We start from the raw sequence: 72,089 nt of genomic DNA, 5'->3' as shown, positions 1-72,089 counted from the left end.
TGATTGTTTGTCTCTTTGTGTAGCCCTGTGATAGACTCTTATCCTCAGTCAGCTGGGATAGACTCCACCCCCCTGTGACCCTAATGAGGATAAAGCGGTGTAGATAATGGATGGATTTACATTTGGTTTTCTATGATTTAGTTTAAATCTGGATACACACCTGAAAACCTGAACGCACAGAGTCACTTTCAATAGTTCAAATGCTACTTATGTGCAATCTCCTGGCCATATTTGCTCTATTTTTATTTTATATTTGCTATATTTTATCTGGTTTTTATTTCATGTTATTTACATCCCGCATTATATATATTGCGTTGTTCGCATATGTTGTCATTTTTAATGTAGTCTTGTTTTATATGTACATTTAATTTTATTATTTAATGTTGTTATTTGGGGCTGCACAGTGGAGTAGTGGTTAGCATTTTCACCTTGCAGCGAGAAGACCACAGGTTCGCGTCCTGGCTTTCCTGGGATCTTTCTGCATGGAGTTTGCATGTTCTCCCTGTGCATGCGTGGGTTTTCTCCGGGTACTCCGGCGTCCTCCCACAGTCCAAAAATATGCTGAGGTTAATTGGTTACTCTAAATTGCCCGTAGTTGTGAATGTGAGTGTGATTGTGTGTCTGTATATGTAGCCCTGTGACAGACTGGTGACCTGTCCAGGGTGTCCCCCGCATTTGCTCGAGTCAGCTGGGATAGGCTCCAGCTCCCCTGCGACCTTAATGAGGATAAAGTGGTGTATAGAGGCTGGATGGATAGATGGATGACATCAATGCACCGTCTAGTGGCAGCTATTTATATTTCCATCATGTCCCCATGTATGATGACAATGAAACTATTCTATTCCATTCTGCAGGATGGTGGAAATGTTCCTGCCTATCCATTCTTTCAGCCTTTATTTAAATCTATAGGAATCACTGAAGGGAAGTCCTCATTTACCATGATGTCGAGAGCACAGTCAACAGGACTTTAAAAAAGGAATGAAGGAATTCTTCAAATCAGAAGTCAATAATTTAATGAATATTTAGTGTTAACCTTTCTTTAATTTCTGTGCAGCTTAAGAGGAAAACCTTCAGATGCATTTTCATTTTGTTATTTTCCTGTACTTCTGGGCTCTCAGCTCACCACAGCAGTGTGTGCAGCAGATGTTGACTCCCTGCAGAGAAAACCAGAGCAGCTGCCAGAGCTTGAATGCAACAGAAGCAAAGCATCAGCTCCACCTGGTGACCAGCTCTGGCACTCAGTCTGCTCTTCCTCTGCACACTGAGCGCCCTCCAGTGGACCAGCTGAACAACACAGATGGTGTCAGCCCTCCAACAGGATCCACTGAGCTTCCTAACAGAAAGAGAGGGCAGCCATATCCATGTGCTGTTGACTATGAGGAGTACTGAAATTCACTGTAGATTAGACAGAATAATTTCATTTCTACTCTTTACAGTTGATGATACAATGACAGTGTCAGACCTTTTATGGCACACTCAACACAAAAACCCATTCAATGATCTGACTTTTTGATTTTGATACTTTCAGAAGGAAAGATTTTCCACTATTTGGGTCGAGACAACGTAATTTATTAGTGTTTATTCAACTTATCTCATAAGATCGGGGTTAATGTAATCTAATGTGGTTCCTCAAACTAATTTTAGATCAATATTACATTAGTAAATGAAGCTGATCCACCCAACTAAATTATCTTCACTCAACAGTAATTATTTCTGAAAGAAAGTACTAATTTTACTACTAATTTTGTTGTACAGGTACAATGACAACAAAGGAATTCTCTTCTCTTCTCTTCTCTTCTCTTCTCTTCTCTTCTCTTCTCTTCTCTTCTCTTCTCTTCTCTTCTCTTCTATTATATTCTATAAAGCTCTCCACCTCAATGCAAATTTAACAAAATTGGCTCCAAATAGAGTAAACTCAAAAATGTGTCCATGTATTAAAAAGAAAAACACTCAGGGAGCCAGTACTATTGCTTAAAGATTACTAATAATCCAATGATGTCTGTATCAGTAGAAGTTTCTTCCAGTTGCTCAGAAGTATTCATTCTGAGTTTAAGAAGCAGCTGAAGCATCAGTCAGAGACAGGATACATATGTGCATCTCCAACTCAACAACAGTAACTTCACTAACTATTTTTCCTTTTAAATTATCCCAACATGGAGTCAGGATCTAGCAGCAGGTCACATGATGCACTTTTTTCACCTCAGAGTTTATCAGCTGCATTTAGATATTTAGTTCCTTTGCGGCCATCCTCAGGATGAGTTCCCTGTTTCCCTGAAAGTTCGACGAGTTGCTGTTAGTTTAGATTTAGCCTGTTGTTGCATTATTATGTATTATACATCACTTGGTGTCTTGTCTTATCTTAAATAAATAACTAATTTTACATGCACAGTGTGGTGCTCTACAGCACTGTGGGTCGTATCTCTGCAGGAAGCCATGAGGAACATTACAGACAGTGTGAGATCTGAAGTTGAACCACTTGATGTACGACCTGAGTCAAGGCTGCCCCAACAAAATGAAACAATGTAAATCAATTTAAATCCATCTATTGTAAGTATCCTCTCATAGTCCACAACAATCTGATGTTTTTATAAACCCCTGCTTCCATAAATAGCAAAGAAACAAAGTGGCTTGTACTGATCCACAACACATTTCTTCTAGTACGCCCAGTAGCTGCTGCCATCCAATTTTTTTTTCTTTTTTTTGTCTGCAAGTCCGCTCAAAAATGACACCAACCAACCATGGTGTCATTGCTTAAGCTTCATGTGCAATTTTTTTTTTCTTCTTTGTGACTGTGACCATCACCTGTCCTCATGGCAAATTAACCTATCATGTTTATTTCAAGCTGTTTCCTGCATTATGCCATTGAGGGCTGTGCACACCCAAGTGAAACATAAAACAAACACAGGACAGACAGAAAGGTGAGGCATAGACAGTGTTCTAAGAGAAAAGGTGCATTTTATTTGTTTGTGCTCTTTAATTCACACCTTAAAACCATTTACAAATCTAAGACCCTTCACAAACACCAGATACGACAAAATCCCAACTGGATCAATTAGTGGAGCGGACAGTAGAAAAATCGTGCAAAATGTGATACAAGCACCAAATTTGGTATGGTGATTCACATTGGTATACTTAACAAATCTGCCCGATTGGCCACTTGAAAATCCAAGATGGCGGCCATTTTTCAAGATGACCGCCATATTGGCATGCCGAAAGTGTGTTTTTCTCATAGAAATGCATGTACTTGGCCGATTTGAGTGATCTTGGTGTCTAAATATATGTTTTTGAGGATGCTGAATTCAATTTTCCTAGTCTAAGCGGCTTTAGAGTACACATTGTGACATAAAATGGTACTTTACTTAAGAAAAAATAACAAAAATAACAATAACGCGACACTTCCAAGTAACAACAGAACACTTTTAATCAGAAGTTCCATCAAATGAAATGAACACATTTAGCACTTGGAACATTTTACTTCTTACATGACATAAATCTGGACGGAAGCATTAAAATAATACAGACTGTTAGAGAAAATAACACAAAGCTCTTAATCTCTTAATACTGTTGTAAGTAAAATGTAAATAAATAAAATTTGAGCATTTAGAATGGCTCTTAGCCGGGAAAATAAAATACCATTATTACAAAACACCCATACTGCACGGAAAAATAACTGTACTCTAGTGTTGTGAAATCAAATCAAGGCACTATGTATTGTCTTTGTTGAATAATTCTTCACAGTCCTGTTGTAACAATGAAACAATGACGGTACATAATGTTTGCAGCTTTTTGTATGTCAAAAATGTTCCAAGTGGACCGAGCTGAGTGTTCCTGTAACACAGTTCAGTATTAGTAGGCCTAGTTCTACTGCTCACACACACAGCTACAGAGTTGCAGTGCAGGAGAACCCTGAGCGGAAGCATTTGCATCTCTGGTTGCAGCCTTTCTTGCAGGAACACTCGGTCAGTTCCTGGCAGCATGTCGCAATTGGTGGAAGGGTCGTCCAACAAATCTCCCAAGTCTCTCCTTTCAGGGACCAGCCCCAGTCAGCACGACTGCTGGTCTCTGGGTTGGAGAGAGTTGCCTGTCCCCAGATGATCCCAGCCTGGTAGGCAGCACGCTTGGCATGCTTCTTGAGAGCAGCACTTGATGGTGGAATTGTATCATATGATCTCTGCTTGTGTGCAAAGAGAGCCAACCTTGCCACGTCCGCACCCGTCGATGCACTAGATCTGTCGTACATGAGGACAACAAAGTTCTCCAGCTTCTGCAGGTCATCATCAGAAACCTCTGTTGGGCAGTGGCTGAGTTTTGTGAAGGTTTCAGAAACGTCATCACAAACATCCCATGTCAGCCATGCAGATTTCTTTCCTTTCTCATGGAAAGCAGAAACAACGTCACAGCCAGTGAAAGCATGGAAGTATAGGATCCCACTGGTTTTCTCTGGCCCTATTGCAGAAACTACCTCATGGACTGGAATCCATCGAGCACTGGCTCCTTGGCCAAAAGCAATCCACATCTTTTGAAGACCAAGCTGCTGTAGGGATGGCAAGACGGACACTGCTATGACCACCAGGTCGGTGTCATTGGCTTTGATGATGAGAGACTTGCTACCAGCCACTGTTGCATCCCTGGCATGCGCAAACACTCGGGTATTTGCTTGAGGGTATTGAGACTAGAAAAATTGAATTCAGCATCCTCAAAAACATATATTTAGACACCAAGATCCCTCAAATCGGCCAAGTACATGCATTTCTATGAGAAAAACACACTTTCAGCATGCCGATTTGGCAGCTATCTTGAAAAATGGCCGCCATCTTGGATTTTCAAGTGGCCAATCAGGCAGATTTGTTTAGTGTACCAATGTGAATCACCATACCAAATTTGGTGCTTGTATCACATTTTGCACGATTTTGCTGCAAAATTGATTTTAGCCCCCCCACTAAGAAGAAGAAGGCGTAGAATGAGACGTGCAATCTGGGTGAAACCTTGGATTGGAAGGCGGCGTCAATTTGGCCTTTATGACCAGCTTATGGTTGAATTGAGAAATGAAGATCAGAGAGCCTTCAGGAACTTCCTACGCATGCCTCCAGAAATGTATGATGAACTGCTGGACAGGGTTGGTCCCAACATCACCAGCTGTGCACGCTCCTCATACGTTAGGCTGACGTTCCGCATACGTTTCTCATACGTCAGCGGTACACTGATATACGTTACTCATACGTCGGTATACGTCCAACTCAAATACACATCACATCACATACGCTGACATACGCTGACATACGCTATGCGTACGCTACTCATACGCTACTCATACGCTGACGGTATGCTAGGCTCACATCACTCTAACGGTCATTAACCAAAAAACGACCTCACACGCTGAAAAGTTATGCGTATAAACAATTTTTCGAAATATTCAATACGTTCCTCATATGCTGGCTCTATACGCTAGAGTGTGACAGCGCCATTAGACAGGCTGGTGGAGGAGTAAATCATTGTGGAGGTTAAAGTTAGCAGACGTTCACTCAGGAGATTTTAGTTCAAGATCAGTCTCAGACCATAATTCTAGTTATATGTATAGTACAGTTTTACCTAAGTTGTGTTTAAACTTAGACCTAGCCACCTAAACTACACGTTTAAGCTGAGAAACAGAATGAAATTTGAATTTTTTTCTTTGCCATGTTACAATGCTCTATTCTGTACATTTCCATGGTAACAGCTACATTTTACATTCACATGGTTACTTTATGTTACATAATGATCATAAGGGATGATAGTTCAGCCTCTCTAGAAGGTGGAGGCTGCTCCTACTGGCTCATGCGAAAGGGAATAATATGCACTGGGCTTTAATGGGCTGACAGCTTCTAATCCGATGAATCCACACCCCACTATTCCTATGTGTCCTATTGAAGTTCGTGCTCATAGACAGGGGTAAAAAGGACAACAAGATGAGCCCTCAGTAGAGGGCAGAACCACGCCCTCTGCTGGCGAAAACCCTGTCCTCCCTATACAACTGATGCAATATGTATCAATTTTGATCATCGTACGTATCTCCCTCCCTACTTGATCTGCTGACCTGTAACTCCACAACTGAGCAGGGGACCTTAGACTGATCTTCAGTGACAAGTTTGATTATCCTGATTTAAGCGGTTGCAGAGATATCGGACCGGACATAGCCACTTACATACATACATACATACATACACACATACTTACCCAGCCAGATACCGCACCGAATGCAATAACCCCGCCGACGTACCCGTCGGGCGTGGTTAATAAATCTGGTATTTGCTAGCTATCTAAATATGCAAACCAGCTAAATATCAGTCACAACAGCTTTCTCCAGAATTGCAGAGCTGGTCTTTAACTCTTTTATTATTATTAACAAAATAAATACAAAATCAAAGAAACTATAAACATCATATATAAATGCTATGTAGTTGCAGCCTGCTCCATCTGCTGCAAAAGTTACACAACTGTTCAAATGTTTGGGGTCACTAGAAATGCCCTTACGCAATTTTATTTTTTGGTCCTGTTGCCTTTCATTATATAGGACAGTGAAGGGAGAGGCAGGAAATGTGGGTAGAAGAGTGTCAAAAGTGACATGCAGAGAATGGCCATGAGCTGGATTCAAACCAATGACCGCTGTGTCAGGAACTACTGGTTCAGCCAGCTGGGCTATCTGGGTGCCAGACAAGTTTGATTATATTTTTACTGTATTCTGACTACATTTTTACTGTATTTTTAATATCTCTTACTATATATATTTTTTTTACTATATTTTTTACAGCATTTATACTATATTTTTACTATGTTTTATGAGACTTTTACTGCATTTTAAAATGCATTTTTACAGTATTTGTACTGTACTTTCACTATATTTTTGACTATATTTTTGGCATGTTTCACAAGCTTTTTACTCTATTTTTACTACATTTTTACTGTATTTCTTCTGCATTTGTACTGTGTTTTATTACTCTGCTGTTCAAAAGTTTGGGGTCACTTAGAAATCTCCTTATTTAAAAAAAAATTCAGTGAAGATAACATTAAATTAATGATAAATCCAGTGTAGACATAGTTAATGTGGTAAATGACAATTCTAGCTGTAAACAGCTGATTTTTAATGGAATATCTCCATAGGGGTACAGAGGAACATTTCCAGCAACCATCACTCCTTTGTTCTAATGCTACATTGTGTTAGCTAATGGTGCTGAAAGGTTCATTGATGATTAGAAAACCCTTGTGCAGTTATGTTAGCACATGGATAAACATATATATCCTCAGTATTTCATTCATTCACCTCTATCCATTAATGGAAGGTTCATGTTCACACCTGATAAACCACCTAATCTGTTTTGGCTTCACTAATTGCTCCGCCTGTCTCTAATACCTGATTAGCACAATAAGGTGATTTACAAGCCAACTGGGGCTTTTCTCTCTGTCTTTGTTCTTTTTAGGTTCTTATAAAAATGCCTCCATGTAGTATTGGAATGTGCAACATCGAGCAGGCTAATGCAGCTAAATCTCGAAGCTTCACATGAGAATGTCCGTAAAAACACTCGACCTCTCCTCTAATGATATTTTCTCTGTATGGTTTAATGAGATTGTCAGGCCTCAGCCTGTTGTCCTGTCCTCTGGCCTCCTGTTTGCTGTAATCTTGATGAGGGGTTAATAAGCCTGAAAGACAGCGTGGCCCCCCAGCAGGCCCCACGACCTTCCAAAAACATCCCCTGTTGAACCTTCATCACCCAAAGCTGGCCTGAAGTATGCCCGCTCAAATGCTCAAGTAATGAAAGGGATATGAGCAAAGCCAGTCGAGATCCCAGCAAACTTCCTCCAGTGATATTTGGAAGGTAAATACAATAGTGAAACATTGCATTCCATTCAGCTTTTAAAATTGTGTCTGTCTGTCAGCTTAGCTCTGACAATACTGCCAGGAATTCACAGCAGGGGACTGAAGACAGGCCAGACAGACATGTTTATCCTCTGCTGCTTTATTGTTACTGTCATATAGGGTTCCACAGGTTGTCTTTACATCACACTGTATGTCTAAGATGGGACAAAACATAATAAAGAAAATGAGATACAAAAAAGTAAGGTTTGTAGAAACGAGCTTGTAGGTCCACTCAGCATGTTGATCAGTTTATTTGTCACACAGCAGTAATGTTCTGTGAAAACAGTTGAAAGAATAGTTCAGTGTCTTCAGTGGAGAAGCTTTGTGAAGTCAGAGACAATAACCCTGATCAGCTGCAATGTGGTAAATGTAGGATCCAGTGTTTTTATTATTACACAGTAAATAAGCAGGATATAGCAGCCTCTGCTTCTCTGACATGGACATTTTTATCTGTCCGTCACAAGCCTCTGAGCTTAATGGGAAGATAATTGGCTTGTAAAGATGCATTGTGTGTCAGTGATCACAGGTGTATTCTTTTTTGTTGTGTACAATTTCTACTTTGGGGCCTGTATTTCCAGTAATGTCTAAAATATTTAGTTTTGATCAAGAGAGGAAATACACTACCATTCAAAAGCCTGGGGCCACTTAGAAATTATTTTTGAATAAAGCAAAATAGTTTTTATTTTGTGTTTTTTTTTACACAAAACTATGATGTCGTATTTTTGGACCCTTTTCTACCTAAACATCAGCACATTAACATCATCACAATGAGCATGCTAGCATTTAATTCAGAGCACTTGACTGGCTGAATAGAGTCTCAGCCTAGCTTGACTTTACACCCTCATGAATGGAACATGGAGTCTCAGTGCTGAAGTTCTGAAGAAATGCTGTTGCAGACTGTGCAGTTCCTTTTAAATCTGCAGACAATTAGAGATTGTTTTGGTGTACCACCCACAACTTCACTCTTTGGCTTTACATCACTCTTTTCAGTGCTTTCAGTGCTCTACAAACTACACACACTACCTGCCCAGGTCCAAGCAACACACAAAGTTAGCAAATAGTTGGTGGAGACCAACATCTGAGCTGAAAGAAAATGAATGTGGGACTAACATTTAGCTATGTGGTGACAAGAAACATGATTCTAAATATACACTACTGTTCAAAAGTTTGGGGTCACTTAGAAATGTCCTTATTTCTGCAATAAATTTTTGACCGGTAGTGTCTGTTGTATTACTGAGAGGCGATGGAATTTTGATCATTCTGCATTTAATGATTTTACACAGAGGTACATTCACTTTAGCTGAATACTGTATATGTGCTGTGTGTTTGTTAGCATATATTTGTGTTATTGGCGCTCCTCTATGAGCTGGTACATCATGAAGTTAGAGAGTGAACATTAGTAATGGGGAGGATTCATGAATGAACTTTGTTTTATCTGCAGCATGTATTGTAATGGACCAAACAGAGACCCACTGACCCATGGACTCGTTCTAATTCTAGTGTTCATATAAACTTGATTCAGCTTCACAGTGAGTGACTACAGTGACTGCAGATATTTGAAAAGAACTTAGTGATCCACATCAGCAAAATGAGCTCTGCTTGGTATTTTCTAAATACTATTACAGGTCTAGTGTTAAAGCAACACGTTTTTTCCTAAAACAAGCTGAGCTGCTGTGGGCATGTGAGCATGGAGCTGAGTTATGGTGGACTGCTTGTTAAATGGAGTTTGAATGCCTCCCAGTCTGAACTCCAGCAGCATTCTTTGTCGGCAGAGTTTAAAAAGGGGGATGTGAGGGGGTGAAGTTAAGGGTCACAAGGCAATTGGAGCTCTTTTGGATGCTATTGTTGTTGAGGGCCGGACAGGAATGGATGTTAAGATGTGGAGGGGAGGGGGACGTGGGTGAGTGCGGGGGAGAGTGAGTCACACAACATGATAGGGAGAGAGGATGGGATGAAACCCACTGCAGATCCCTGTCTCTAACTTTATAAGTAGACTCATAAATTACAAACAGCCTGTCCCTCCTCTGACTAGAGAGGGTGGGAAATGTTGCTGATGTTTTTCCAAAGATGAAGAGAACTTTTGAAACTTCTAGAAACACAACTGCTACGTCGAGGATTTTACTTTAACAGAAGCTTCATGAGTGATGTTTCCCAGTGTTTTTCTGACTTTAGTATGACCACTGTTGTGACCAGAGTGTTAATAGATGCACCTCAGTGAGCGATGATTGGCTGTCGTAAACCTCCATTACCATTCAATGGCAGAATTAGCATTCACAGCTAATTAGTAGACAGCTGCTGCTCTTCCCACTGGTTGTAAACCCCACATACAGGGGTTCCTCTTGAACTCGCTTCTATCTGATGAAGAACAGGCAGAGGTACAGACCACAAACAGGTGCAGGAAGTAAACATTTTTTATCATAATTCCAAAATGACCTTCATTATAATGAATTATTATGGGAGTCTGCATAAGAGGCTATTTTAGGGAAATATTGTGAAAATAGGGAAGGGAGGTTTTGTAATATTTAAAGATAAGTCCAGTGTTATTTGAATACATCTCATTGTCTCTCAGTAAATTCAGATTTTCTGAAGATGTGATTCTTTAAAATAAAAAATTCAAGCTCAGTATTTTCTTGAATCAGCTCTTCACTGTTGTTTTTTCATAGATTGAGGCAATTGTTCATTTGTTGGGGACTAGTTTTGGCCACAAATTATTCCGTATTTGATGCAAAAGTGAGTGTTTGTGACAACAGGATGATGGGAACTACAATGTGTGTGTTCATGATAATGAAGAACCAGTGTGGGTCGGATGTATGTCTGGATGGCAGTTTAGCTCTTCAGCACAAAGGAGGGAGTTAAATCAGACTTTAGATACACACACAGTACTTGTAGCACAAATTCATTGTTGGTTTTAGTGTTCTTGTGATGTATGTTGACCAAGAAAAACACAACAACACAACAAAAAAGCTAGACTAAAGTAGTCTTGAATGTAAAAAATTGCCACATCTTATGGAGCTCTACCACTGACATGAATAATTAACATTTAGAATCTATGCAGCATCTCCATAACCTCATGCATGCTTTAGTTTGCAACAACTGCGCCAGAAAAAAAAAGAAAAGAAGTTTTAGAATTCAATTGAGAAGAATGTCCTTTGCTATCTGCAGAACGTTTCCCTCAACAGGCAGAGCATTATAACTGGATGGACCCTTATAGACCAGAAGGAGTGGAAAGCATACTGGGAGTGAGAGAAACAGTGAAAGCTATCATGAGGAAGCACAAAAGAATATCAAGGAACTGCAAAAGATATGTGAGGGAATGCAAAACCAATACCAACACAGAACTTAATACAAGGTCACTGAAAGAGAAAAAGCAAAACTCATCGAGAGGTAATGCAGAAGTATAGTGACGAGGAAATTCAGAAATAGTAAAAAGTTCTAAAAAAAAAAACTCAGGAGACCTTGAGTGAGCTCCTTTCTAGGATGAAATGGAGTCAGTGAATCCATGTGTGCCACAAGAAAATTTGTATGATAAATTGATTTATTTTCTCAACAATGTGAAGTGTTTATAACAGTTTGTCTCATCTTATAACTAGAAAAGTACTCAGAGAGCGCAGTACTCCTCCAAAGCTGCTCATTCCCCCATATGGCTTGGTCAGAAATGCAGCTTTTTTTTTTGAAATGCAGCATTTGTTTATTAGTTATTGATGATCAGAAATCACAGCACCACAGAATGTGTCAATTTAATAAAGATGTACCCACAAACAACATGACCGTGTGCTGAGCACAGGCGTGTGTTCTGCATGTGTACGTTATGTACAGATACTGAATCACATGACTTAAATATGTAGCAGGCGGCAGGAATTGATGGGACTTGGAAACACCCCCACACTTGAATCAAATGTTCCTTGGATCATTTCCGACAGGTAAGTCCTGATAAGTCCTCAGCGGTGGATTTGTTGTAGCATCACAATCATGTGATCATCAGCAGGCAGCTGATGCAGTGTTCATTTGTTGTCAAAATTACTCAGAAACCTGTCTAAAAAGACTAATGAATATCCTATAACATGTCCAAAATGACTAAAATGTGTCGCAAATGATTTGAAACTTGTCCAGCATGACTGAAGATTGTCCAGAATAACTCAAAATGTGTCCAGAGTCCTCCAAAATGGTCAACATGGCTCAAATAATGTTCAAAATAACTTAAATAATGCCCTAAAATACATAGAAATTGTAAAAATTATTCAGAAAATTATTCTAAATTATTTGAAATTTGTCCAAAATGACAAGAGATGTGTCCTAAATGATTTCAAAAAATGACTCAAAATAGTCTAAAATGACTTTAGTCGCTGTGCCGCTATCTCGCAATGATACAGAAATCTTTAAGAAATCCTTTTGGAGTAAAGTTGTGAACAGACAGACAGACAGACAGACAGACGGACAAACAAAGCAATGGTTGTTCTGAGACAAACCCTCTGTATGCTCATTGTGATTGGTGGACACTGTTTTAGCCACACCTGTCGGTCATGTGACCTCCACTCTGCAGGTTGCAGTGGTCCCTCCATACTCTGTCTAACGAGCTGGAGCTGTGGGAGGTCTGATCTAGTCGACTTTTTCTCTGTTTGCAGTGGAAACCTGCTCTATATGCAGAGTGATAGATGTCTAGTGAGCGTCTCATATTCAAAGTAGACTGTTAGATTTTCGAGAACAAAATTGTACCTCAGACTGTGAGCATCCTGGGGTCTTCTTTGTGTGGCTAACCTGGCTGAGACCCCGTGTCAGCCTGCTGCCTGTTTCTCTATTGTGTAGCAGCTTTAATGAAAGCAGCAGCCAGTCACTGAGGAATGTGAAGCTGTGGCGCTGCTCTGACTCACTGCCTCACACATTTGCATGTTGCTTGGTGAAGGGGGGACTGGAGTGAGGAGGTCTCCTTCCTCCTCCCTCCATTGACTCCCCCCTCCTAACCTCCTGGTGCCGAGTGTTTAATTAAAACTTTTTTGTCTTAAACGCAGCAGGTTGTAGTTAAGCCTGACGCTGGGCTCGGGGTCTGGCCAGGCTCCTGGGGTTTGGGTGATGTGCGTGCGTGGGAGTAAGGGGGGGTGAGGCATTTATCTAGCTGCCACAGAGGCCTCCGCCAACCAGATAGGTGCCGGATAAGCTCTCTCCAAATCTGCTCTCTAAGGTGGGGGTGGGTGTGGAGGGGCGTTGGTGGGGGTGACAATATGCTGATCCTAGACCCACACTCATAATAATCCTGGACTGGACTCCAGACTTGGCTCATATCAGCTTTTAGATTATAAGTCAAAATCTTTATTCTTCTATTATTTTTAATGTTTTTGTATAAACATAACACAGCTGCTGTGATGACAGGAAAAAAATCTTTCATCTGACGCTCACAGGACTAGATATCCAGTGGCTATTTCTAAGCGAGATTTTAATTTTCTTTTCTTATATGGACTTCATGTGTATATATCCAGAAAAAAGATTTCTGTCGGTTCAGGGTGAGATTTAGCTGAGAGGACTGGTTGTAGTCCTGTTTATACACTTTACTTTGAGTCCTTATTGGGTTTGCTCGGTCTGCATGGAGCCTGTTCACTGTAACCTTAGAGACAAGTCACATCTGACAAGAGAGCTGAACCATAAAGACTCATGCAGACTCACACGCTCTAATTCTATTTTGGCTTGATTCATTAGCAATGTTTTAACACATTTCTGTAGATTTTGTTACTACTGAATATCGAAGTCTTGACACTGTGACATGAGCACCTGAATGTCCAAAGTAAACACAGACAAAAGGTGAAAGAATTCAGTAAGTAATTGAATAAACAAGGAAATCACTCAGAGAGAGTTGTATGATTTCTGATGGATAAGTCCTGATAAATCCCCAGTGGTGGATTTGTAGTAGGATCACAATCATGTGATCGTCAGCAGGCAGCTGGTGCAGTGTTCACTTGTTGTCACGGTTACGGTGATGCCATGCCACTATCTCACAATGATACAAAAATCTTTAACAAATCCGTGGATCCAGACTATAAGCCGCATCACTACCAAAATTTAATGAGGTAGTCTTTGTGTCATCTTTGACCTCCCCTGAAATTTTCATCCAAATCCGTTCATCCGTTTTTGGGTAGTATTGCTAACAGACAGACAGACAGACAGACAGACAGACAGACAGACAGACAGACAGACAGACAGACAGACAGACAGACGTCGATCATCACACAGCTCTGCCGTGTGCCTTAGTGGACGAAAAAAGCGTCATACTTGTGACACTGGATTATTCCATTTTTTCCATTTCACTGATGCTTCCTTCCCTTCGTGATTTGCTGACCAATCCCCAAGTGGACTGAAGTGCATGATTGATTGTGCAGCAAGAATTCCTAAACAAACCCCCAAAATGTGTCAGTAGAGAAACAACTGCTGTGAACGGTGATCTCAGTCTGGTGATCCAGTGGTTGAATGAGTCCAATCCATGACTCCACCCCATGTCTTCCCCCCCTCACGCTCTGCTGGGATGATTACTCTGCCTTACTCCATCCCTGCTTGGTCCTCTGAGTAACTCACACACACACACTTAAACTCCAAAAGGCACGCTCACACAGTCGTACTGAGTCCCAGTGGTCGGCTGAGGGGTGCTGGCGTCCTCTTAGCTGCCTGGATGGAGCGCTGCAGCGTGCTGCATGGAGAACCTGTGCTCTGACAGCATCCCTTCACACTGACTGGAAACCTCAGCAGTCTGCTTGATCATGGACTTAGGGAGAGTTTGGTCCAGATATCAGAGGACGGTGCTCATCACCATGATGATGTTCAAACTGGGTAAGTCACCTCCTTCAGCAAATGCATGGACATATACAAGCAGCAAGCAAATGGAGAACAATACGTGCACTAACAGAGACTAATAGGCACAGATAAATGAATAAGGAAATCCATATTTCCTCTGAATTAGAAAACTTTCCTGGAAAGTATAAGAAGAAATTTCAACTAGAAGTTTTCACAGCTCACAAATTTAAACATGTTAGTTACTACAGAAGTTACAGCTTTCTGATTCATGCTGTAGCAGATGAGAAACTAATTTAGGAGAACTTAAGTGGGTGCTTTTCCTCCTCCTCACGTGCGCTGAACCTGCAGCTGGTGCAGCTCCGTCCCAGGACGTGTCTGGGTGTGCACGGGAAGGGATCGCGGGTCAACCTTATGAAACCCCGTTGACCCATTTTTCCCGTGACCTTCATTTGTGTGAAGCGTCTGAAGCTCGTTTAAATAGTGGCAAGGGTTGGCTGGGGGTGGCATTGTTAAAGATCGCCATGGTAACGAGCTCAGTGTCCGACTGCACTGCTGCACAGCTTTTTTTTTGTCTCTGCTTTGAATGGAGGGGGTGCTGGGTATTAAGGAGGATGGCAAGAGACCTGGCACTCTGTTCTTATGTTTGAAAGAAAAAGACAGCATTAAAGTGATGAGATGAAGAGGAGGAAGACAGGCTGTAAGATGCAGTTTATCCAATAAAACTATAGTATTTTAGAAAAGTGAATCAAAGAACACAGTTGGAAACAACTTGAAAAGTTGAGCAAGGTCGAGGTTTTAGTGGAAAAGATTGACAACTGGCAGACTGTTGCCTTTAACAAACACAACAGTGTTGGGAGAAGACTGGAGGACATGCTTTCAGTCACCTCCACAGGGCTCTTGAGTGCTGTCATCTCCAGATGAGACACACATATTAGTCAAGTGCTTTTGTCAGTGCAGTTTCATGCTGTCAGTATAAAGCTGTGACTAATTCAAGGAGAAGCTGTCTTCATGGAAGTTGGAAGCTGGCGACGTTAAAGATTAAAACTATGTGCGTAAAAATGTCCACACAGAATGTACGCTACCATTCAAAAGTTTGGAGTCACTTAGAAACATCCTTATTTTTGAAAGAAAAGCAGTTTTTTTAACATTAAATGAATGATAAATCCAGTGTAGACATAGTTAATGTGGTAAATGACTATTCTAGCTGTAAACGGCTGATTTTTAATGGAATATCTCCATAGGGGTACAGAGGAACATTTCCAGCAACCATCACTCCTGTGTTCTAATGCTACATTGTGTTAGCTAATGGTGCTGAAAGGCTCATTGATGATTAGAAAACCCTTGTGCAGTTATGTTAGCACATGGATAGAAGTGGGAGTTTTCATGGAAAACATGGAATTGTCTGGATGAGCCCAAACTTTTGAACGGTCGTGCATGTAAACCTAAAGTATTCTGCTTTATAATGGAAACACACATTCAGAAGACGTGGTAGGAGCCAGCTGATTGAATAATTGCTCTAAATACTTGCACTAATGGTATCTGAATTCAGGGTAACTGTAATCAAGCCTTCAGATTAACATTGAATTAGAAGTGATGCAGCACTAGTTTGTTTCTCCACTCATTTGCTCAGGGTTTTATTCTGGTTTATTTCCTGTCAGTGTTGATATACAGGACCTTTCTTTGTGTGTGTGTGTGTTTTGTATAAGTGTTTGTTAGGATGCATATTCAGACTCAGTGTGCAATTGTGACTGAGTCAGAGAGGATTTGTGCATTTTTCTATATAAAACAAAGCAGCCACCTGCTCTGAGCACAAAGCTGAGCCCAGGCAGAGCTCTCAGCCTCTTGTGGTGATTCAATAAAATTCCTCTAAGCTCAACTTGTGCATTAACCAGGGGCTTCCCTTTCTCTGTGATTCACTGTTTCGTCTGCAGCAGGATCCTCTGTTGACGATGTGTTTCTGTTCCCGTGAGAGTGAACACTTTTATACCTGCAAAGTGTGAAACAGTCTGATCTACTTAAAATCAGTAAAAGACTGAAGTCATTTGAACATGGATGAACATGTTGTTACAGCCAATAACTTCCTGTGTGTACACATCACACAAGAACTACAGGCCTGTCAACTGTGATAAATCAATAGACTTAAACTTAGACTTTATTCATTTCCAGAGAGAAATTACACGTAGTGCAGTCGAGTATTCAACAAGTGGATAAACACTAACACAACACAGAATATTATGGTCAGGTATAAAGTGAAGGTAAAGTGAAATAAAATAAAATAAAAAACAATAAAATAAAATACATCAAGGTAAGAATATGTAAAAAATAATATAGAAAGAAAAAATTGACCACATATACAAGAATATACAAGAGTGATACAGAAATGTTCAAATGAACAGAGTGCAAATGACATGAATAAGTGCAGCTAAGTTTAAAGATGTAATGAATAACATTTAGAATGTAATCAGCAGACAGATGATAGAATAATTGTAGTCTTATTTAGGCTGTAGGTTTGCACAAGCTGTTTTGTTTTTACTGAAGCTCCAGTTCTGTAATCTGGCTTGTCCAAAAAGCATCAGTTTGGCTCCATATTTTCATAGTTGGCAACTAATCCAAAAAACAAACCGGCAGAATGTGCGCGTTTTTGGGGACTATTTTCAGCTGAGGATGAAAACAGAATCAGAGAGTGTTTTTGGGTGGTGTGTGTTCCCATAGTAATGAACAAACAAGCTACCTAACAGTGTGACTCACTGGGGAGTTTTGGGACTCATGGAGCTCAAGAAAATGTGGAATTCTTCCCTTGTTGTAAAAATGAAGTTTAATTCATATGCTCAGTTTTGTCTTCTGTAAAAGACTTAATAATAACAAAGAAAATAATTTGGAAGCACGAACATTTGTCATGTCTCACACTGTAAAAAAACTGTTAAACCGTGAAGGTAAAAATCTGTAAACTCTATAACAGTTTGATGCTGCTTATATGATACTGATTTAGCGTTTACTTTGAGAAAATTAGAGTGTTCAAAGCAGGCCCAGTCGCCTGAATACTGCAGCTGGGAATAATGGAATAGGACTCCAGTTCTATTTTGTGAGGAGAATTTTTTTTGTTACAATTTTTCTCTTAAAAAATACATTTTCCCACTGCTGCATATTTATTTAATAGAAAAATACCACAATACTGTAATTTTTGCATTTATTCCTCTAAAATATCACATTTTTTTTTCCAGTGAAATGTACGTACTGATAATGGAAACATGCCGTAATATTTAAAACAAGTGACATGGCAATTTTTGTGTTTATTTCCGGTAAAAAAAAAAAAAGAAGAAGCTTGGACCGGAAGACAGACAGGCAGACAGACAAACCAGTGGCGATCGTCACATAACTCTGCTGCATTCCTTGGTTGAGTAAAAACAATTAAATGACCTATGAATGTGGACACATAGTGTTGTGCCACACAAAACCAGGCTCAATACTACATATAAGTAGGTTTTATTAAATAGGTTTATAAAAAAAAAAAAAAAGAATAAAGTTTCAAAATTTTGATTAGCCTTGTTAAGTCATGTCAAGTGTAGTATGAGTTTATACATATAGCGTTAATATGGCAGAGTGATTAAATGATGCACCAGTTAAAAAAATCTATCTATCTATCTATCTATCTATCTATCTATCTATCTATCTATCTATCTATCTATCTATCTATCTATCATCTATCTATCTATCTATCATCTATCATCTATCTATCTATCTGTCTGTCTATCCATTTATCCATTTATCCATCTATCTATCTCTCTGTCTCTGTCTGTCTGTCTGTCTATCCGTCTATCCATCCATCTATCTATCTATCTATGTAGAGAGAGAGAGATAGGGCTGGGACTTTATCACTTTAATTACTATTAATTAATTACAGAAAAAATAACGCTTTAAAATAAATAATTAAATAATGCATTGCACCTTTCTCAGTTCTCTCATTTCTGGGAACTCACTGATGAACACTCCAGCCCAGTAGGTGGCGGTAATGACCCTAATGTGTGTTTGCCTGCTGCGATAAAGACTAAATCAGCGCAATATGATGGCTCGGTAGCAAACCTTCTCTTTTTTTTATGAAGCTCTTCAGCAAAAACTATTCCTGAAAGCATTTGAGGCTAGAAATAAACTGCTGAACCTGTTGTTGTTCAATGACTGCTAGTTTAGACGTTTAACGAAAGTTTTGCGATGCATCGGCCCTCTGCTCCCCGCACTGCAACTGTATAAATGAAACTACTTTATGCAAATGAGCTCAAGCGCGACACACCACACGTTAGCTATGACAGACCTGCTACCAGCAAACAGTGTAGCCATCCCATAATAGACCAATTTTCAAGACACTGAAAGTGTTTGAGTTTAAAAAAGTCTTAAAATGTTGAAAATATTCGCTATAATTGCAATTTGAGTTTGCAGTAATCTGTGAATGTAGTAGACAGAAAAAAATGCAAATAAATATAAATGAAAGACAAACATTTTTGTTAAGTTCATGTATATGTTTATTCATCAATTAAGTCATCAACCAAAATTTATTTGAATTGAAAAATGGTATTTATTGTGTCAAATATTATTTGACAAAAATGCCATTAATCGTGATTAATTAATTGCAAAGCCTCTAATTAATTAAACTCATTATTGAAACCCATCCCACCACTAATACATATATATGTATATAGATGACAATTAGACTTCAAACAAACAGAGGTGAAGCCAGAGTATTACATGTGAATCAACTCCCTGCTCCCCATCGGAGGGAGTACCGATGTGTCTCTGTTAAAGCAAACCCTCCTTTAAAGAGACAGGCTGAAGTCTCTGGAGAGCGTAAACAGTTTGATCCTGACATCCCTCTACCTGCTAACAGCTCTGCACTGTGTTATTGTTGGCCTGAGACGTTGGTACCAGTCAGTGCCGGGGATCAGCGCTGTCTGGACATAATCTATGAAGTGCTCTGTGATTGAGTGGGAGGAGGAGCTCTTATCAGGTCCCTGGAATGTGTTAGGGGTTGACTGTGTTTGGATGAAGGAGATTCCTGCTGTCTTTGTCAGCCCACTTCTACAGGACCCATAAGGTTACAGCTAGAGCAGATTGACCCCCCAGAGTCCAATACTATCTTATCTTCAAAAAATCACCAAAATGACATTAATTATTGTTATATAGAAGCTGTTAAAACAGAAATAAATGCTAGATTTTTAACTTTTTCAAAGTCCTCGAGCTACTAATCCGTGGAAAGTTGATCTGTGTTTAAATTTTACCAAATCAAAGTTTAAAATTGTGATGTTTCATATAAAGAACTATTCTGTTTTTGGACAATTCCAAAAAAAATGTCCAATAATAAATCAGTTGCACTAAATTATGAAAAATACTACAGAATCCTGTGCTTGTTGGTTTTAATCAAGAAGACCAAGAGTCATGTATAAAAACTGGCTGAACTGCAGGCTGTGTTTACACGGAGAAAGAAGACAACTATGAAATCACATTAAAAATATAATTAAAGACAAAAAATACATTATCTTTAGAGTGTAGACCCACACGGTTTTTCCAGGATTGGTAACACGTGTTCATTTGGAAAGGTGCTGTATATACTGATCCCAGGTTCCAGGCACTTGGTCAAATGTTGTACACGTTTATTCTATTTTTAAATTTTTTTGTTACTCCACCATGGAACATGTGGAATTATGTAATCACCATTGGTTTGTCCGTCTGTCTGTCTGTGTACAACATTACTTATTATAATATAAGTTACAGTTAGCAGTAAACATCTTTGTAATTTGTAAAATTTTAGCCAGTTTTGGCCTGCAGACCACATGTTTGACACACCTGGTTTAGAGTTTGATCAATTTCCATTTTAGTTTGGGAGGCAGGTCTCATAGAAATATGATTTTATTACTCCACCAAGGAACGCAGAGTAATGTGACATGGAGTTATGTCACAATCAGCGTTGGTTTGTCCACCTGTCTGTCTGTCTGTCTGCAACATTATTCAAAAACGGACTCATGGATGAAATTTTTAGTGAAGATCAGAAATGACACAAGGACCAAGTGATTAGATTTTGGCAGTGATGCAGATTATAGTCCGGATTCATGGATTTGTTAAAGATTTCTGTATCATTGTGAGATAGCGTCATGTGTCACTGTAACCATGACAACAAATGAACTCTACATCAGCTGCCTGCTGACGATCACATGATTGTGATCCTACTACAAATCAACCAATGAGGACTTATCAGGACTTATCGATCAGAAATGATCCAAGGAACAACTGATTAAATTGTGGGGGTGTTTCTGAGTCCCATCAATTCCCGCCCCCCGTTACATATTTAGGTCACATGATTCGGTATCCGTACATAATGTACACATGCATAACACATGCCTGTGCTCAACACAGGGTCATTTTGTTTGTGGGTACATCTATATTAAATTGACACATTCTGTGGTGCTGTGATTTCTGATCATCAGTAACTAAGAAACAAATGCTGCATTTCTGACAATTTCATATGGGAGAATGAACAGCCTTGGAGGAGCACTGCGCTCTCTGAGGGTTTTTCTTGTTTTTTTTGTAACAGTAATAGTCAAAGAAGTTCAGCTTTAGTTTATAACTATGTCATACTGCACATGTTCCTCTACTTGTGGGCATGGTTGTGTTGTTTCCATAGAGGTACACGATGTTTTTATTGAGAAATCTACAGCGAGAATAACAAAATGTGACTGAAGCAGACTGCTTGGGATTCTTTAGAGGCAACCCCTGGAAAGGACAAGGCCAAAGCAAACATGGAAACAAAAATAGAGAAAAATGACCTAAGTACAAGTGAGCATCAGCAGAGGGAGATTAAATGAGAGCAATATATAAATATGATGCAGACAGAGGAAATGACGCCATCACAGCTTGGGTTAGGAGAAGGAAACATGGCATCTTTCCTGTAAAACCTGACTCCCACACTCTAACACATTATCTTTGCATTTGGCTCACATGTGGCACACGGAAAAACATTCATTTTGTCTCTGTACATAAGATTTTTATACGTCAAATTACATGTAAAAGGTGTTAATATAAGTGACATCATCTATATTTAACAGTATATTGTTGAAAATCTAATTGTAGCTGTGTGTTTACTAATGGTGATACAGGGTATCCTTTTTAAAGTGAATGTGAGTTACACACGTGGACAAAATTGTTGGTACCCCTCAGTTAAAGAAGGAAAAACCCACAATTCTCACTGAAATCACTTGAAACTCACAAAAGTAACAATAAATAAAAATTTATTGAAAATTAAATAATCAAAATCAGCCATCACTTTTGAATTGTTGATTAACATAATTATTTTAAAAAACAAACTAATGAAATAGGGCTGGACAAAAATGATGGTACCCATAACTTAATATTTTGTTGCACAACCTTTTGAGGCGATCACTGCAATTAAACGATTTCTGTATTTGTCAATGAGCGTTCTGCAGCTGTCAACAGGTATTTTGGCCCACTCCTCATGAGCAAACAGCTCCAGTTGTCTCAGGTTTGATGGGTGTCTTCTCCAAATGGCATGTTTCAGCTCCTTCCACATATGTTCAATGGGATTCAGATCTGGGCTCATAGAAGGCCACTTTAGAATAGTCCAACGCTTTTCTCTCAGCCATTCTTGGGTGTTTTTGGCTGTGTGTTTTGGATCGTTGTCCTGTTGGAAGACCCATGACCTGCGACTGAGACCAAGCTTTCTGACACTAGGCAGCACATTTCTCTCCAGAATGCCTTGATAGTCTTCAGATTTCATCGTACCTTGCACACTTTCAAGACACCCTGTGCCAGATGCAGCAAAGCAGCCCCAAAACATTACTGAGCCTCCTCCATGTTTCACCGTAGGGACAGTGTTCTTTTCTTCGTATGCTTGGTTTTTGAGTCTATGAACATAGAGTTGATGTGCCTTACCAAAAAGCTCCAGTTTGGTCTCATCTGTCCAAAGGACATTCTCCCAGAAGCTTTGTGGCTTGTCAACATGCATTTTTGCAAATTCCAGTCTGGCTTTTTTATGAGTTTTTTTCAGCAGTGGTGTCCTCCTTGGTCGTCTCCCATGAAGTCCACTTTGGCTCAAACAACGACGAATGGTGCGATCTGACACTGATGTACCTTGGCCTTGGAGTTCACCTTTAATTTCTTTGGAGGTTGCTCTGGGCTCTTTGGATACAATTCCAACGATCCGTCTCTTCAATTTGTCATCAATTTTCCTCTTGCGGCCACGTCCAGGGAGGCTGGCTACTGTCCCGTGGGTCTTGAACTTCTGAATAATATGAGCCACTGTTGTCACAGGAACTTCAAGCTGTTTAGAGATGGTCTTATAGCCTTTACCTTTAAGATGTTTGTCTATCATTTTTTTCGGATGTCCTGGGACAATTCTCTCCTTCGCTTTCTGTTGTCCATGTTCAGTGTGGTACACACCTTTTCACCAAACAGCAGGGTGACTACTTGTCTCCCTTTAAATAGGCAGACTGACTGATTATGAGTTTGGAAACACCTGTGATGTCAATTAAATGACACACCTGAGTTAATCATGTCACTCTGGTCAAATAGTTTTCAATCTTTTATAGAGGTACCATCATTTTTGTCCAGGCCTGTTTCATTAGTTTGTTTTTTTAAATAATTATGTTAATCAACAATTCAAAAGTAATGGCTGTTTTTGATTATTTAATTTTCAATAAATTTTTATTTATTGTTACTTTTGTGAGTTTCAAGTGATTTCAGTGAGAATTGTGGGTTTTTCCTTCTTTAACTGAGGGGTACCAACAATTTTGTCCACGTGTGTACATGGCCTGTCAAACATCAATAAATATTTTTAGGTTGCATGTATAAACTCATACATTTTATGACGTAACAAGGCTAATTAGGATTTAGATTTTTATTTGTTTTTTTTTTTACATAAAAATATTTAGGAAAACCTACTTATGTGTAGTATTAAGCCCAATGATTTGTAGTATAACATTCTTCTTCTTCTTTCTTTCAACTTTATTTGGAAAAGGACAGCGTGCAGTTACATTAAAAAGATGGCTGCACCAGATTTAGCATCATGCTAATTTCCATCTGGAGTCCTTGGTCCATAAAAACAAACATTCCTTATTTAAAAAACATTATGTGTTCAGGTTCATAGGTCATTTAATTTAATTTCATTTTCATTTACTCCACCAAGGAACGTGGTGGAGTAAACATTGTTTGTCTGTCCGTCTGTCTGTTAGCAACATTACTAATAAATGGACTGATGGATTTGGATGAAATTTTCAGGGAAGGTCAGAAATGACACAAGGACCAATTGATAAGATCTGAGCTCTGGTCTTGTTCACACATGCAAATATTTTCATTAAACATTACAAGGCCAAAACACACAGACATAACCTCATGTAAACTTAAGTTTTCAAACTGCATTTTGATCATAAAAACAATACTGTATTTTCATGAGGTGGTTATTTTCTGTTATTTCACAATATTTCTAGTTCTCCATCTGCCACAGTATTAGTTGTTTTTTGTTGCTATTTTGTAAGATTTAGCTCTAGTGTGTTATAGGTTGCTATAGCTAAACAACATGACCGCTGGTATGTGTGCTAACTGCTAAGTCCTACAAGACAACAAGTAAAAACAAAGTCTGACCAGCAGGAATGGATGTTACATGGTAAGAAGTCTGTAAGAAGTTAAGCAATTAATTTTCATAATTATCATGAATTTGATTAACTAATTTGAATCTGATTATTATTACTTTGACTTAATAAAAGTTGATAAAGTAATTGTGAACAAGGCAATAAAAAACAGCAACATAAATGGGTTTATTTAGTTTTTTTGTCTTTTAAATGCAAATTAAATGTAACTCAAATTTGTTGAATGAGTTTCCTCTTTTCAATATATTTAAATTCAGAGTTCTATAATCATTTCAGTGGCACACTCTATAGATTAGACATTTAAATGGGTGCTTTTTTGTGAAACAAATCAAAGAAGAAATCAGACACTCATCAAAGCCTGAAAGGCATCAGAAAAACACTGAACTACTGTTCAAAAGTTTGGGGTCTCCCAAACAATTTCATGTTTTCCATGAAAACTCCCCCTTTTATCCATGTGCTAAGATAACTGCACAAGGGTTTTCTAATCATCAATGAGCCTTTCAGCACCATTAGCTAACACAATGTAGCATTAGAACACAGGAGTGATGGTTGCTGGAAATGTTCCTCTGTACCCCTATGGAGATATTCCATTAAAATCAGCCGTTTACAGCTGGAATAGTCATTTACCACATTAACTATGTCTACACTGGATTTATCATTCATTTATTGTTTTCTTTATTGAAAAAGACTATTTTTCTTTCAAAATCAGGACATTTCTACGTGAGCCCAAACATTTGAGTGGTCATGTAGTCCAGGACTTCACACTGTTTAAAATAGAGCAGTGCTTTTATTAAGCACTTGCATTAAACACTTCTCTTAGAATAATTCTAAAGAAAATATCAACCACATAAATGTTTCTTTCTCCTCTGGCAGCGCTGAAGCAGGGACTCAGCAAATACTGGCCAAAATGCTATGAAATTCACAGAGGATCATAATTTTGCTAATCCCTCCAACTTCTCTCATGTAACATTTGTACACAAAACTATAAGACTTACTGAGGCCAGAACCCTCTTCTAAACATTCTCCTTGAGTAAGGTCATCCCGTGCCCTTATTTTTAACTTGATGCACAACATATCTGAAAGTTGGACCTGTGTGGAATCTGCTGTGGTTATTGATGTTTGACTAAGATGGCCTTTTCAGAAGCGCTGCATTCATTTGAGGCTGTCACTGCACACAAGGCATGCGTTCATGCTCCACAGTGCTAATGCTCATCAGAATGTTGCTGCAGGGTGAAATGAAGTGCAACGACGACTCGTAGCCTTGCTTCCCTTTAGCAAAGTAAAACAGATTCAATGCAGCTGTGGTATCTAATGAGTCCAGATAACACGGTGATAACATATTACTCCTCTGAACCCGTTTTTTTATCCTGTCAAATACTCTGTTTGCTTCCCTGGCTTTAAATCACTGTTAGAATAAATGATGAAGTCACTCTCATCAGTCATCAATGCATTGATGGAAACATAACACAATACCTCAAACAACTCCTCACTCAGCTGCTTTTAAAACACACTTAAAGATGTTCTTTTTAAAGAGGCTTACCTTCCGACTCCTTTTTAGAATTGTGATTTTAAGTGTTTGTACTGATTCTTTTTACTGTGCGCTTGTAGTACTTTGAGATTTCTTTAAATGAAAAGTGCTTTATAAATAAAATGTTTTATTATTATTATAATATTTCCCCTGACCTACACCTCCATGGCCAGCAGGAGAAAAAGTCAGAAATGCCTTCTGTGCAGTATGAGAGTAAAAAGAAATCATGAAGGAAGAAACAAAAGTTGAACTTCTTTGATTGTTGATAAAATAAAGTCAAACAAACACGTACAACATTGTTCCCAATATTAAAAACTGCTGGCTGAGCATACTATAGATTTCAGTGCTTACAGTTTTAGAACCTTTACAAACCAAACATTTTCACATTGCTTTACACATCCACTCCAGAAAGATATTTCACTTTGCTAAATGTTCAACAACTTGCTGAAAACTTGTGTCTCTATAAACCACGCTGCTTTCGCTTTATTACATCTCGGTGTGTCTCATTTGTTTCCAGAAACGTCCGCTCCCTGCTCTGTATTCACACAGCCTGCAGTACAGCGGAAAAGTGACAGAATTGTTGTCATGTGGACGCCCATCAAAGCTGAGTCACTCACGACTCCCCTTTTGTGCCAAGGGGTGTAGGATTATTTTTATTTATTTATTTTTTAACAAAATCTAGTTTATTTTTAGGGTGGCTCGGTGGCTAGCACCGTCGCCTTGCAGCTAGAAGTTTCCAGGGATCTTTCTGCATGGAGTCTCCATGTTCTCCTGCACATGCGTGGCTTTTCTCCAGGTTCTCCAGCTTCCTCCCACAGTCCACAAACATGCTGAGGTTAACTGGTGATTCTAAACTGTCTGTAGGTGTGAATGTGAGTGTGATTGTTTGTCTCTATGTGTAGCCCTGTGATAGACTGTTACCTGTCCAGGTGTCCTCTGTCTTCACCCTCAGTCAGCTGAGATAGACTCCACCCCCTATGACCCTAATGAAGATTAAGCGGTGTATAGAGAATGGATGGATGGACATGCAGAATATAGTAATGTTGATGAAATTACAATTTTAAGCTTTGATTTCTCGAAGTTCTCCGATATAAGTGCACATCACAGGAGCTGTTCAAGGACTGTAGCAAAGCTGAAAATCTGTGGATTAATTTAATAAGGTCATTTTGGCAGCTTTTTTGTTTTCTTTTTTAAGCAAAGGATGTCTTTTCAATCTGCCAGGTGGTTTTGGGGTTCAGAGAGTTAAGTGGCAAGGTTTGTCTTGAGACAAAGTCAAGTAACTTTATTGACAACAAGCAGAACATCCTTCATGGAGAGATGTGATGGTAATAGCAGCTAAAGCCCAGAGTACACTGAGGTCAGCACGGTTACATTTTCTAGCTTATAAATGCAGCTTTTGATTCTTAGAGGACGACTTTGCGTTTTTTTTCTCATTTAAAACTTGGCTATAAAATGCCTCTAAGGTAGAAAGAACAGCTGTATGTCAAGCAGGCCAGTTCTGACACCTTTTGTGTCACATCTTTCTCCTAACAAGGTGTTAGAGAGGTGTCAGGAACATATGGAATCACAGCACTGTAGTGTGCTTTGGATAAAACCATCCCAATAAAATGGCAGCCATTGTGCTTCTCTGCTAACAATATCCCAGTAACAATGTGTTTATACCTTCCCTTCAACACCTTCAGTGCATTCCTTATTTCCTCCTGTATCGACTTTAACGCCCCCGGTTCCTCTCACATACATCTGCTATCACGTCTTCTGTCTGCTCCAACACTGAGCTTCCTCCTCACATCACCGTCTCACTTCCCTTCCCACCACCTCACTACTTGTGTTGTTTGTGCTTCATTTCTTTTCATTTGAAAAACTGACTAACAAGTCCCCACATGGTGAGGACTTGTTTTCTGACACATATACACTACCGTTCAAAAGTTTGGGGTCACTTAGAAATATTATTATCCTGTTTCTGCAAGAAAAGCAGCTTTTTTTCATTGAAAATAATATTAAATGAATCAGAAATCCAGTCTAGACATTGCTAATGTCCAGCAACCATCCCTCCTGTGTTCTAAAGCTAGATTGTGTTCAAACATTAGTGAGTGAAACTTTCATTGACAACCTTGACAGTTCACCCATAACACATTTACTCCTAACACCATCTGCTGTGACCTCAAGTTGAGAGGAGAGAGGGGCTTGTAGCACTGCATGAACACGCTGGTTTCTAAGTCACTTCTAGAGGTCAGGCCACCGTGTAAGCCCTGGAGGAACACAGCTGAAGCTTCTGGAGAAGAACAGTCCCCTTGGTACAACAAGAAAGCACGTATCAGTGAACTGTTTTTAGGGCATTCTGTGATGGATATTCAGATTTTAACAGGGTATTGTGCATATCTTTATTGACAGCACTGATAGTAGTTTAGTGTTTATTTTGTCTTTGAAATTCCAATGGATGGAGTTTGTGTTTTTAGCGGTAGCACTCAGTTGTGATTCAGATCTGATTTTTCATGGTTCTTCTCAACTATTTTTCCTTTTTCACTCTCTAAACTCCAAGCACTTTCCGGGTGTTTGTTTTTTTTTGCTCCTGTCATATTTTTTACTGACTGAGAGTCACTTTTTCTCTGCAATATAAAGTTCTGCACCACTATGGAAACAACACAGCTATGACTAATTATAAACAGTGATAAAAGCCGAATTTCATTGATTAGTTACAAAAATAAACAAGAAATCTGGAATCAACATGTACACCATTTGTTCACATAGGCTAACAATACTGGATTTAACATATTAACATATTTAACAGTTTACATTTTTGCTGTGTCTACAAACTACAAAAATGTTTTTGAGCTGCATTCATTATCTTGATCCAGTCTGTTTTATTTCTTCTGTCTCTTATGTCATCTTCTATCTGCTCTAGGGAAACACAGATGACATCGTTAGCCATCAGCTATCGACCATGCTCAACACTTGAACATCCTGTAAACATCTGTTGTTAGCCATGAGCAAATTTTTGAACACCTTTTTGAAATTATTATATTTATCCACATTTTCCCAGAAATCCTAGGACTTGAATCGGCCCTGCTCAGCATGTCACTGATAGACGTTAGTGAGGTTTTATATCAGGAGCTAAAGGTACACCAGAGATGTGATATCAGTCTGCCTTTGTCCACTGAAACTTCATATGTTAAAGTGACTAATTTATATTTTAAATTTAGTTTCATCCTCTTCCACATTTGTTTTTTTCCTCATTTTCATTCCGTGGCCACATACAGGCCAGTTTGATCTCCAGTGAGCCGGACCAGTAAAATAACAGCACAATAATCAATAACCACAACTCCATAATTTCCCTTTGTTATAGTGCAAAAAAGAACATTCTGAAAATGTTCTCATTTAATGTTATAAAACATTATGAACAAGCTGTAAATTCTAAAGAAAAATCAGTGAAATTTCAACAGTATCATGCCTCAATTCATCATTTACATATTACAACTTACAGGTCCCAGGAGCAAAACTTTTAGTCACAGGTATCTGGAACTGAACAATCTAGTATTTGACTTTATGATCAACACAACTTGTCAAGATCTAGAAATTATTTTAAACTTTCAATTTACCAAATTTACAGTTTGCAGTTAATGTCTTCTCTGTGATTTGTAAAGTCGTCCCTCAGGCCGGATTGAACATTCTGATGGGCCGGTTTTGGCCTGCAGACCACATGTTTGACACCCCTGGTTTAGAGTATGATCAATTTCCATTTCAGTTTGGGATGCAGGCCTCATAGAAATGTGACTCTATTACAGGAAGGAACATAGAGTAATGTGACGATTGACGTTGGTTTGTCAGTCTGTCTGTTCGCAACGTTCCTCAAAAACAGAACAACGGATTTAGTTGAAATTTTCAGGGAAGGTCAGAAATGACACAAGGACCAAGTGATTAGATTTTGGCAGTGATGCGGCTTATAGTTTGGATCCATGGATCATCTTAAAGATTTCTGTATCATTATGAGATAGTGAAACAGCGTCACTGTAACCATGACAAGAAGTGAACACTACATCAGCTGCCTGCTGATGATCACATGATTGTGATCCTACTACAAATCCACCGCTGAAGACTTATCAGGACTTTTCCATCAGAAATGATACAAGGAACAAATGATTATTCGTGGGGGTGTTTCTGAGTCCCATCAAGGTCTTTTTTGTTAAAGATTTCATCTGTTGGAAATGGTACAGCGACTGAGCAGCCTTGGCAGAGTTCTGCGCTCTCTGAGTGCTTTTCTTGTTGAAAACTGTAAAACGACTGTAATATAAAGTTTGTTCTTTGATTCCAGGCCTACTGTGTACAGCAGCAGCAGACAAGTGTTTATCATCTCCCTGCAACAATGGTGCCACATGTCTCGACCACCTGGGGGACTATGTGTGCCTCTGCCCGAAAGGACCTGTATGGTACATGGGAAAAAACTGCGACGAGCTGTATGACGCCTGCATCCTGGCACCTTGCACCAACTGCACCAGCTACCCTGGGACTGATAAGTTCACCTGCCACTGCCCAGACGGCTTCACAGGGCACAACTGCACCGAGGATATAGATGAATGTCAGAGCAACCCCTGCAAGGGTGTCAAGTCCTATTGTGTCAACGGAGTCGACGGTTATTTGTGTCATTGTCCCATTGGGTTTGGAGGGGAGGACTGCCAGGACAACGTGACCGCCTGCTCAGAGGAAACATGCCACAATGGTGGTGAATGTATGGACATCCCTGACGTTGGGCCTCGGTGCCAGTGTGCTGCTGGGTACCAGGGAACACACTGTGAGGAAAACATTGATGAGTGCCAGTCTGAGCCCTGTCAGAACGGAGCCATCTGTAAAGACGGGGTCAACGCCTACCAGTGTTTCTGTGTGCCTGGATTTCAAGGTTACCACTGTGACCTGAACATCAATGAGTGTGCTTCCCGACCCTGTCAGAACAACGGAACATGTTTGGATGAGGTGGATCACTACAGGTGTGACTGCGCTCCAGGCTTTAAAGGTAAGACACTGTGTGAAGTAGGTCAGCTTTCCAACAGGCTGGGCCTTTGAAGGAAGTGACTGATGCTGTTTGACCGCTTGCTAGCTAACACAGTCTGATTAGCCATAAATACATTTGACTGTTTTCATTTTTAAACAGTCATTACCTGCTGTGTGCTCATTTCAGGGTGAAAATGCAAATAATACTGCAATCCTTCTAGAAGATACTTGCACATGTACTTTAAAGCAAGGCTTAAGTACCAAGAATTTTAAAGGGTTAAATGCCTTCCAGCAGGCTTACTTCACTTGCTTTTTCCAGTGGACGCCAGGAAACAGTAAACAAGTACATTTGTTGTTGTTGTTAATAATAATAACAACAACAGCAACAGCAACAGTAATGATAATAACAATAATGATAATAATAATAAAAACAATAATAATAACAACAACAAAGAAGAAGATGTTTTACATTTATTTACATAATATACATTTAAAAATAAATAAATAATCATATTAAAAAGAGTAAATGAATACATTTACATTAACTAAGGAATAAACATTTAGTTGGTATCACTCATACATGTTCTATTTTTCCAAACAAAACACCAAAAACTAGCTGGCATACAGCTTTCTAAAGTTCTCTGTAATTAATCATTTTACATGGAAATATTGATGAATTCTCAGCACAGCTGAGTCATCAGCACAGTTGTTCCAATGTCTGACACCAGAAACAGAAAAAAACATGCAAATGAGAACAGCTTTAGTTGGATTTAGTTACATTAAAATGCAGTATGTGAACATATAGAGCGGGAGGGAAGCAAACTGATGTAAACACTGTCTGAGTTTAGACTGACACTACTGCTGAAGAGTTTGGGTCACTTAGAAATGTCCTTATTTTTGAAAGAAAAAAGTTGTTTTCATTGAAGATAACATTAAATGAATGATTAATCCAATGAACACATAGTTAATGTGGTAAATGACAATTCTAGCTGTAAACAGCTGATTTTTAATGGAATATCTCCATAGGGGTACAGAGGAACATTTCCAGCAACCATCACTCCTGTGTTCTAATGCTACATTGTGTTAGCTAATGGTGCTGAAAGGCTCGTTGATGATTAGAAAACCCTTGTGCAGTTATGCTAGCACATGGATAAAAGTGTGAGTTTTCCTGGAAAACATGGAATTGTCTGGATGACCCCAAACATTTGAACAGTAGTGTACCTGAAGCACAAAAAGCAACAAGAAAACACAACCCAACTTTTCATAAGGTTTTTCATTTTTTGACTTATGATTTGTTAATTTTCAGAAGTATGGTTAAAAATATAACTACATAACTATACAAATACATAACTTATACATAACTATATAACTATATAACTACATAAATTAGCACAGGAGTGAACTTATACAACAGCCTTTGTATTCAAATCTGTTTGAGTGCCATTCGTCCGTGTTGTCAGTCTGCAGCTGAGCGCCCGGCACTTCCAGGGTCATTTTATTGGTGTGTTAAGATAATTAGTGTGTAGCCAGTCTCATGTCTTGGCCCACTGCCATCCCTGCTCTGTCTCCTGTAGGGATTAATTGTGAAGTGGAGATCGATGAGTGTGAGGTCCTTCCCTGCCAGAACGGCGCCACCTGCCGAGACCACGTTGCCATGTACTTGTGTGACTGCATGGCCGGCTTCCAGGGCCAAAACTGTGAAGTCAACATTGATGAATGTGCCAGCATGCCTTGTCTGAACGAGGGCAAGTGCATAGATGGGGTCAACAGGTAGGATTAAACACGCAGCATGCCTCCATCAGTTCAGAGGACATTACACTGACTTACATTCTGTTACAAAAGCTGACCATTTTGTGGATACAAATGCAGGAAGGAAGAATGGTGTGGACACTGTTTGACTACAGTTTATGGCAGAGAGTTGCACGGAGGGAGAGCTGGGAACCAGGAGCAAGGGTTTGGCAGAAAGAGAGGTGATCTGGTTAGTTAGGAAATGCTGATATCATTGGGGAAATGGAGTTATGGGTAATGGATTAGCAGAGAGGAAGCTGAACTGAGTGAGCACAGCAGTGACAGCAGGATTTGAGCAGAAAGAGTAGACAGGTAAGGCGTGGTGACAGGAATCCTGAAGCACAGAGAGAGCTGAGCAAACAGGCAAGCAAGCACAATGAGCCACAGTAACTGGACTGAACTGCTGTAGCTTTAGGACTGTTTGGCAGACAAAATGCTCCAGTGAGGAGCAAAGTGAAGAATCAGGGTTCAAATGAGAAACAAAAAACACTACCATTTCACCATACTGCATAGGAATACAACAACATGTACACGCTTGTTTTTACACTCTGTGCACATATCCACACATTAACTTAAGGTTAACTGCAATCATTTGGGCTTTAGAGAGACAACACATCAAGACGAGGAAACAATGTGAATCCCTGTAAAAACACCAGGACATATGCTTACTGTAAGGTTAAACTCAGTTACAGCATTAAACAAGAAAAGCCCTCAGAGAGCGCAGTACTCCGTCAAAGCTTTCATTCCCCCATATGGCATTCTACTTTTGTAGAAATACAGCATTTTTTTTATTAGTTATTGATGATCAGAAATCACAGCAACATAGAATGTTTCCATTTAATATAGACGTAGACACAAACAAAATGACTTTGCACTGAGCACAGACATGTGTTATACATGTGCACATTTTGTACGGATACTGAATCACGTGACCTAAATATGTAGCGGATGGCGGGAAATGATGGGACTCAGAAACACCCCCACAATTTAATCAGTTGTTCCTTGTATCATTTCTGACAGATAAGTCCTGACAAGTCCACATATGTGGATTTGTAGTTGGATCACAATCATGTGATCGTCAGCAGGCAGCTGACATAGCGTTCACTTGTTGTCATGGTTACAGTGACGCTGTGCCGTTATCTCAACAATATGGAAATCTTTAACAAATCCATGGATCCAGACTCTAAGCTGCATCACTGCCAAACTCTAATCACTTGGTTCTTGTGTCATTTCTGACCTTCTCTGAAAATTTCATCCAAATCCATTAGTCCATTTTTGAGGTTGTTGCACACAGACAAACAAACGTACAGTGATCATCACATAACTCCACTGTGTTCCTTAGCAGAGTATTAAATAAATGTCCAACCAACAGATAGCTAATATGTGAATTTTAAGAGCAATATGGTATAATAACTCAAAAGAAAAAAACTGCCTGAGCATAAATGCTCCATCAACTGTAGTCACGCCTCCAGGTAAATTATTTCCAACTACCAAGACCAGGTCCCTATCTAAATGAATGGAGAGAACGCTACAACTGCAGTTTCAGCTGTCACCAGGACATTAAAACTGCATGCTCAGAGTCACTGGTCAAATCTGATAAAAACTGCTTAAAATATAGTTTAAAGGTTTTTCCCCCCAACTATGCTTCCATTATGCACACATGTTGCTAACTAATGCTATTACTAATATTACTAAATACTAGAAAAGCACTCAGAGAGTGCAGACCTCCGCCAAGTACACTGACATTCCCACAGAGAGGAAAACAGGAAACCCATGCAGTAAAGGATCATGAGCTGGAATTGAACCTGCGTCTCTGACACAGATCTGTTTACGAATCACCTTCTTAACCAGTTGAGCTATCTGGACACCTTGCTCCAATTTGCTGGATGACATACTAACCTATGAAGTTTTTGTCATATTTTGGACCACATACTAAACCATACTAAAAAATTCAAAGTGATCCAGAATCCAGGATGCTTTCCGGATTGCCACCAAAATTAATTCAGCTCTTCCTCTTACCATAGTCTACATCCCCTCAAAATTTCATCTGATTCTGCCAAGGCGTTTTTGAGTTATCTTGCTAACAGACAGACAGACAGACAGACAGACACACAAACGCCGGGTGTCACATAACCTCCTTGGCGGAGGTAAATATAACTGTGGCTGTGTTTATGTTTCCCTGCTACGGCCCATGTGTCATCCAGCCATGTGTTGTTTCTGGCTTAGACCGGGTGGCAGACATTAAAGTTGACCGAGGATAAGAATTAATCTACTTACTGTCAGTCACTGTGATGAGTCATCAGATGGCTGGAGATGCTGTGAATACCCGGTACAGTAGTAACACCGATTGGAACAGCAGGGAGTGAGGAATGATGCTATGTTCTAGGGATTGACAGCTGATAATGAATGGTTGTGAAAACAGTCGATGGTCGTGGATGTTTGAGCAGAACGATGTTCAAGGTCCCACTGTGTTTTATTGCAAGAGGAAACCTGCAGCACTGAAAAATGGCACCAAAGGGCCAAAAACTGCATTGGCCACTTGAGGTTGACTCCAAATTAAGTCAGTCCCCATCAACAGAGTATTTACAGCCTGGTACAAAACACAGTTTTAGTCTCTGTAGCTAACTTACCTGTTCTTGACAACTACACAGAGGTGACTTTTTGTATAAGTGATCTGTGTAAACTATATTAAAACTGCAACATAATTTTTCATATTTACAATCATTACCATAAGAACTGACCAATGTGTGGGGTGCCCATATAGCTCAACAGGTTAGGCGGGTGAACCATGTACAGAGGCTGGTCACCAACACAACAGCCCGGGTTTGATTCCCGCTCGCGACCCTTAGCTGCGTGTCTTCCCCCACTCTACTCCCTCCTTTCCTCTCTATCTCTACACTGCACCTGTCCAATAAAAGGACAAAAAAACTACTTTAAAAAAAGGAAATGACCAATGTGTATGGGAACTGATGAAGCTAAAATGTATTATTCACTGCCAAAGTGATCAAGAGAACAATAAAATGAAAATAATCATTTCTTGCATCTTAATATAAAGAAGAAAAGCACTCAGAGAGCGCAGTACTCCACCAAGGCTGCTCAGTCGTTGTATGGTTTCTGATGGATGAAATCTTTAAAAAAATTCATGATCTGCAACGGTGGATTTGTAGTCAGATCGCAATCTTGTCATCGTCAGCATGCAGCAAACGTAGTGTTCATTTGTTGTCATGGTTACAGTGACACTGTGCTGCAATCTCACAATGATACAGGAATCCTTAACAAATCCATGGATCCAGACTGTAAGCTGCATCACTGCTAAAATCTAATCTCTCGGTCCTTGTGTCATTATTGACCTTCCCTTTCAGCCAAATGTGTCAGTCGTTTTTTGATTAATGTTGCGAACAGAAAAAACAGACAGACAAACAAACAAACAAACAAACAGGCAAACCAACAGCAATTGTCACATAAATCTGCTGTGTTCCATGGCAGCGTAATTATGGCTGATCCATGAGTCATTAGAATGTATAGACCAGTCAGACAGTCACTTTTCTGTGGGGAGTGTTTATACTTCTAACACTCTGACACATTTCCTCTGTAGATTAATATACTTTCACTGAATACTACCTTCATCATTCATCACGTGGAGCTTAAGGTTGCTCATGTTAACAGTGAAAGTTAGCTATCTGTAACTGACCTCATCATGTCATCACCACTTACACACAGTTACATCAATTACAGGTACACTATACTTTTTTAGTGCTCTACATCAACACTCTCTTTCACTCTCTCTCTCTCTCTCACACACACACACACACACACACACACACACACACACACACACACACACACACACACACACACACACACACACACACACACACACACACACACAACACACAACTACAAAACATGTTCCAACTGCAACGACTGCACACAGATAGCCTGCTGCAACTGTCTTATTACAACTGTTTGGCGACATGTAGTGCAAAACACGCCTTCAGTACAACAGATGACCTCAGCAAAAACAAGGTGTCACAGTCCTTTAACAGGTCAACATGGGCCTACCTTATTTGAAAAGAAGCTCACATCGACGGCCGATGTGATCCCAGTCTCTTAACTTCCAGCTTTTCCTCCAAAGACATTGAGGAAAATGGACATGAAAGCAAATAATCCACCTCGTTCATGCTAACGCCCGCCATAGCTTAACCTTTTCTCGCTGCGTCAAAGGCCTGTGGGCTGACTGAAGTTAGCCCGAATGATCAGTAAATCACGGGGGCGGGACATGACACCTGTCAATCACTTACAAGAACGAAATGAATGAAAGCAGACTGTATCTGGGGCTGTAAAAAATAAGCCCATTTAGAGATATTCTGTTTTTCTTTTGACTGATTGGTGCTGTTGCTACCTTTGTTTTCACCTAAACTTAAAACAATCTGTTGTAAGTTATTTGAAAAATAATTTTCTCGTCTTTTTTGTGTTGGCCTGGGAGGGCTTAGCCCTGTTAGCCCATTTATACCAGCTGTCCCTGATAACACTGGTTTGTTTTTGCCTCTGTCCTAGCTATGAGTGTGACTGTGAGGGGACGGGGTTTGTAGGTGACCACTGTGAAGAGGATGTTCCTGAATGTGCTTCTGACCCCTGTCAGCATGGAGCCACATGCTTGGAGGGAATCAACCGCTACACATGCCTCTGCTGGCCAGGTACGCTGTGGTTCAGCTCTGCATTTGTTATAAGCTCGCTATCATCGCAGATCAAGAGCTCTACTTTACCACTAAGCTTAAATCAGAAAATTAAATGCATGTTCAATTGAGAAAAACAAAACACATAAACTGAACAAAGAGCTGAGCAGCTGACGTAGTGTTCACTTGTTGTCATGGTTACAGTGACGCTATCTCACAATGACACAGAAATCTTTCACAAATGGACCCAGATTATAAATTGAATAAATCTAATCATTTTGTCTCATTTCTGACCTGCAGTGAAAATTTCATCCAAATCTGTTCTTTTGTTTTACAGTAGTGCTGCACACAGACAGACAAATGGTGATCGTTACATAAGTCCGCCGCATTCCTTGGTGGAGTAAAAAGTCTTTTAACATGCCTACAGGCCTAAAATGTTGGGATATGTGTGTGTTCCAGGATACAAGGGAGAGAACTGCCAAATAGATACAGATGAGTGTGAGCAGCATCCCTGTCATAATGGGGGTGAGTGTTTTCAGCGCTCAAATGTCCAGAACTATGGGATGCTTCCTGAACTCACCACAGCCGATTTCAGCTATGAAACGGCTGCTGGCTTCATCTGCCACTGTCTGCAAGGATTCACCGGTAAGCCAGACTTACAATTAAAAGCTCGGAGATTCGTGATACATTGACTCATTAAGTCATTAAATCAGGTGAGGAGGACCGAGACCAAATCTCATTAATATGCTCTTCTTACAGGAGACAACTGCTCAGTCAATGTGGACGAGTGTGAGTCTGCTCCGTGTCAGCATGGAGGAAGCTGTCAGGATCTGGTCAACTCTTATCAATGTGTTTGTCCAGATGGCTTCACAGGTAGGAGGGAGCTCTTATCGGCTCGTCTAATCTTATCTCTTAACAAAACATCTTTTCTCAGCTGCTCTTCCTCAGGATGCACCAAGGACTGTCACACATTACACTTGCTGCCTGGACCTGTGGCCTGTGAGCTTGTACAGCTGTCACACCGATTACTGAAGCTGAACATGACTCAGGACAAACAGTGGGAAGTGCAGCGTGGTGTTGACAATGAGCTTTAATGTGAATGCTGAGGCAATGTAAGAAAGAGCAGCAACGACTGAACGGACTACAGAGCAGGCTGAAAGATGTGCGATGTTCGAAGCGACAGAAAGTAGATGGTGCTATTTTACTTCAGTTTTAGTAGGGTGACCATATTCTGTTTCTCTGAAAAGAGGACACACTTCCAGCTCGCGCGCGAAAAATTTTCAGTCCCCCCCATTTTTAGGGGTTTTCCGTGGGTCAGGGGGCTTTGTGCTTCAAACTCAGTTAAACAGATATTCTGAATTCCCCAGAAAAGAACACTTTACCTGGATATACAGAAAACAGCCCAAAACACTCACAAACAGTTGCTTTATAAATAATATATTTATTAATTTAAAGCAATTCTCCTAAACAATATAATCAGTCACATACAAATATGGCATGCTCTAGTCTTTAATAGTTATTGACTCAAGTTGTGTAGGAACACATGTATTCAGATGTTTAACAAAATAAGAAATAATCATCTCTCTTAAGTCTGACACTTACACCTTAGTTAGGAACAGTGAGGTAGAGTACCATTCTTCAAAATAACCTCCCAATTATCAATTATGTAAAAATAGAAATAATGCCTCAAAATATTAAACAAAAGGAAAAAAGAGAGGTAGTCTGTTCTTCAATGTTCAGTTAGCCCATTCTTCAAAATAATGTGTCTAATGGCAAATGAAAAAATATAGAAATAATGCCTCAAGTCAACAGTCCTTTTTTCCTTCTTTTTCCTTTTCTTATTAGCTACAGAGACATAAGTCCCAGCTTTGCAGACTGTACATTCTGCCTCCCATTTGACACGACCCGGACGAAAACAGGGGTACTTTTTTCTCATTTCATCAGTGAAATGACATTTGCGTTTGGGTATTTTCTTTCGGTTCGAGTGTTCTCTCGTAGTGTGCCTACCTGCCTGTCAGCCTGCGAGGAGTGAGTGAGTGTGGAGCGTTCCGGGGTTCGGCTCAAACTCCGCCTCTCAGAGCGTGTTTCCAAAGGAACCATTCAACGTGAATGATAAATACACTGGTCTGTGACGCGCTCAAGCTAGGCAAGATCAAAAACCCGGACATTTGAAGGACTTTATAAACGCCGGCCGGACAGGCTGGACAGCCTCTCAAAAGAGGACATGTCCGGGCAAAAGAGGACGTATGGTCACCCTAGTTTTAATCTTACATTTAGTCTAGTTCTGTGAGCTAAATGAGCAGCACAGGAACTAACAGGGCAGCATGGCAGAGAGGAGGTTAATAAAGCTACTGGTGAACAGTAGGCCGGCACCGGCAGCAACACTGCAGCAATACAGTGGAATCAACTCCTCTGTTCTAATTATCCTAATGTAAATGTGAAGCTGTCATATATTTCAAGACGGTTTAAAGCCCTATTCACACCGGACAAGTATTACCTGAGGATCTCTGGTAGTTTGTGAATTACACATGTCTGTGTTTCTTGCAGTGCATTCGTACGGGATGAGCGAAGTCTGTATTTTACTCAAATTTACTGACATTACAGCCCAGATATGACGTCATATCTGTGCATGTCGCAACATCATCTGTCGTTAGGTTTATGGAAAGCTTGTGGTTTGGGTTAAAATGATCACTTTTAACGTGGTAGATAGTCGTCATAGCAACAGTAAATATCTCAAAGCAGCAATGTGACTGGGGAACAGCGAGCAGCGTTGTTGGGATAACGGGCCGTCAAGGCGTTTGCATTAAGCCTGTTGAAAAATGTTTCTCATGGCATGCTGCTACACGTCATCCATCTCTATATCCTCCCAAACTTCCCTCTTCTTGTTGATCTGAATATGCCGTTTCTGTGAATGCTCCATGGGCCTGTTGTCTATCAGCCTACTGCTGCATTTGCACCTAAAATGCTGTCAATAATTTCCACTGCAGCCTCCAGAATTCAACCAGGAAAGAGCTAGAAAAAGGCCCACAAGAACAAACAACTAAAACACCCCCCCCAATCACTGAGATGCAGATTCACTCAGGACTAGTGTTATCACAGGATGTTGGTGTTTGGCAAAATATGGAAGGTAGTTTGCGGTGTAATGCTGCTTTTGCATGGGATTAAGATCAGAAATCTTCCTAGCTTGGAAAATCCAAGCTGAATCTCCATGTAATCTCCTATCTCCATGTTAGGAGATACAGGAGAGTCAGTTTGGCATTGGGCGAATTGAATCGCGTTTCCCTCCCGGGACAGTTTGGTACGACCAATCATAGCACGGGAGGCGGGAGTTAATGCTGCGTCATCTTCAGCACCTCGAAGATGATGCCGGAGGAGGAGGAGGGGGCCAAAGCGAATCTTTTTGTGGTCTCTTGGCGTTTTGGATGGCGTTAGTCGTTGCCTCTTTTCACTTGACGTTTCCGACGATGAGGAGGCAGTGGATGGCTCGTTACTTTCGGCTTCTTGCCATTGTTTGTACAGAGGAAAATCCCGTTCTAAACGTGTGAGTAAATTTAAGCAACTTTTACACATACGCACCAACTTGGTTTGGCTCCGATTTAAAGTTATTCCTAACACCGCTAATCATTCGGAAGGAGTCTTTTGTTGCGTAGCCTTTTCAAAAATAAGTGTTGTACTTGAGAGTACCCCATGTATTCGTAGATTTTTGTGACAAAAACGGCAGTAATCATTCACTGTGACGCTTTCTCGGCTGCATGCCATTGTTGTTTGGACTACATAGACTTCAAGGTCGATTTGTTTGTGCGTCACATCCGTGTTACGCTGATTGGTTCTTTCTCGTTCAAGTTGCATTCGTTAGCCCCTCCTTTTTGAAATCCTCTCCTGTCATCACAATGCCAGACTGCCTTTATTTGTATTTATATTAATACACAAATAAAGTCAGTCTGGATTTTCCAGGCAAAAATCTTCCACAGTTATTACAAATCACCATTGATCCCGAGGTAAGACAAATCCTCTGTGAATAGCACGTAAATTTCTGGATTTCAGACCACACAGCCAATATTGGCAGATTCTACACAATTTCCCCTACATAGTTATTGAAAGAAATGTCTTTTGCCAGCATTTTATGGTGAGACGGATGTAAAAACACGGCCAGTTCATAGCACAGTGTTTTGCTCCCTTGGCATAAAGAAATAAAGAATGAAAGACAGGCCCTTAAAATGACTAAGATAAGGCTTATCCTAAAAATAGCCAATAGCTCACAGGATTAAAGTGACCAGACTTACATGTTTAAACAACTATCCTAGCAAATTAAACATTATTCATTAATTATTATTTAAATTAAACCCAAACAAAATTAGAGAACAGTTTACATAACAGTGATAATATTTAGTGGTGTTAAAAGAGTGATCTTTAAGTTTTCATTGCAAATATTATTGTTGAAAATTTTTAATGAAAGTTTTTAATCATATTTGCTTCCATTTGGTTGTAATGTTGCTACATTTAATTAGATTACATTCCATTTAATGTCCCCTCTGAAATATTTGGTCACAAGCCATCTCTGGTTTATCTCTTTCGCAAAACAAAACAGCTCTTAACAGTAATTACAGCATTTTCACCATTCAGTGGTGTAAAGATCCTCCATTTGGGGGACCATAGTGGTTTGAACTGAACTGAGCTGAACATCCTCACTGGAAACCAGGGTAGACTGATAACCTTCATGCCAGGCCTTAAAATCTTCTTGGCCAAACAATAAAGGGTTAATCCTGCTCCTGCTGATCATTCCTCGTGGCCAGCCAAGGTATTAATTCCTCATTAGCAGAGATTTGTCACAGCATCACTGAAAACAGACAGAACCACACCAAAAGCTGACCTTGAAAAACAAGATAAATGGACTCAGAAGTGAGGAATTCAGCCCAAAGCTCTCATCAACAAACGACAAGCTGATTTGCTAACAGCATTATAAGGATGAGACGAGGAGGTGGCAGCAGAGCAGAAGAGAGGAGATGAGGAGATGAGAGGGCATATGGTATGGGGGACATAGCAGAAAATAACAAAGCCAATAAAAGGTGCCATATGTCAGGCGTCCATATTGGGCATTAAACGGGGGTCTCCTAAGAAATTTCTTAAGGGGAGGGAAGATTATGGCAAAGCTGCTTACAGGAGCCTAAATAAAGCCTGATGAATAAAAGACAATACACAAAACAGTTTGAGCAAAACAACGGCCTTTGCATGCTGATCTGCATGTCACTGCTCTGGTTCACTCTACTGTAAAAATATCACACTGGTGCAAGAACAGACAAAGAAAAGGGGAACTCCACATAGCGCAAAAATATGATCCTATTAACTCTGTCCACCATGCCACGTGTGCATGAGGCGGTCACAGCTCACACTGGCTGTTAAGAGAACCCACTTTAGCCTAATTCATTTGGCTTGGGTCATATAAATACTGTTGGAAGGTGTAGTTTTATTTTTTGAAGGCTGATAAAAACAATAAAACATTTTGAAAAATAAATGTGAGATTTAAGTTTATTAATTTAAATATCCATGAGCATGTATGAGTACTTCCTCAGGTTTGTGCATGAAGCTGGATTTAGTCAATTATAGCTTGAATGACAAAAAAACATTTTCATTTACTGTATTTCCAGATTTTCTTAATTTTTTTCATGCAAAAGAGTCAACAAAATTCTGATGCATTTACTGCAGTATTTGATGTGAGCACCCTTAGTTTCAGCAGACGTCAACAGACTTCAAGGACGTTTTTCAAGCAGACACATTGCTGCAACAAGAATCGTGGAGAAATTGCCGCAATTCTTCTATAGATTTCGTGTGTCTCAATATCTTCTGTCTGTTCATGTAATCCTGGACTGACTGGCTCTGTGGGTACCAGACCATCTGTTGAGGGACTGTTTGTTCAACTTTGTGGACAAAAAAGAAAGAAACATCGTATAGATCTTCTGGACTGGTTCTGAATAGTTGACACTTGTGTGTTTGAGATTCACTAGAAATTTAGAAATAAATAACGCAAATTCTGAGGTTACTCTGTAATAAAGTTAGAGTTTAAGTGAGCCTATTAAAACTATTTTTTCTCCACACTTGCAGAGCAGATACCAACATTTCAATTCATTACTACAGTTGAACTGAAATAAAAAATAACCCACAAGTTCCAAATTGGAATTCTTGGGATCACTTTAATATATACATTTACACTACTGCTCAAAAGTTTGGAGTCACGCAGACAATGTCATGTTTTCCATTAAACTCCCACTTTTATCCATGTGCTAACATAACTGCACAAGGGTTTTCTAATCATCAATGAGCCTTTAAACACCATTAGCTAACACAATGTAGTATTAGAACACAGGAGTGATGGTTGCCACATTAATACTGTCTGCACTGGATTTATCATTCATTTAAAGTTATCTTCAATGAAAAAAAAAGATTTTCTTTCAAAAATAATAATAATTTCTAAGCGACCCCAAACCTTTGAACGATAGTGTACATAAAGCCAAAAAATATATATCAGTCGTTTATATATCAAAGTCAAAGTCAGATAAAGAATTCTGGGTTGTTTTGTTCATAGGTATAAGAATAATAGCAGAACTTAAGCTCCAAATTACTGTTTTCCAACAAAGCAATAGAAAAATGTGATAATCAAACATTTGCAAAGCCTAATTAAAGAATGAATGTGGACTCCATGTCTAAATTCTGCCCTGCTCTGGCCTGGCCTAACTGTAGCCTTGAACCTGCAGCACCTCCTGCTGGCTCTTCCCAGCAGCTTGTGAGTCTCCACAAGTCAGCACAAGGAGCAGGGAGGGGACTGCAGCACTGCATTCCTCTTGTCAGGCACTGACAGGAGCCAGCTGGAGGCTGGAGGCTTACCGCTCTGATAGGGCTGAGCTGCAGACGGGAGAGGAGCAGGGGGTGTGAGGAAGGGGGGGGGGTAGATTCAGGGAGGGATGGAGGAGGGAGAGAGAAGGAGGAAAGAAAGGCAGACAGGGCTGCTTCATAATCACTTGTGCCTGTCTGCCTGATACAGAGAGGAGGAGTACTTCTGCTTTGTAAACTAAAGAGAGAGACAGAAAAAGCAAGACAGAAACAGAGAAAGAGAGAAGGGGGACCGGTTGTGTCATCCCACTGTGAGGAGAGTTTTGGCAGTTGCCTCAGAGGATCATGGGAGGAAGCAGGTTGATGCTGCTGCTACTGTGCTGCTGCTGTGGACCCTGGTGGCTGACAGGTACAGTACGGTTCAGCACATTTTAATGCTGCATTACAATAGAAAAAAGTTATGTGCTCGAGTGTGAGGGTGGAGCCCTGGCACATACAGGACAAACAGCTTTAGTGTTCCTTGGGTGTAACGTATTTTAAAGGACGATGTTAATGCGAGCTGCCTGCTGCTGCCACGGCTTAATCTTGAATGCAGTTTGATGAGGCGACTTTGACCACCAGGTAGAAAGACTAGATTTCCTCCGCAGGGTGTGTATGTGGTGCAAGTTTGTCTGACAAGCATATAATGCCATAGCTGATGCGATCAGTAGGACAAACAGTGTGTTAAAGATGACTGCAAATCTTACTGACATGTAATTCTTCGATTAGCAGCTGTTTCCTCCAGTCATTTCCTCCTCTGCAAATTACTCTGGAACTTTCATGACCAAACTGCTTGTTAATCTGTCGCTGAGTACATGCTTAGCTCTGTATCTAAGAATGTCTTTGAATGCTTTTGGACTTTCCAGACTGTCTTGTTTGCTGTTAGTAATTATGTTGCTACATTATTAGAATAAATATGACTCCCATAAAGTTGTATAAATGTTGTTGAGTAAGTTGCAGCACTGAGCGTCAGTGTCTCCCCATGTAGGCGTACACTGTGAGGTGGACATAGATGAGTGTGACAGCAGTCCTTGCCAGAATGGTGCCACGTGCGAAGACGCTGCCAACTCCTATCGGTGTCACTGCTCCCCGCCAGAGCCCGGCCAGGAGCCCTGGGGTGGGCGAGATTGTGACGTCAGGTTGGTCGGCTGCCAGCAGCACCAGTGTCAGCACGAAGCCGGCTGTGTCCCCATCCTGACCGACGATGGCGTGCACAGTTACACCTGCCTGTGTCCGCCTGGCTGGACTGGAGAACGCTGCAACACCTCCACCACCTTCTCCTTCAACTCCGAGGGCTACGTCCACATGCAGCTGCCTGTTTTGAAGAACAAGACAAAGAAAGAGACGGATGACTACAACCAGGGGCTCCACATGCAGCTTCGATTTAGGAGCACTCTGCCCAACATGTTGCTGTACTATCGGGGCACCCTGGAGCGCTTCTTCTCCCTGGAGCTTGCTGAGGGCTCCCTCCAGGCCAAGGTGAAATCAGGGAAGGTCCTGCAGGCCACTTACCCCGGCCCAGTCAATGATGGAGAATGGCACCAGGTCACTGTGACCATGGATGAAAGACTGGTTCTGACAGTGAAAGGACCTGGCTGTGAGGAGGGATGCCAGGTGAAGAACGAGGGTCACAACCATCTCATCTTTCTTCAGCCCAGCTCCTTTCAACAGCTGTACATAGGAGGGGCGCCACAGGAATATTTGGTCAACTTGTCCAGTGGAAATGGATTCCTCGGCTGCATGGAAGACCTTCAGGTTGACCGTAAGCTGCTGCTGCCTCAGGACCTCATCAGAGAGGAGAATAAGGGGTTGGAACTGGGATGTACCAAAAAAGACTGGTGTGAGGATGACCCATGCATGCAGCATGGACAGTGTGTGGACATGTGGGTTAATGCCAGCTGCCAGTGTCATCGACCCTACTACGGACAACACTGTGAAAAAGGTAGTAGTACTTACAGCAAACCTCCTGTGTTCACTCTCTTTTTTGAAAATATGAATTCCAGTTACAGACTTCTGGATGAATTACTTTGCAGCTACAGAGTAGGTAAGGTTTTCTTAGAGTGGGGAACTTCTGTATTATAAAAATAAAGTTAATACACAATAATAATAATTCAATGGTGGCCATGTTGAACAGTTTCAGTATTATCAGGCTTCTTTAGTTTGCTAAAACATGTATCCTAGGTGGTGTTTCTGATTTTTAGTGAAGATGTGATGAATTAAATGTATGACTAAACTCTAAACTTTCTTGAAAAACACCCAATGAACACTTTACCTGGATAAAACTGAAAGTATCACATTCTGAGCTTTTTACACCCTCTGATCTGTACTGGAGTGAACTCTCTCAGCTGTTTGGACTGCCATGATAGCAAAAACAAAGCATTATTAATGCAATTCTAAGGATGTAAACACTATCTATCATTTTTCTGTAGACATTTCTCTGGAGTCATATCAAGCATTTCTCAAAAAAAAAAGAGAATAAAGAATAGTAAACACCAGTTGAATTTGGTTATACCATTCAACAATGTATCAATTTAAAGTGCTTCAATGTAAAAGAGCAGCAGTCACAAAGACACCCTTACTCCTAAATGAGAGTGAGGAGAGTGTCAAAAATCCAGGAATATTTGTTTTGTGCCAGTTGCTCATATTTAAAAATGATCATATGAATAATGATGAAAATGCAAAAAAATATATTAAAAAAAATAGCAGAGAGAAATTATACAGCTGGATTGCCACAGGAAGGAAAATCTTCCTGTGATGTTCAGTGGAGCATTTAGTCATTGTTAGCCTTTAGATGTATTTTGCTGTGTACTGAAATGGACCAAGATGGAGTTCTGTCTTAATTACAGTGGAGTGTAAGTATAGACTAGCATTTATTTTTTAAATCATATTTGAATTTTGATACCTCTCATGGGTAATGTTAGATGTTACCTCACCTCCAAAGCCACACAAAAGACTAAAGAACTGTTTCACATGGGCCTATCTGAGTCGTATCTCTGATTTGGAATTGACTACTGACAGCTTTGTCCTTCCTGTCCCACCTCAGCGTTCCCAGCCTGGACACTTGGCCACGAGAACACCACCAGCTATTCTGCCTTCAACATCTCTGAAACGCATGGAGACAACTTCACCGTTTCCTTCTTAATGCGCTCCCTCAAACATAACGGCCTGCTCCTACAGTTCTGTCGAGAAGAAAAGCCCTACTTGACAATCTACCTAAAGGAAGGCACTGTTGCTATCTACAGCCCCCACACCACACTGTTGACAGAAGCCCAGTTAGTCACGGATGGGAACAACAATTTGGTGACCATAAAGGTTAACTATGGCCACGTGGTCTTCCCCAAGGCGGGGAATCATCGATCCTTAGGGAACGTGAGTATAGAGGCCGGGGATGTAGTGTATGTTGGAGGGCTGCCTGCAGGCAAGAACATGAACGCATGGGGTGGAAATTTCAAGGGCTGTCTACAGGACATTCGGTTGGACCACAAGCATCTGGCCACTGAGGGCCATCCAGAGGGGGTAGAGGTTTACCAAGCAAGCACAGAGGAGAATATGCTGCTGGGATGCAAAAGTGATAACACATGCAAGGTAAGAAAGAAATACTTTATACAGTCAGCTGTATGATCCATTTAACTACATTAGAGGTAAAAATGAGTTGAGCGGTATCTCTGTCTAGATTTCATGAAAGGTGCAGATAAGTTTAACCTATACAATGAAGAAGCGCTCTTTTCTAACACCGATTGTGTTCTAATTCAGCTTTTTAAACAAGAATTTACAAAAAAGAATTCCTTCAAGAAGGTGTTCAGTAGATGCAATTTTGGCTGCAATTACAGAATTAATCTGTATGGAAAGGTATCAGTCACACATCTAAACACTATAATTTTACCCTATTCTTTGCAAAACTGCCTTAAGCTCTACTTGGGAATTGTGAGAGATCAGCCCTTTTCAAGTCCAGCCACAAATTCTCAGTTGGATTGACGTCATGATGCTGCTACCACCGTGTTTCACCTGCAGAAATTCAAAACATTATTTGGACCAAATTTTGTAAAAGCCAGAAATTTTGAAAACATCAAGTTTTTGCACTACAATGATCCAACACATCCATCCATCCATCCATCCATCCATCCATCCATCCATCCATCCATCCATCCAACTTCTCAACACAGTAATTCTAATAATAATATATCTTCAATCATTTGTTTCCACAACATCGGATGATGTAATAGAGATACATTCGAGCTATTTGTCTGTGGAAGCTATATGATGTGCAACATTGGGGATGATTATGTATTGATCAGTTGCACAATAGGCTGGAGTTGACATTGTCAGGCTGATGCTTCTCTTTGGTTTTTTAATATATTATGAGCTAAATCATTCAGGATTTTCCTACTGTTCTTCAGTTTAAGACACTTTCTATGCGACAAACAATTCTCTGGGTGCATTTCATTATGCTATCAGGGAATTTGGTCTTTTGTTTAAGAGTTTTCCTGTCATGATGTATGTGTCTAACAAGTTGAAGATGAGATGTTGATAGATTAAAAAAATATCATGGTCATTTACAATTCATCCACTACACCATGTACCATTACATTACAACCCATTGAATACTTCTGAAGAGAAATTTCAGCCTGTTGCAAATAAGTGGAATAAAACTTTAACCTACCAATACTGCTTTCTTCCAAACAACTACAGCCATGTTATGGACTGAACATTGCCAGTTCTGATCTGCTAACATTCAGTTTTAAAGAAAAGCCTCAAGTAAACACTGTTTTGTTTTTTCAGTGTGTGGCTCTAACACTGAACTCATGCTAATTGCAGCACCGTCTGATAGCCGGCTGTTTTGCTTCAACCCTATTAACATTGATCTGGTTGTTAGTCTCTTTGATCCAAAGGTTAGCACTCAATCCTCTCTGTAGCTTTTACCACTGCGGTCGAATCAGGTGAGATACTTTGCAAGTGATCATCTAATCCATCTGTGTTTGTCTGTGCACAGGATGAGCCCTGTTTCAATGGTGGACAGTGTCAGGTCACCTGGAATGACTTCAGGTGTAACTGCTCCATTAAGTACTCAGGCCAGCTGTGTGAGACACGTTTGTGGTGCATCGACAAGCCTTGTTTTGAAGGAGTACGCTGTGTGGATCTACAGGATGGTTATGAATGTGAGTAATCCAGTGATTATCATCGTTTTCATCAAGGCAGGGCACGTCAAGTCAGCCCAGGTCAGCTGTTCTTGTTTACCTCTTAATTTCTTAATTAGACTTAAAGTTCTGAAAAGTTTCTGACAGACTGTTTAAGAATAAGTACCCTGCCAACCTTAGACCCTTTGACATCAAAGGAAACACTCCTTGCTACAAGACAGGGAGGGAACTCCCTGACTTCAAGAGTCCTGAAAGGAGTGCTGAGAAGAAAGATTACCGTATACAAGCACAACACACGTATGGCTAATGGTAGCTGCTTTTTTGCACAGCAGAACTGGGATCATGAAGCAACAACACAGTGTATGTGAAAAACTACATGGCAATAAAAGGGATCTTTCAGCAATTTCTTACTGCAGTAAAGAAAAGTAGCTAATAGTATAGTGGGATGAATCGCTGTTTCGTGAAGAGGTTTTTACATTCTGTGTTCCAGTTTTCTGTAGTGTAACTGAGCACAGAAATACATGGTTCAGATCTAGCAGTCCACACAGCGCCCCCACCCTGAGTCTGGTTCTGTTGGAGGTTTACTCCTACAGGTCAGCGGGGGCATGTTGGGTTTTGTCAGCAGTCATTCTTTGATGCGTTACCGATCAAAAGTTTAGGGTCACATAGAAATGTTTTAATGAAGATAACATTAAATGAATGATAAATCCAGTGTAGACATTGTTAATGTGGTAAATGACTATTCTAGCTGGAAACGGCTGATGGCTGCAGTATACGGCGAACTGTAGCGGCATATTTTGCACACGGTTTTTGTTTGATCTGCAATCTTCTCACCGTTCTCTCGTCATTTACATAGGAAGCCAAAATAGGTCCACACAACCGATTTATTTGACGAAGGAGCGTCAGGTAATTCCTCAACCTCGTCTTCCTCCGTTTTAAAGCGAGTGTTTGCTACGGTCGGCGAGGAGGGTCAAAAATCATCAGTCTCAGTCGTGCGCGGCACCCCTTCACGTTTTTTATTTCATGCGTCTTTGAATTTTATCTCACCATTTTTTACTTCGCGTTACACCCCTAGTAAATATAAATCAACTGAACTGACACACATCCATCCTTTTCAGTTTGGCATTGCAGCAATCCATTTTAATAATTTCTTCTGTGTTTTGAAGAAATTGTGTTTTTTTTATTCATGTCTAAAAACTACAATACAACCTGATCTCAGATGACATTAAGCAAAATGCCTATCAAAGTTTCAAAGAGATGACTTAAACTGCAGATTGTGTTTTCAGCTGATGAAAACAAATTTTCAGGTCAGTGATTCGGTTTTTCTTGCAGAAATGCATTGTGGGTTTTCCGCTTTTTCCCTAAATTTTAAGTACACAAGCATGCAATTTTTTTGCCTTTGAGGAGCCTGATATTTTGTAATGGAGTTATTAATGGATAAATCAAATAAAATAAATGAGCTAAAACAGTTTCATGCTGATGGGAACCTTTAGAAGAGCTTCAACTATATAACACCTTCTGTGGTAAAAATGAATGAGATCTATACTCCTGGAACCAGCTTCACCCAGAACTGCCTTTTCCACTATACAATTCAATTAGCCATAACACACAAAGAACAGTTGAGACAGGTGGGATGCCACTGTTTCTCCATTTTCACAAAATTCCAATGTAAAAAATTAGACAAATAAACCAATTTTGTGCATAAAATAAGTGTAACATTCCTTTCATCGTCACACATGACACACAAACTCTGTGATATTGTGTAAAAATCAAAAACTACCCAAAAAAATCTCATTGTGTAGGACGCACAAACATAACCAGCAATGCAATAAGAGTAAAATAAATACACAGTGATGAAATTTTCTCAGTTTCTGTATTAGTAATATACTGAAAATTACATCTAGTTTTGTGTAGTCACCAAACTGAATTCATTTTCCATCATATCAACTCTTTGATTTGATGGATTTGAATACTTCCAGAAAGCATTAATACATCTGAAGTTAAATTCTGTTTAATTCATATTGCATCAATTTACAACATGTCATCTCTGGACACGTCACATAGCATGTCAAAGAACTTAGAACAGTATATTACAGACAGAAACCTAACAAATTCAACAAGACACTCAGAGAGCACAGTACTCCTCCAAGGCTGTCCATTCCCCCATAAGGCAGTGTCAAAAATGCAGCTTTTATTATATTTTATTTTATTTTAGAAATGCATCATTTGTTTATTAGTTATTAATGATCAGAAATCATGGCAACATAGAATCTGGCCATTTAATATACACTGCTCAAAAAAAATTAAAGGAACACTTTGAAAATACATCATATTTCAATACGGGGAAAAAAACAAACTGGATCTTAGCATTGATATGGACTGGATAATGTGTTAGGAATGAAAAGTGCCACATTGTTTGATGGGAATGAAAATTATCAACCCCCCCAGGAGGGCTAAATTCAAGACACCCCAAACTCAAAGTGAAAAACTGATGTGGCAGGCTAGACCATCTTGCTGAAATTCCTTGGCAGCAACTCAAAATGGTATTCAGTAGTTTGTATGGCCTCCATGTGCTTGTATGCATGACTGACGATGCCGGGACAAGCTCTGAATGAGACGACAGATGGTGTCCTGGGGTATCTCCTCCTGGAACTGGACCAGGGCATCACTGAGCTACTGGACAGTCTGAGGAGCAACCTGATGGTGTCGGATGGAACAAAACATAATGTTCCAAAGGTGTTCTATTGGATTCAGGTCAGGTGAGCATGGGGACCAGCTAATGGTATCAGTTCCTTCATCCTCCAGGAACTGCTTGAGTTCTCTTACCACATAAGACTGGGCATTGTCGTGCACCAGAAGGAATCCAGGACCACTGCACCAATGTAGGGTCTGACAATGGGTCAAAGGATTTCATCCTGATACCTAAAGGCAGTCAGAGTGTCATTGTCCAGCCTGTAGAGGTCTGTGCGTCCCTCCATGGATATGCCTTCCCACACCATCACTGACCCACCACCAAACCGGTCATGCTGAACAATGTTACAGGCAGCATAACGTTCTCCACGGCTTCTCCAGACCCTTTCATGCCTGTTACATGTGCTCAGGGTGAACCTGCTCTCATCTGTGAAAAGCACAGGGCACCAGTGGTGGACCTGCCATTCCTGTGTTGCCAGCCGAGCTCCACGGTGCCGGTCAGCGAGCACAGTGGGCACTAGAGGACACTGGGCCCTCAGACCACTCTCATTAAAACTCTTTCTGATTGTTTGATCAGAGACATTCACACCAGTGGTCTGCTGGAGGTCATTTTGTAGAGCTATAGCAGTGCTCATCCTGTTCCTCCTTGCACAAAGGAGCAGATACCTGTCCTGCTGATGGGTTGAGGACCATCAACAGCCCTGTCAAGCTCTTTCCAGACTAACTGCCTGTCTCCTGGAATCTCCTCCATGCGCTTGAGAATGTGCTGGGAGACACAGCAAACCTTGTGGTAATGGCACACATTGATGTTTCATCCTGGAGGAGTTGGACTGTCTGTGGAACCTCTGTAGGGTCCAGGTATTGCCTCATGCTACCAGAAGTGACTCTGACCCTAGCCAAATGCAAAACTAGTGAAAAACAGTCAGACAATATTAGGAAGGAAAAAAATGTCAGTGGCCTTCACCTGTAAACTCATTCCTGTTTTGGGGGTTGTCTCATTGTTACCCCTCTAGTGCATCTGTTGTTAATTTTATGAACACCAAAGCAGCTGAAACTGACTAAAAAGCCCCTCAGTTACTTACTTGACCAGATCAGTATCCCACATGGTTCACTGATTTGGTGCAATACTTAGATTAAAAAGTGTTCCTTTAATTTTTTTGAGCAGTGTAGATGTACCCACTAACAAAATGACCTTGTGCTGAGTACAGGCGTGTGTTATCCATGTGTACGTTTTCTACAGATACTGAATCACGTGACCTAAATATGAAGCGGGCGGCAGGAATTGATGGGACTCAGAAACACCCCCACAATTTAAACAGTTGTTCCTTGGATAATTTCTGATAATTTCTGGATAAGTCCTGATAAGTCCACAGCGGTGGATTTGTAGTAGGATCACAATCATGTGATCGTCATCAGTCAGCTAACGTGGCGTTCACTTGTTGTCATGGTTACAGTGACTCCATGTCACTCTTTCGCAATGACACAGAAATCTTTAACAAATCCATGCATCTAAACTATAAGCTGCATCACTGCCAAAATCTAATGAGGTGGTCCTTGTGTCATTTCTGACCTTCCCTGAAAATTGCATCCAAATTCTTTATTCCGTTTTTGAGTGTTGTTGCTAACAGATAGACAAACATACACCTTTTGTTGCATAACTCTGCTGCGTTCTTTGGCAGAGTAACAAGAAAAGCACTCAGGGAGTACATTACTCCGCCAAGGCTGCTCAGTTGTTTTATGATTTCCAATGAATGAAATCTTTTTTTAAAAAACTGTGGTCTGCAGCAGTTGATTAATGGTGTCATTTCTGACTTTCCCTGAAAATTTCATCCAAATTCGTCCATTTTTGAGTCATATTGCACTCAGACAGATTTGCAGATTAACAGAAGGACAAATGTACAGCAGTCATCACATACACACGTGGACAAAATTGTTGGTACCCCTCAGTTAAAGAAGGAAAAACCCACAATTCTCACTGAAATCACTTGAAACTCACAAAAGTAACAATAAATAAAAAATTATTGACAATTAAATAATCAAAATCAGCCATCACTTTTGAATTGTTGATTAACATAATTATTTAAAAAACAAACTAATGAAATAGGGCTGGACAAAAATGATGGTACCCATAACTTAATATTTTGTTGCACAACCTTTTGAGGCAATCACTGCAAGTAAACGATTTCTGTATTTGTCAATGAGCGTTCTGCAGCTGTCAACAGGTATTTTGGCCCACTCCTCATGAGCAAACAGCTCCAGTTGTCTCAGGTTTGATGGGTGTCTTCTCCAAATGGCATGTTTCAGCTCCTTCCACATATGTTCAATGGGATTCAGATCTGGGCTCATAGAAGGCCACTTTAGAATAGTCCAACGCTTTTCTCTCAGCCATTCTTGGGTGTTTTTGGCTGTGTGTTTTGGATCGTTGTCCTGTTGGAAGACCCATGACCTGCGACTGAGACCAAGCTTTCTGACACTAGGCAGCACATTTCTCTCCAGAATGCCTTGATAGTCTTCAGATTTCATCGTACCTTGCACACTTTTAAGACACCCTGTGCCAGATGCAGCAAAGCAGCCCCAAAACATTACTGAGCCTCCTCCATGTTTCACCGTAGGGACAGTGTTCTTTTCTTCGTATGCTTGGTTTTTGAGTCTATGAACATAGAGTTGATGTGCCTTACCAAAAAGCTCCAGTTTGGTCTCATCTGTCCAAAGGACATTCTCCCAGAAGCTTTGTGGCTTGTCAACATGCATTTTTGCAAATTCCAGTCTGGCTTTTTTATGAGTTTTTTTCAGCAGTGGTGTCCTCCTTGGTCGTCTCCCATGAAGTCCACTTTGGCTCAAACGACGACGAATGGTGCGATCTGACACTGATGTACCTTGGCCTTGGAGTTCACCTTTAATTTCTTTGGAGGTTGCTCTGGGCTCTTTGGATACAATTCGAACGATCCGTCTCTTCAATTTGTCATCAATTTTCCTCTTGCGGCCACGTCCAGGGAGGTTGGCTACTGTCCCGTGGGTCTTGAACTTCTGAATAATATGAGCCACTGTTGTCACAGGAACTTCAAGCTGTTTAGAGATGGTCTTATAGCCTTTACCTTTAAGATGTTTGTCTATAATTTTTTTTCGGATGTCCTGGATAAATTCTCTCCTTCGCTTTCTGTTGTCCATGTTCAGTGTGGTACACACCTTTTCACCAAACAGCAGGGTGACTACTTGTCTCCCTTTAAATAGGCAGACTGACTGATTATGAGTTTGGAAACACCTGTGATGTCAATTAAATGACACACCTGAGTTAATCATGTCACTCTGGTCAAATAGTTTTCAATCTTTTATAGAGGTACCATCATTTTTGTCCAGGCCTGTTTCATTAGTTTGTTTTTTTAAATAATTATGTTAATCAACAATTCAAAAGTGATGGCTGTTTTTGATTATTTAATTTTCAATAAATTTTTATTTCTTGTTACTTTTGTGAGTTTCAAGTGATTTCAGTGAGAATTGTGGTTTTTTCCTTCTTTAACTGAGGGGTACCAACAATTTTGTCCACGTGTGTAACTCTGCCATGTTCCTTGGCAGAACAGTGATTTGTAGTAGAAATAAGGTTCTTCTTACAGCTAGAACAATAACAGTGAGAAAACAGGCAAGCAACGTATAAGAACAATAAGCAGTGAGAAGGTAGTGCAGTGGAAACAACAGTTGAGAGAAAGGTATTTGAAGAGAAAGCATGCTAACTTGTTTGTAACTTACATACAATGGTTAGTTTCAGCAACCTGGCTCACATGACTTTGTCCTCCCACAGGTCTAACTGAAGCCATTTTTCAGGACAACTCTCTCCAGTATGTTGCCAACAGCTCCCTGTTGACCCCTGTAACCAACATCACCATGGACCTACGAACGCGGGATGAGAATGGGATCTTGTTACGGGCCGAGAGCAGAGCTGAAGTCTTCTGCCTTGGCCTGCTCAACTCTAGTCTGCTGGTGAAGCTGGACAGCGGGGCAGGTGCAGAGCTGCTGGCCTTTACAAGTGACAGGACCATCGCTGACGGGGCGTGGCACCACATCCAGCTCACCATGGCAGAGCCTACACAGCTAGTGTCCCGCTGGCGCCTCACAGTCGATGGGCTGAGAGCTGGTGGCACCTTTGGAGTTAGCGGCAACCTCAACTTCCTCAATGACACCAACATCTGGCTTGCAGAAAAATACACCGGATGTTTAGGGGAGGTGAGAGTGGGTGGTGTCTATCTGCCACTCATAAATGTACAAGAAGCACCTCAGATGAGCCGGTTCTCTCGACTGGGCGGACATGAACCAATCATAGGATGTCAAGGTGCCCCAATTTGTGATTCCCAGCCTTGTCTCAACCAGGGCGTGTGCCAGGACCAGTTTAATGAGTTTAACTGCAGCTGCAGCCCTGGCTGGGAGGGGGAGCTGTGTGAAACAGAAATAAATGAGTGTTCTTCAGCTCCCTGTGTCTATGGTACATGCAAAGACCTCCTGGCTGACTACCGGTGTGACTGCGAGCCTGGATACACAGGGAAAGACTGTAAGGAGGAGGTGGATAACTGCCTGGAGTTTAGCTGTGTGAACGGAGGACTCTGCCTGGAAACGGTGGGAACTCACACCTGTTCATGTCCTCCTGGATACATCGGCAAACGCTGCCAGTGAGTACACGCCTTTCTTTATCTCTGCAGCTCTTTTTTTTAACCATGTGTCATCTGATCAGGAGAGTGTGTTTTCCTATCCTGTCTAATTTAGGCAAGTACAAAGAGCATTCTGCCTCCTAAAGTTAATATGACAGCATCACTATCAAACATAGAACTGTGCATTTGGAAATACATATACTATTGTTCAAATGTTTGGGGTCACTCAGACCATCTCACATCTTTCATGAAAACTCCCACTTTTATCCATGTGCTAACATAACTGCACAAGAATAGAATAGAACACAGGTCCTTCTCAAAAAATTAGCATATTGTGATAAAGTTCAGTATTTTCTGTAATGTACTGATAAACATTAGACTTTCATATATGTTAGATTCATTAGACACAACTGAAGTAGTTCAAGCCTTTTATTGTTTTAATGTTGATGATATTGGCCAAAAAGTAAAGAAAAACCAAAAATCCCTATCTCAAAAAATTAGCATATTATGAAAAGGTACTCTAAACGAGCTATTAACCTAATCATCTGAATCAACGAGTTAACTCTAAACACCTGCAAAAGATTCCTGAGGCCTTTAAAAACTCCCAGCCTGGTTCATTACTCAAAACCGCAATCATGGGTAAGACTGCCGACCTGACTGCTGTCCAGAAGGCCATCATTGACACCCTCAAGCAAGAGGGTAAGACACAGAAAGAAATTTCTGAGCGAATAGGCTGTTCCCAGAGTGCTGTATCAAGGCACCTCAGTGGGAAGTCTGTGGGAAGGAAAAAGTGTGGCAGAAAACGCTGCACAACTACAAGAGGTGACCGGACCCTGAGGAAGATTGTGGAGAAGGGCCGATTCCAGACCTCGGGGGACCTGCGGAAGCAGTGGACTGAGTCTGGAGTAGAAACATCCAGAGCCACCGTGCACAGGCGTGTGCAGGAAATGGGCTACAGGTGCCGCATTCCCCAGGTCAAGCCACTTTTGAACCAGAAACAGCGGCAGAAGCGCCTGACCTGGGCTACAGAGAAGCAGCACTGGACTGTTGCTCAGTGGTCCAAAGTACTTTTTTCGGATGAAAGCAAATTTTGCATGTCATTCGGAAATCAAGGTGCCAGAGTCTGGAGGAAGACTGGGGAGAAGGAAATGCCAAAATGCCTGAAGTCCAGTGTCAAGTACCCACAATCAGCGATGGTCTGGGGTGCCATGTCAGCTGCTGGTGGTGGTCCACTGTGTTTTATCAAGGGCAGGGTCAATGCAGTTGGCTATCAGGAGATTTTGGAGCACTTCATGCTTGCATCTGCTGAAAAGCTTTATGGAGATGAAGATTTCATTTTTCAGCACGACCTGGCACCTGCTCACAGTGCCAAAACCACTGGTAAATGGTTTACTGACCATGGTATTGCTGTGCTCAATTGGCCTGCCAACTCTCCTGACCTGAACCCCATAGAGAATCTGTGGGATATTGTGAAGAGGAAGTTGAGAGTCACCAGACCCACCACTGTGGATGAGCTTAAGGCCGCTATCGAAGCATCCTGGGCCTCCATAACACCTCAGCAGCGCCACAGGCTGATTGCCTCCATGCCACGCAGCATTGAAGCAGTCATTTCTGCAAAAGGATTCCCGACCAAGTATTGAGTGCATAAGTGAACATAATTATTTGAAGATTGACTTTTTTTGTATTAAAAACACTTTTCTTTTATTGGTCAGATGGAATATGCTAATTTTTTGAGAGGGATTTTTGGTTTTTCTTTACTTTTTGGCCAATATCATCAATATTAAAACAATAAAAGGCTTGAACTACTTCAGTTGTGTCTAATGAATCTAACATAAATGAAAGTCTAATGTTTATCAGTACATTACAGAAAATACTGAACTTTATCACAATATGCTAATTTTTTTGAGTAGAATAGAATGGCCACTTTATTGTCAAGCAGAACATACAGTAGTTGGTACACATTATGACTGATATTCTGGTGCAACAAGCTCTCCATCAGACAGATAACTACAAAAACAACGACAAAAAAATTCCTAAATAAAAACAATTCCAATATATACATGTAAACAACTCTATATGTATGTGTGTGTGTGTATATATATATATATATATATATATATATATAGAGAGAGAGAGAGAGATAGATAGAGATAGATAGATAGATAGATATATAGATAGATAGATAGATAGATAGATAGATAGATAGATAGATAATATTAATTACAATAACAGTAATGTCAGAATACAAGCAATTAATAAAACTTTTATCATTCTATGAAGTTACCTTTCTAGAGTTTACCTTTGAGCAGCGGGCTCTTGATGTAACAGCACAAATTTATAATGCAAAGTTTCAAAACCACACCTTCTGTGCAGTCCTTAATGTTACCTGTGTTTCTGCAGTGATGATTGTAATTGAAAGCTCCAGTTCACCTCATTGTATTAATAATGTAAAATAGAACTGAAATGATTAGTCATTTCATTTTTTGCACTAAAAATGTCAAGCATTTTATGTTTCTACCTTATTCAGTGTGATGATTCACCACTTGTTCTAATTTTGCATTCAAAAATCTTGGAGTTTTAATACAGGTCAAACACAGGAAATGTTTTGAATACATGGCCTGGAATTTTGTTTTTATTTTTGATGTTTTGCAATGAATCGATTCACTGAAAATCTATTTGGCAGACTAGTTGATGATAAAAAAAATCATTAGCTGCGGTGCTGCTATAAAATCATACATTTTAGATTGTAACAGAAAGTACTTTTGTGTCTAATAGGTGGCGTTTCCCTCCAGTTGCATGTGATGCAAACACAAAATGTCTTAATGGAGGGGTTTGTATAGGAGCTGACTCTGGAGGCAACTGTACCTGTAAGCCTGGATACACAGGTGGCAGGTGAGAAGAGAACGCTGCACGTTCCTCACCACACACCTGCTGTGAAGTAAAGTGTGTCTGAACCACATCCAAGTTAAAGGTCAGGAGTGTGTGTGAGCTGCTGCTCTGTCAGTCAGTGTTGTGCTAAAACCTCCTGATATGTTTCAGGTGTGAGACAGAAATAGACGAATGCGAGTCCAGTCCTTGTCTCAACGGCGCCACCTGTCTGGACAGACTGAACCACTTCCAGTGTGTGTGCATGCCGGGCTACAGTGGCATACAGTGTGAGAGCAACGTAAGTAACAGATGTTTTCATGAACACTGGCTGTGTGTCCCTTGTCAGAACTCTATACTCACAGTTGACTGTATATAGATTTAATTTCGCAGGGGTTAAAGAGGGAGGAGGATGGAGGCAAAAGTCAATCCATCAGGCTGAAGAAAAAACATATTGAAACATCGTACTGTATGGATATATGTGGTTCATTCCAGAATTGGAGGACATTTGCTTCAGAATTGTTGAAAAATAAACCTTGTCTTTTACAGTTTTCTTTTCCATATTGGTCGATAATAGGTAATAAAATATCAAAGGCTTGACTGGCTCAGCTTTCACATCAATGTTACCATTTTTATTCCATGTTTTCTGTGTTGTTTTCTAACCCTACTCTACTCACAGTAGCAGGGTTGCTAATCCATGCTAATGTTAGCTTTTTCTCAGCATTAGAAGCTAGATATTTAGCTAGCTGTTACTGCTGACCAAGAGGACAAACTGACTGATGGAAAACAGTCCAAAGAATGAGTCTGATCCTGATAATATGAGGTAGAGTGAGACATTCAATCAAAGCTGACAATTCAATTCAATTCAGTTCAATTCAATTCAATTGATTTTATTTATATAGCGCCAATTACAGTCAAGTTATCTCAGGATGCTTTACAGAATCCATATGCCTGAATCCCAGAGCAAGCCCAAAGGCGACAGTGGCAAGGAAAACACCTTTTAACAGTGAAAAAAAGCCTCGAAGAGAACCTGACAATGTGATGGAAATGTGAAAAACAGAAGAGAGGACATAGCTTTGCTCTGCTCATTCTTTAGGAAAACTGTTTGATGATGTTAATTCATGTGATTCACTGTTTTCTTCTTCTGCCAGATAAAAAGGTTATGCTAACATGTTGTGGGACACGTTCCATGAATAATGATTATTATTTAAAATATTAGGTTGATAAAAACATGTTCCCACAATTACAAGAGACATCAATGAAAAAAAAATAATACCAATAATAAAATGATTTAAATTTCATTTTAACTGTTTTATTTGGGACTCAGTTTGGTCTTCAGGGGGGCGGGACGAGAGAAAAATGTCATTTTAGGGGGAAGTCCAGACTTATTTGGTTCTTATTTGGTAACATTCTTTTCTCCTAGTTTTTTTATTTGGTCTTAGGACAAGAACACTTACACAACTACGGCATGTTTTAATATTTTCTACGTGGATTATTTGAAATGTGATGGGTGGCTGGCTGTCATGTACACATAATATTCTGTGTCCTTCCAGAAAGAGGAACATAAGGAGCGGATTCCTTGGTTGGCAGTGACCATCCCGCTGACCACTCTGTGTGTCTTACTGGCCATCCTGGTGGTGTTTTTCCTCATCATGACGGCACGAAAGAAGCGTCAGTCAGAGGGCACGTACAGCCCCAGTTCACAGGAGGTAGCTGGTGCCAGGCTGGAAATGGGCAGCGTCCTCAAAGTGCCCCCAGAGGAGAGGCTGATCTGAGGCCTGATGCCTCGCCTCACAGCTTTACATCCAGAGGATGTGTACAGGTATGGGTGGAGAGAACATCTGTTTTGCAGTGTTATACTGCTTTGCCTTCACTCGCTACTGAAAAGATAATGAGGATAAACCACAGACGGATCCTCTGCCTGGAAAATACTACTGACGTTGGAGCCTCAGAGGTGGACAGGTCAAGACCAGAGGGTGAGAGAGGCTGACTATCCGGTTGGGTAGAATGTGGTCAAAAGATGCTTTGACCCTAGAAATCCCTTTGAAAAGTTGAGTCCCAGACACTGTCTCAAGCACTATTTTGAAACTGAAATGCTGTGATAACCTCAATGCAGTCATAGAAAGGAAACTAGTTCATCCTTGATGGTTTAACAAAGTAAGAGCTGTAACCCCTGGTTCTGCTTTCAACAATAAAAAGAGGAATGTGTATGTGTACTGCATGCCAGGGGAGCCCCTTCTTTACCAGCATACGCCTTGTAGTATTATCCCTTACATACACGCAGGGGTGTCTCATTAATAGTTACATTTTTGGGAGGCAGATTCCATTTTCGAGCCTGGCTTCCTCAATCACAGGTTCCTTGGTAATGCTAATGCTAGCTGACTCCATCTCTTCCACTATAATGGGTCTGTCCACTGTGATTTCAGCCATTTGTCTAAAGAATGTAGTTTTCATTAAAGCCTCATTTTTCCTTTGCAAAATCAGAAATTGTACAGTGTTCACATGTTCAATATTTGTAATGTAATACCTGACCCATGGGGAAAGAGCATTCTGAAGGTAAAGATAGTGTTATTTAGTCATAAGTCTGCAGGTTTTCCTTAATCCAAAGAGTCCACCAGCTTCTCTCACTCCTTATAAAAGCAGTCTTTGATGTGACTTTAAACATTCAGACTGTTCATTTGATTGAATGTGATCCCAGAACACTCAACTGAATAAGTGGATGGACGTCAAAACTGCTGTAGTATATTGTCAGTGTGCACTGTATGACTCAAACGGTTAATCACTGTGTAATTATGCTGTGAGTGTTTTATCGTGTGTTGTATGTAATCTTCTGAGCTCCAGTCACTGTAATTTTTTTTGTAAAGTTTTCAGGGGGAACAGTATTTAATTGTAGAAGTCTTATGGCTGTGGTCTAAGTCGGTCACATCAGTATTTGTGGACATAAACAGCTTCCAGTATCAGAGAGAAAAACATGAAAAAGGGAAAAAATGTCTTTAATAATGTCTACACTGGATTTACCATTAATTTAATGTTATCTTCATTGAAAAGAATATTCTTTTTCGTTCAAACATAAGGTGTGTGTGGCATTTTGTTGAATCTATACAATGAGACTGATCCTATCATCTCACTCTCTAAAAGAGAACAAAGTATTGTATTCCCCAAATGTTTAAGGTTTAATATCAATAAACTACAGTCAAGTTATAATCATAGTTGTGGAGTTACACATACAAACCTTAGGCCTGGCTACATGAAAATGTTTCACAAATACTGATCAGGCTGACTTTGACATTGGGAGTAATGTAAAGAACTACTTATTAGAATTGAAGAATTCGGAGAGTGTGAAGCCGCTGCACTCACTTCTGTACTCCAGGACGTTAACCTGCCCACTTGCCTTTCACTCTGTACTCACCAGTGCTGCTAAGCTTTCAAAACCACTCAACCAGGATGCTTTAACAGTTAATGAAAGGTGCTGGTCTGATATAAATTCAGTCTGATGCACTGTTTCACATAGAAAGATAGAATTATTTGTGAAAAAGGGAAGCAATGTGCAAGTCACAGCTGAATATGAATTAGAACAACACCGGTCAATACTATTGAGTATATGTCGTTTTAAAGGGGCAATAACTAGAATTTTGATCATGGTGCATGGAGCCAAATGTTGCAAAGTAATAAAACTGCCTGGATGAACTTTTACCCCTGAGAAAGTTCTTGGGAAATCTTGGGAACTCATGAGCCAACATCAAAGTTCGACCTTGTGGCTAAATTGAGAAAATCCCTGCAGCTCACTTCCAAACAATCAGTTATAATTTTAAAAAGTGAAAACTGTTAGAGGAACACATTAATGCCCATGGTTCTGGACAAGAATGAGATGCTCAGCAGAGTGGAATGATTTGGACGTCCACATCTTTGTTATGTTTTATGAAAGTTTAAAGAGTGGAAAAAGACAGAAATTGCACATTTCCTGATCTTTTTGTCTCAGATCTTTTTGGAGAGTCAAGTCCTCTTTGGATTTCAGTGACACCTTCCCCATTTTAGCTTGTACTTATTGCAGAGCATAATAGAGGGGAAATTTAGGGCTTCATGCCTTGTATGACGAAAAATAACATACTTAACATAACATACTTCTTTATTATTTGTCAGATGAAGCCTTACTTACACCTGACAAGTCTGTCCTTCCTTTAAAACAGACGTACATTACAGAAAGACTTTCAGTTTTAATTTAAGACGTTTTCCAGTAAATAGAATGTGCAAAACTTTTCAATTTTCACAGCATTTTTCCAACACAACAAACTTAAGCTGCCATGAATAAACATGTCCCTGGTAACTTTTACAACACATGTCTTACAGCCACTACTTTACGGGTCAGCCTTTAATGTAAAGAAACAAAAAACAACAGGAAATTTTATTAATGAAGGCTCAGCATCGATCAGGAGTGTGGAAAAGAAGAAATGACTGAAGTGACAAAATAATGAAAACAGAAATTCAGCAGCAAAGTGGTGAGCATGTCATAACCGTAACTCTGTGCTGATGGAGATGGTGCTGTGGAGAAAAATAAGCAGTTATTTTTGATTATTATTAGTGAAGTTGTTTCCTTTTACAGGCTGTCTGTTTAATAAAGGTCAGAAATCATGAAATGCCCCTTTAAAATGACTGCAGGGAATGTACATGTATGTGCATAATGCAATGCTCGTATGTGCCTTCATGTTCTTCTGCGTCCATGTCAGCCAAGCATGCTGTGATGTTTTTTGTTCTTGCTCAGGTGAATTAAAGCCTTCGTGAAGAGGCCACTGGCAGTCAAAGTGTATCTCTGCTCAAATATTCACGTGTTCAATAATATTACGGTACTATACCAGCATAAAGTATTAAACAATTCTGTGACTTAATATTATATACAGGCCAGATACATATCCTAGCTAGTTACAGAATGGTAGTGTTTTACACTGGAGTTGTTTTTTAAATAAATCTGTACCATGTACAGCTCACTGTGGGTCAGTACATGAGGAGTTTTACTCCACTGCATCACATGGTCACTTCAGGAAATATTAATGATTTCCTGGAGTTGTTCAATATCATTTAGTTTGTGACTAATATTCAGGTTCTGACTGACCGGAATGATCAAACTGCTGTTCCTGGGGTGCCAGTCGTTTCTATGACAATGCCAATGTTTTCAAAAATCTCGTTTTGGAATAAAACTCCTCATTAGTACTGAGTACACTTGTCTATATGAAGAAAATACTATTTGTGGTTGACGTAAGGCGTATGCTTTCAATGTCTGTTGATAGTTACGTTGTACGTTTGTGTATATAGGGGAAAAGTTGCTTAAGGTGGAATAAAAGTTGTGCATATTAAATGTGTTTTACACAGTGTTCAAGTGAAAATAAACACAATGAAATGAATAACATGGATTTTTATTTTCTTGCATTTAGTAGCTCTGTGCATTTTGTGTAGTTTTTCAATTTCCAGCAGGAAAAAAAACGCTACATTTATGAGACACACTTAGGTAAATAATATGTGAAGACATCTGGAACGACGTTCAGTTTTAGGTTCACTATTCAAAGAGTAAACTCTCCTGCATTAAACGCTTTACTTAACCTACCTGAGGTTGGCCTGAAGTTGACCAATATTGGGACGGCGTTTAAAATATGTCCTCCAACGTAACTGATTTGATAATGCAGTCCGGTGCTCTGCTGCTCATCCTCTCTGAACACTCTAAAGACCAAGTCATACTTTCTGCATCTGCGAGGGTCCATGTGATGTAAATGTTGTTGTCACGTTATGAATGCTTGTTTTCCTTTTGTTGGCTTCATGTTGTTAACCAAACACAGACAACAAACAGCTCCTCTTTTTATTCCCAGGAAGTTGTCATCATGTTTTCTGATGCACATAGGGGCATAGATTCCAATTTTCTGCTCCATATTCATCAATAATAGGTAATAAACTATCAAAGGCTTGATTGGCTCAGCTTGCACATCAGTAGTACCATTTCTACTCCATGTTGTTTGTTGTTGTTTGCTAACCGTACTCCATGCTAATGTTAGCACTTTCTCAAGAGTAGAAGCTAGATATTTAGCTAGCTGTTACTGCTGACCAACAGGACAAACTTATTTATGTAAAATGTAAATTAGTATTAGTATATTATTTAGTGGTAGTGTTAGTCATTAGTAAAAATGTCCTCCAATTTTAGAATGACACACGTGTAGAAGTTAATGCAAGCCTGAATTTGATGTACCCAAGTAGAAATCCTTAATTGGTTGTGTGGATGCCTCAACTGAAATATATTGGCAACAGCCTAATAAAGAATCACAATGAAGAAAGTTCTACTAATAGATGAGAAACACAAGAAGCCCCTTTAGTACATAAGTGGCTCTATTAGCCCTGAGAGACTCAGCTTTGACCTAAGGGAATCTCTGACTAATTTCTTGCTTTTCTGGTAGATTTCCAAACTCTCTTGTCTCCCTGGTTTAAATAAATAAAAGCATCTTGTTTAACCAGTACAAAAACATAAAGAATGATTTCAGAGTATGTTTCTTGACTGTCAGCGATTACATTTTGTTTCAGGCAGAGAAAAAGAAGTAAATCTGTCATTTATAGAAACAGCCCTTTCTCTCCCAGGACAACAAACTGTTTACAGGAACGAGGACATGCATGGCTGTTCAATGATGTTCACGATTTGGCTTAACATCTTTGTCCACAGTTAAGTATAGTGTTTCTGCAACAAAATAAATATATGGATTACTGCACTCAGAAACATTCAAAGAATTAAAGGAAAGAAAAACAGAGTAGATGAACTGCTGATCCCTCTACACAGCCTCTCCTTTATCAAAACATCTTCTTTTCCCACTTTGTACTGCTCATCCTTCCAGTCCTCCCTGCCTCCCCATCTCCTCTCTTTGAAGCTATATTAGTGCATTCCTTTGTGTGTCTGAACAACTCCCACCCAGGGTGGCTGCTAGCTTGGTCAGTGTTTTTCCTCCTAATGATGGCAAGTGAAGCAGGACAAGAACCCTCCTCTTCTTCTTTTTCTCCTCCCTGATCCCACAGTGTGGGGGTGGAGTAGGGCTGCCAGCATGAAATCTTGAAATGGTCATACTATTCTAAAACCAGAAAACACTCAGAGAGCTAATCTTTCATTTGTGACCCGCAGCGGTTGATTTGTCGTGGGATCGCAATCATGTGATCATCAGCAGGCAGCTGACGTAGTGTTCATTTGTTGTCATGGTTACAGAGACGCTGTGCCATAGGATGCACAAACATAACCAGCAAGGCAATAAGAGTCAGATAAATACACACTGAGGAAATTTTCAGTTTCTGTATTAGTAATACAGTGAAAATTACATCCAGTTTTGTGTAGTCACCAAATTGAATTCATTTTTCATTAATTAATTAAAACATGAATACATCTGAAGTTAAATTCTGTTTAATTCATGTAGCATCAGTTCACAACATGTCATCTCTGGACACTTCACTTAGGCAGTGAAAGCACATACGACAATATATTATAGACAGAACCAAAAATCCAACAAGACACTCAGAGAATGCAGTACCCCTCCAAGGCTGTTGATTCCCCCATAAGGCAGTGTCAAAAATGCAGCATTTTTTTTTAAAGAAATGCAGCACTAGTTTATTAGGTAATTGGTGATCAGAAATCATGGCATCGTAGAATGTGAACCCACAAACAAAATGACCTTTCACTGAGCAAAGGTGTGTGTTCTGCATGTACAGATACCGAATCATGTGACCTAAATATGTAGAGGGCGATGGGACTTGATGGGACTTGATGGGACTCAGAAACACCTCCACAGTTTAATCAATTGTTCCTTGCATGATTTCAGATGGATAAGTCCTGATCAGTCAGCCGCGGTGGATTTGTAGTAGGATCACAGATTCAGATTCAGAATATTTATTGTCATTGTCACAGAACAACGCAATTGCGCTCGGAGCATCCATAACAGCAGAGTTGATAAAGTTGACAATCATGTGATTGTCAGCAGGCAGCTGATGTAGTGTTCACTTGTTGTCATGGTTACAGTGACGCCACTATCTCAATGATACAGAAATCTGTGGATCCAGACTATAAGCCGAATCACTGCCAACATCTAATCACTTGGTCCTTGTGTCATTTCTTACCTTCCCTGAAAATTTCATTAAAATCTGTTATTGCGTTTTTGGGTAATGTTGTGCACAGGCAGACAGACAAACCAACTCTGATTGTCACATAATTCTGTCACATTCCTTGGCAGTGGAGTAACAAGAACTAAAGCAACACATGCTATGAACCTTATCAGTCAGACTCCATGCTAATACTTTGTTTTCACTGAAATATCTGAAATTTGATAAAAGGAACTTACCAAGCCAAATGAAGGCAACCTCAACTAGAATTTAGTTTTAAATCAACCAACACAGAAATCTGACTTTAAATTACAATAGTTTATTAATGCAGTTACTAACATTGTCAACACAACCAATCATCATACTGTTTGTAACTTAAAAATCTATCTGAATCATGATGTTAGAGTTTTTATCTTTCAAACATGCATTTAATGAAGTCTTAGGAATAGGTCTCCTGTGTGTCTCTTTGTCCATATTAGATTGAATTGCTTAATGATGAGCACTACAAATTAAATTTCCATCACATCCATTGCATTCAGAGGTACGTAGAAATATAACACTATAAGAGATATAAACGAGTGACAAATTAAAGGAAAAACCCAACCTCTTCACCTCCACAGTGAGGGTCTGGATCTAGCGGCTCGGTGTTCTGCTGGTATGGTCTGGGTCCACGTGTCTCCTGAGGGACCAGGGTCACTGCCAGGACGACACAGGATCCTAAAAGCAGTGCAGGATTTTGCTGTCGACTGGATCTGATTTGATATACTAAATTCAAACGGTCACATGCTTGTTGACCAACAAATCATTAAAAGAAAGAAAATCACAAACTGTTTATTGGTGTCGATTAGGCAACAATGTCAATTGATGAAACTCGTTTTTCAGCTTTTTTTGCAGTTGTGCTGTGCTGTGTGTACAGAAAAAGTATTATAGTACCATTCATTATATTAATTAATAATATACAACTTAATTAATAATAAATAATTTGAATGAAGTCCAACCTGATTATGTGAATAATGCTTCATGTTCTATTTTATTTCAGTCACATTCAGTGGTACACCTCTAACTGGGTCAGTGCTGGTTCCTGCTCCCTTCCCCTCCACCTTTTCGCTTTCTTGATGCTCACCTGTTCACCTGTTTAACAAATCATTTTATTGATAGGCCACCTGTCAAATATTATACACTACTGTTTCTGAACACCCTAATTTTTCCAGTTCTCTATTGGAAATCATGCGTATTAATGTCTCATAGTAAAAACAAAAAAGAATTTAGCTGGCTTTCTGACACAGAGCTGTTTCTTCATCACTGTCCAGAGCTTCTTGACGGTGTTTAGTCAGGGCATTGGGGAAAGCAGTCTAAAGCCTTACTTCTGTTCTAATTTATTCACTTCTTTCTCACCTTTCATGTGTGTTTGGGGTCGTTGTCTTGTTGAAACCCCCAACTACATCCATGACCCAACCTTCTGACTGATGATTTTAGGCTTCACTGAAGAATGTGGAAGTAATCCTCCTTCTTCATTATTATCACCAAAACACCCCCAGAGCATAATACTACCACCTCCATGCTTGACAGTATGCTTGGTGTTCTTGGGGTTAAGGGCCTCACCTTCTCTCTATTGTGGCCATATGACATTTTTTTAACAGTCAGAACTTTGCTCCAGAATGCATTTTCTTTCTCCCTGTCAAGCCTCACGTTGCTGCTATTAGAGGACGTGTTTCCTCCTTGTATGGCAACCTCAGCACCCATTGGCAATTTAAAACAGTTCTAGTGTTTTGACAGTTTTTAATTCATTCCAGACCTGCTTTTTGGTGATTTGTGGCTAATTTTCTATCATCCTGACCGATAGTTTCTCAGCAGCAGGTGGTAGTTTGTGTTTTCTTTCTGATCATGGCAATAACAAAACTGGACCATGCACTTCATACTCACAGTTTGCACAGAGGATTCTGAGATTAGTAGCTACTTTGAAAGTCTGAGTGACTTTCTTGCCTTGTCTAATTAAATGATTTACTTTTTCAGGTCTGAGCTGAGCTCCTGTGACTTTGCCATTGTTGGGTTTGTGGCTAAGTCTGATGAGTGGAACAAACAGGCCAGATCAGAATCACTCAAAGAGGTTCAGAGGCTGTGCCACTAAGTAAGTCTGATGACCACAGATTTCTGAATCACCTAAAGTAATCATTGAAGTTGCTGTATTTATACTTTTGACAACAGATGGTGTCGTATTTCCAAAAGACCTAAACAAGAAATCTATGAAAAAACACAAATGGTTTTGTGACAAAGATGCACAGGTTTCAAATTTTCCATCACAGAAAATTAAGTTGAGATAATCATGACAGATATTTCTTTTTTGGCCATTACCTTAAATTTTAGATGGAAAATAACAGATCGTATGTGTTTCTGGGAAATCACTTTCCACTAAGTTCACCATTACAAAAACACCTCTGAATGAAGTGTGTTAATTCCAGATCACATGACCTGCTCCACATGATGTCATTTCCTCCTGAAGAAACGACTGGCCAGACTCCAAGGCTTTCTGACTTATTTCATATAAAGTAGTCAACAGGTTTACTACAATATCTTTAAAAAACAACTTTCAATTTCAATTTTACTCAATTGTATATATAATGTTTAGAAAAAAATTCTGTTAAAATGCCATGTGGTGTTTGGTTATAGGCGGCCATGTTGATTTACAGACCTGGAAACAGCAAAAATGTCAATTATAATACAAAAAGTCCGGCAACTATGTATTGACCCATCTATTTTGTTTGCTGTCCTATGTCTGCTGCTTTGCGTTTCTATCACTTAATGAAACAGATTTTTGATAAGTTTGATTGTGAATGGAGTATCCCTGTTGTAAGTCATCATTCTGAGAATTTACTGTCACCACATCAACGTGTCAACCCTGTTCTTCAAACATGGTGACAGATAATGCACTGTGCTATACACTTCATTACAGTCTCCCTCCCTCCCTGGCCCTCAGAAACGAGCGTGCCCTCCCACCCTCACGTGTCTCCTCCTCCACCCATCTACCCCTCGCTCTCCCTGACTGGATGGCTGGCTGGCAAGTGACAGGACTGACAGACGAGGCCTGTTCCTGGGTTAGTATCACGTCGGCAGGGAGCGAAGCCTCCCGGCGGTGTCAGCCATCATGGTGCCAGCTCCAGGTCTAATGAGGGAGACTGCTGCCTCGGCATTCCCTCCCCAGTGTCAGGAATCGGCCGACAAATCAGTGGTGCATCACGGGCCCACCACAAATGATATGTTGACAAATGCAGATATTTCACTTTTAATTGACACTAAGAGACGGAGATGATCCGGCTGCCAGGGCTTCTGAGGAGACAAGGACAAGACAAGATGGGAGAGAGATGTGGAGAGGGATGGGGAGTGAGGGGGGTGGGCAGTGTTAGAGAAAAGAAGATGTTGGAATAGGCCTTGGAAGATGTTTAATATTTGCGCGGGGTGTCATTTTTTCTGTGTGTTATGGTTGAGGGGGAGAAGAAAGGGGGGTTGAGATTAGAGGTGTGTGTTTCTGAGACTTGTCAGTGCTGACAGCGGCTGTATTATACGGCAGCCTCACAGTCGACTGATTCCTCTAAACCCTGACAACATTGCCTATTCATTTAGCCAGGTGGGCTTCTTTGCAAACTCTCTATCTCAACTCTGCCTGACAATGGCTGGATTAGACTTGATATTCTGCTGTGCTTTTTGCTCCCATTGTCTGCTTGATAGTTCTTTTTTGGGGTCTGTTATTTCCTTTTCTTTAATAACAGCTACAATAATTCAAACACTAATATGTAAATATACTAAAACTTTTTGCATTCCTGATTGTAATGTAACTTTTAGATTAGATTCGATTTTTTTATTTGCCACATGCACAAACAGTATGGCAGTGAAAATGCAGCGACTGTCCACCAGGCGTTAAAAATACAAAATGTTTAAATGGGTAAAAACATAAAATACAAATAATGCAAAACATACCAAAAAATGCAACTATGATGTAAAAGATGTAAATAATATAATAAAAATAAAAATAATAATAATAAAAAATGTTAATATTTATAGAATGTACACAGTGCAAAAGTGATTCAGTTGCTCAAGTAATAACAAACCGGATTCAGTACGCTGTGGAGTTAAACTACACAGGTAACAGCCTCAAACAGATTTGCATAATTTTCATCATGTTGTAAATAATGTGGACCCATTAGAACAGGGGTGTCAAACATGTGTCCAAATCCGGCCCTCCAGAGGGTCCAATCCAACCCTCAAAGTGTAGAAATTACAGAAGACTGCAAATGAAACATTTGTAAAACTCTCAGTTTCAGATCATTTCTAGACCATGACAAGTTGTTTTGATCAAAAAGTAAAATACCAGTTTGCTCTTTGTTCTTTTGTCATTTTGTGTCTGATTTTTGTAATATTTTGTCTTGTTTTTGTTGTCTTTTGTCTTTTTTGTATGACTTTTAACGTCTGTCTGATGTTTTTGTCGTTTTGTCTTTCCTTTTTGTCTCGC

The 72,089-nt window shown here is 40.1% G+C and overlaps 1 protein-coding gene across 1 annotated transcript; it reads left to right on the top strand.

The window, feature by feature from the left end:
* Positions 1–14,421: 14,421 nt before the first annotated feature.
* LOC110969823 (protein crumbs homolog 1-like) lies at positions 14,422–64,875 on the top strand. The gene is made up of 13 exons (XM_022219997.2): positions 14,422–14,701; positions 30,147–30,842; positions 32,395–32,590; positions 37,166–37,305; positions 37,744–37,929; positions 38,044–38,157; positions 45,137–46,090; positions 47,192–47,733; positions 49,139–49,304; positions 55,771–56,632; positions 59,387–59,503; positions 59,651–59,777; positions 61,030–64,875. Exons 1-13 carry the CDS (start codon positions 14,632–14,634, stop codon positions 61,249–61,251), a joined length of 4,392 nt encoding a protein of 1,463 aa, XP_022075689.2. The 5' UTR covers positions 14,422–14,631; the 3' UTR covers positions 61,252–64,875.
* Positions 64,876–72,089: the final 7,214 nt, after the last annotated feature.

The sequence above is a fragment of the Acanthochromis polyacanthus genome, chromosome 7 (genome assembly GCF_021347895.1).
Source record: "Acanthochromis polyacanthus isolate Apoly-LR-REF ecotype Palm Island chromosome 7, KAUST_Apoly_ChrSc, whole genome shotgun sequence".
Taxonomy (NCBI): domain Eukaryota; kingdom Metazoa; phylum Chordata; class Actinopteri; family Pomacentridae; genus Acanthochromis; species Acanthochromis polyacanthus.
This window is presented reverse-complemented; position numbering and strand designations above follow the sequence as displayed.

What these genes read in the sequence shown, in the direction of transcription:
- LOC110969823 (XM_022219997.2), top strand. Translation starts at nt 14,632, where the DNA reads ATGGACTTAGGGAGAGTTTGGTCCAGATATCAGAGGACGGTGCTCATC. An exon ending in CTGTCTGCAAGGATTCACCG is followed by an intron (nt 37,930 to 38,043) that starts GTAAGCCAGACT and finishes CTCTTCTTACAG; the next exon opens with GAGACAACTGCTCAGTCAAT. An exon ending in TCTACAGGATGGTTATGAAT is followed by an intron (nt 49,305 to 55,770) that starts GTGAGTAATCCA and finishes GTCCTCCCACAG; the next exon opens with GTCTAACTGAAGCCATTTTT.